The sequence below is a fragment of the Rhinatrema bivittatum genome, chromosome 19, assembly GCF_901001135.1.
Source record: "Rhinatrema bivittatum chromosome 19, aRhiBiv1.1, whole genome shotgun sequence".
Taxonomy (NCBI): Eukaryota; Metazoa; Chordata; class Amphibia; order Gymnophiona; family Rhinatrematidae; genus Rhinatrema; species Rhinatrema bivittatum.
This window is the reverse complement of record NC_042633.1, coordinates 31033497-31096296: the sequence shown is the minus strand read 5'-3', so window position 1 is coordinate 31096296 and position 62800 is coordinate 31033497. Positions and strand designations below refer to the sequence as shown.

Genomic DNA, 62800 nt, shown 5'->3' with positions numbered 1-62800 from the left:
ACAGGATTTTACAAGTTGCCTGCCCAAAGACTGCTTAGAAGAATGTTGCCAGTGGAGGAATTTAGGTTGGTGGCCCCGACTATTGCTTTAAGTCATTTAGATTTTTGTAATGCGTATATTATGGGCCGCCTAAATATTTATGTCAAGTTTAACAGTTCATGCACCGTGGCCGTGTAAGTCATTTTTGGATTACATTGGAGAGAGCATTTTCGTCCTTCTTTGATGCCAGCTTCATTAGTTTCCAGTTCTTTAACACATACAATGGAAATGATTAGTTTTAACACATAAAGCAAATTATGTAGGATTTCTGTCGTTGAGCACAAAATTAGTAAATGTGTGCCCACACATTCCTTGCCCTCCTCAACTCAGATGTTATTTCATGTGCCAACTGTTAATGAGAATCATCTTCAAGTGACCAGGAAGAGGACATTTTCGATTGCAGCCCCGCTGTTATGGAATTACTTTGTTGAATTGCACCGTGAAAAGGATTTTTTAGAATTCTGTAAAAAGTAAAAGTCATTCTTAGTTCTGCAGGTGTTTCCAGAAAGCTTGTCTTAAGTGTATCAAGCAGACAGTTTACCAGTGCAGATGTGAATGTATTTTGTATGTTGTTGTTTTATTTTTATGTTTATACATGTATTAGTATTTAATATTTTATGTAATTAAAATTGGAATCCACCGTGAACATGTGGAGGAATTTGCAGAATAATAAGTCTGTTAAATAAATAAAATAAAAAGAATAGTACTGAAAGCCTATCCATGCCCCCATAAACACCTATATTAATCTACTGTAACTACACCTTACAAACTGTTAGATATGCAAGCAGTATAGACCAAAGGCAGTCTGCCATTATCTACCCCTTTCTCTAGGAAGACCACCCTGAATTCAGAAATACAGATGATCCTCAATGTTAGTACTTCCCATTACTAATTCCTGTATCAAGTGCTGATATATGGTTGTGATAGGCAAAGGGAGTAAGGACGATGAAGATGCTGCCCTAGTCCAATGGCACCAGGTGCATGCCCAAGACTTGGAAGGGCTCCAACTGTCTCCACGCCAATTTGTCTTTTGAATCAGTCATTATGTCCATTTTCTAAATATGTCTCTACTCCTTCAACAATCTACAGCCTTTCCAAAGCATTGGAGCCTGATCTGGGGATCTGTCAGGGATTTGAACCTCTCAGGTTTCTCAGGAATTAGATCTAGTTTATGGGATCTGCCAGGTACTTGCAAGATGAGAGAGTGCTGGGTTCTAGGTTCTTATCTGGGTGGCCCAGGCAGACTGAGGCTTTGGGAGGTCTTGCATGAAAAGGAATACGGGGTAAAGCTAGAGTTTGCTGTGGACCAAAATCCGAGTCAGTCAAGCGGAATTTCCATGGGTAAAGGCCTCAGGGGGCTGTTGGACCAGCAAAGATGTGTCAGGCGAGGGCTCCTTATATCCAGCCCTCAATCGGAAAACATACCCAGTACTGGTCCAATAGGGAGCATCCAAGGGCACGGACAGCCTCCACCATTCGTTTCTGAGAGCCAGGCAATCTTGTGCCTAACCCTGAAAGTCCATGCTGCAAGCTCTGGGGGTCGTAGATTTGAGGGCTGCCATTCCTGATAACCTGCTGTGCCCTGGAAGGAATAAAGTGTCAGATTCCTAAACAGAGGGGCATAAAACTCAGTTTCCTTCCAGCAGGTGAACAATATTTTTATTTTTATTTATTTGTGTTTTTCTATACCGGCATTCACGGAAGTTCGTATCATGTCGGTTTACATAAAACAAGGGGTGAGCAATACATTATAACGTACATAGCTAAAACGTAAGAGTATACATTACAAAAGTATAACAAGTGCATAGAAGAAAAAGTTACAATAAAACAGGGGTTATTCTAACTGGGATTAGAGTTAGAGGAGAGATAAAAAGTTTAACAAGAAGTAAAACCTTGTAGTGATTGGTTGGTAAAGTTTAATACTTTATTAAACTTGAACACAGGCATAATTCCACAGATACATTGATCTATTTCCAGTTGGGACAGTACGTACAGTACACACTTCACTCAGGGTTGGTTCAGTGGCTCGCTAATACTTCTGTATGGCTAGGCAGCTCTCAAATTGCCAAGAGGAAGATCTTTAAGCCATCTGTCCGCGTTACCAGCACAAAACCAACACATTTTAATTTCATTGTTGTACTTTTAGCAAACACTAAACAGCTTTAGTACATGCAAAAAGGATTTTGTATTTATTAATATGCAGAAATTAAAAAAATGTTTAAAACCCAAATTAGCTAGTAATGTTTTGCCAGTTGTGGGTTGGCCCCATGACCGGCTGCACGCACCCTGGATGACACCAGCCCGCCTCGATGCTACCTGGCAACACCGAACAGCAGGAACGCCACCATCACTCCAGCCATGCCATGATGCTTCCTAAAGCATGTATATGTGCACCAAACCCTCTTTTGAAGGCCCTATGGTGGGAAATGGCACCTCTCGTTGATGTCACGCCTCTAACTCCATTTAACCCAGTCAGACACTGGATTCTTGCCTCAACAACAGGTCCATCTGCCTTGTGGTGTGTGTTGCTTCTCCCGTGCCTTGTCTCACTGTTCCTGTGCTTTGTTAGTTGTTCCAATAAAGCACAGGAACTGTGTTCCTGTGTTCCTCCTGCCGTGCCTTGCTTAATTTGTACTGTTGCACTGCTCTCCATGCCTTCAATTTTGTCCCAGTTCTCATTGTCTTGTCTTGTCTCTCCTGTCTGTCTTGCCTCTTGGTGACTCATCTTTGTCCATCTTGTCTGTCTTGGCCTGAATTCCCAGTTCTGACACCTGCCTTGGATTCTGACCTCTCTAGTTTGCTGCCTGCCCCAACCCTTGACCTGGACCTGAACACTATCTTCTCACTGCCAGCCTCGACCCTTGGACTAGACACAGATATTTTCTACTTGCTGCCCGCCCTGACCACTATCCATACCTGGACTCTCTCACACCACTTCTTGAAGGACATGCACCTAACCCTGCTGGCCCTGGAACTCAAAGGCTCAACTTGTGAGGAATATAACTGGTATAGGGGAAGCTTCAGCTCCTGTCTCCGCAAGGGCATGTCTGCCAGCTGTCAGTGTGGGCCTAGTGAGTTGACCTACTAGGCTGTGTCAACCATGCCACAGCCTAAGGGTTTACATCCATGACAAAAAGAAAAATAAAACGAAATGAAAGATTTTCTCATGCCCACCCAAAGGGAATAATTGAGTTGAGAACTACTAGCCAGAGCTATCCAGTACTAAAGGTGAAAGACTTTGTATTACTCTGCTTATCTTCTGGTCTATCTAGTCCTTGAGGTGAAAGACTCTGTATCCTTGTGCACAATCCCCTGAGTCATACAGTCCTAGAAGTGAAAGGCTTTGAATTACTTCTGCCAATCCAATAGACCAGTTGCTAGGCTAGTAACTTTGACTTTATTTCCGTATGGATTGTTTTCCAATTAAATGTTCCTTGGTGTTCATCTCTGGATGAAGGAGAATAATGTAACACTTGGGGAGAAATATTAGGAAAAGTAACCCTGCACCAGAGGACAAAATAGCAAAGATCTCTACCGCAACCATGTACTTCCCCTGTGTGCTGAGGTAGGCGGGAATGAAAGACAGCCAGACGCTCACAAAGACCAGCATGCTGAAGGTGATAAACTTGGCCTCATTGAAGCTGTCAGGTAAAGTCCTAGCCAGGAAGGCCACAATGAAGCTAATGATGGCCAAGAAGCCCATATATCCCAGCATACAGTAGAACAGTATGGTCAACCCATCATTGCACTCAACGATTATCTTCCCACTTTCAGATCTGGTGTTGATCTCAGCAAATGGAGGGTGACTAGAAATCCAATAAGTGCAGATAACAAGCTGGATGAGGGAACAAAAAAGAACAATGAAGTTGGGGACTGTGGACCCAACCCATTTTCGGAGGTGATTGTGGGGATTGACGGCCTTGAAGGCAATGACCACTGTGACTGTTTTTCCCAATATACAAGACACACTGACAGTGAAGATGAGGCCAAAGGCAGGCTGGCGGACCATACATGTGAGATTCATGGGAAGGCCAATAAATATTAAGGAGCAGAGGAAGCAGAGTGCAAGGGAGCAGAGGAGTAGATAGCTGAGACCCCGATTGTTGGCTCTGACAATCGGTGTGTCCTGGAACAGGCAGAAAATGAAGAGGATAAGGATGGTGACAAAAGACAAGATGACAGAAACTGCTGCCAAGGCTGCTCCCAGGGGTTCCTGGTAGGCCAGGAACTCGATGGCTTTTGCAAAGCACTTATCTCGACTCTCATTGGGCCAGTGGTCTTCTGGGCACTTCCAACAATCACTCATATCTGAAATGAATGAAGAAGCACCATTCACATACTCAGGCTATGGCGACAATACTATATCTTTACAAAACTCTTTATGTCCCAAATGAATAGTAAAAATTATCCCTGTAAGTATAGAGACCAATCTTCAAAAGCCATTTAGACGGATAACTGAACGTTATCCGTCTAAATGGCTAACCGGCGATATCCATTGCTACAATTTGGGGGCGTTCCGGGAGCAGGCAGGAGGCCCTTCCGGGCGGAGCAGAGTTAGCCACATAAGTTATGTGGCTTACTCTGATATTCAGAGTTAGCTGCTTAACCTATGCGGCCAACTCTGGTCGAGCCATGGGGCTGTCCTAAAGTTAGCCAGTTAGACATAACCGGTTAACTAATCCCCTCATTTAAATAAATATAATGTAATTATGAGGATAAAATTCCATTGCCATTGGTGACGGTTTGAATCAAAGTTGTTAACATGCCTTTTATTGAAAGAACATAAGAATTATTGAGAGATTTTTTGGTACCTAAAATATGAAGATCATTGCCCCCTCCCCCATCACAGCAGTATAAATCCTATATCGATCCAATGAAAGGTATCTCAGCCTGCAGTGATGCCCTTTTATAGAATAAAGGACAATAGAAACTGAAGTGAAAGGAGAGAAGTCATCAGATTATAAAGGAGAGAAGTGGGAATACAATTACCAGTGTTATCTTTTTCAAAATTTCTGTGTCTAGCTGTCCTGTGTGTTAGAGTTACTGATAGGTGGGTCCATTTCAACACAATGGGGTAATGTGAGTTGTGGTGGGCAATTAGGGTCATCTACAGTCTTCATGCCGTTGGCCACACGCTCAACCACATCTGCTCTTGCCCCATTGACAATATTAACCTTTCCCTTTTATTTTACAAAAATTGTAACTGCAATTCCTAGCCTGCTCTAGGTGTAAAATGAGGACTGATTCAAGGAAATCTCAGCAATTATTTAACCTAAATGATTCATCTAAACCAGGGGTGGACTGACCATTCATGTATAGGACAGTGCCTGAGAGCCCACAGTACTCTCCCCTAGCCTGGGAAGGGTGGTTAGGGGCCAATGAGCCTCATTGTCTGGGGGCTCAGATGATGGAGAGTCCACCCCTGATCCAAATGCTTCCATGAAGATCCTGGAATTACATCACCGCCTTCGGAAGTTAAAGCCATGGCAAGTTGGAATCCCTCATTATCTCACAGATGCTCCAGAGGCGGCTCTCACCCGTTTCATTGGCTATTTCTCCAGCAGAGCAAGGGACGCAGTCAAAGCAGCAGGCGGGCTGCCCCATTCTGGCAGATTTCCTGTATCCAATGGGGCAGCTCTCACTGCAGACGGAGCGAGGGGGCTGTGGATTCAAACATACATACATAAACATGGTCTTTATTTGCTATTGTATTATCTTCTCTGCCCTTTCTTCCTTTTTGCTGGAAAACCTGATATAGCGTCTTATGAAAGTCTAATATTTAGACAAACCACAGACCTAACTTGATCGCTGGCTTTCCTCTCACTTCCGGCTCATGTAAGGATTGTCTGTGCCTCTCCCAAATATTCTTTGAATTTCATGAACATTTTCCCCTCCTCTATCTCCATTCAGAGAAATTGTTCCTTGTGCACGCTGGCCTTTGCTGAGAAGAAATCTTTATTTCCATATCATCCGAATTTATTCTGCTACCATTTTGTCTACAGTGTTTTCATCTCTCTTCCTGAGATTTTAGGAAATCAAAGTCTTGAACAAAAAGATGCACCTTTTTAAAATGAAGCAAGCAAATTGACTCACTGGACTTTGGCAGATTCTGTGCCTCTAATTGTATTCAATTCTTAGCAGCGTCCCAAAGCCTTCACCTTTTTAATGAGTTGACAAAAGTGGTGGATCAGTGAGGGGCACTTGACCTTACCTATCTGGACGTCAGTAAGGCTTACTTACTCTTACAAACTGAACCCAACAAGAAAAAAATGATCCTGCAATATCATGATGGAGCTCCACCTGATCAGCGACCCTATTTACGACTTCTGTGCATCCAATCTGTAGACTACTCGCTGGATTAGGAGTGGATTACAGATTATATGCAAATGACATCCAATTCTTTGTGCCTGTTTCATCGTCTGGAGCTGACAACTGGGATATACTTTCAGAACTTAGACCAGAAATATATGACAGATTGGATGAGCCAATTGGTCTTTATCTCCCACCACCAATTATATTATTCTATTACTTCTTACCTGGTTATACTTTGGATTCCATAAAATGGCAGTTAAATTCAGAATTACTTCATCTCCTGGAGCTTCCCTGGAATCATATTTGCCCACTTTTATTACTTTGCTAGTGTTATCCAGCTGGATCTGGATATTCATAATGTCAAAGATGTCAGGCACATCTCCATTCACGTCAAAGTAGACTTCATCATTGATCTCTGTTGTGAAATGCACGGCTCTCAGAAAATGGAGGACCTATTGAATTCAATGATGAAAGAAAAGCATTGTACTAAATATTTAGAGCATCTCTGTAGGGACACTAACTTTATAAGTTCCCTTATGGGCACTCGCTTCTGCTTCTACTCCCTGCCCTCATCAGCCAGATGTCCATTTTCAAACTGTTAAACCTCATCCTCCCAGACTACTATCTAGAGTTGCCACTTTACCCAGGTCATCCCAAACAGGCTGATCTAGTCCTCATTTTGGCATTTATTTTATTTATTTATTTATTTATTTATTTATTTATTGTTTTTGTTATACCGAGTTTCATGATAGGCATCACATCAACCCGGTTTACAAATAACAAGGAGTGTAAAGCATAATGTAACGTAAAAAACAATATTTTCAATAAGAACCTTGAACTTTAAATACATACTGAAAACATGGAAATACTTGAAAAATACTGAAAACATGGAAATACATGAAAAACATGGCATACTGAAAGCATGGAATTGTAATTCTTAAGAAAAGTAGAACTACAGGTTAAACAAGAAGTTAATCAGCCTGTGTGGGTTGACTTGAGAGTGTTGATAAATATATAGGTTGCAAATGCCATTTTCATAATCTGATGCATGATTCAATGTGATTTCAATGGAGAGAAGGGCACTAATGAAATCCAATTCCTCTGTTTTATGTGCAGAAACAAGCATTTGATAATTGCCCACCCTATTCAAGGTCAAAGTATATCTGTATGCGACCAACAAGCGTAATTTTACTCCCAATGAAGAAGCAGCAAAAAAACAAGGAAGGCACTGCCCATATAAGGAAGGACTACCCCTTCCGCCCACCCACCCCTGGTCTACCTCCAGGTTGCCCACAATACGGTATTTGTCTGCTTTAGTTTCATTTTTGTTCAGTGCAGTCTGACCCCCCTGTGCTAAAGGGTATTTCAGATTTTGAGGTGGATTTTCAAAAGCGTTTATGCACATAAATCCCATTTTTATGCAATCACTTTTCATCTGTCTTTGTTTGTAGCCTCGAACCTAAGGAAATGTTAATTGTTTGAGCAGGCTTTTAGATATTGTTAATCTATCTTTCATTTGTAGCGTTTTACAAATGATATTTTAATCCCCCCCGCAAGCTAATTAAGGTCTATCTTATGTCCATTTTATAGTGTGCATTTTTGTTAGGCTGATTGTGTGTGATTCTATGGAACCCACTTAGGACCATGGATAGATTTTAAAATTAGATCAATTAATGGGCTTTTGAAAAATTGGGAAAACAAAGCTTAATACTGTATATCTGACACCATGCATTCTATACTGGATAGGTCATTTTGTCCTACCTCTGCCTACATTTCTTATGTCACTAATCTTACCTGTGTATATTTCTTCCATGTATAGCATTAATAGAATAATATTATTATTTTTGCTATTGAGGAGGCTGTGGTCTAGGCATTTATGCTTCAATGTGTGAGTCAGGAAAGCTGTAACATTGCCCAGGCTCTCTGTGTGTTCTTAGAGGAGTCACTGAACCTCCCTATCTTCAGTTCTAATTCTGACTCACTTTTTGGGATCTTCTGTGACCTTGAGCTAGTCATTTAAGCTCCTTGTCCATCACTTCAAAACATGCTTCAGCCATTGACTCTCTGGGTGGCCTTGGGGGAAATACAAGGTGTTTCAGATGAAATATTGGTTTATTCATTCATTTCTTAAATGGCCTTGGATGAGTCACTCTGACTCCTTGCATGATAGTTCTTACCCTCATGTCTGCCAGTGACAAATTACTTTTGGTCAGTTTTTCAAATGTGTACTTAGATAATAAAGCAGTAATTTAATGCCTTCTACCCTAGACTTTGGAAGCTTACATGTAGTGACAGCAATGTGCTGTCTGACCATCTGGCCTAGAGGTCATGCATGTTTGCAAACACAACCAGGATTCTGTTTGAATTATTGCATTATAAAAATCCTAATTATTATTACCAATACCTGCCAAGGTTTGATACTATGAATGTTGGTGCCTATACCAAAAGAATCTCCCATAGCTCCTTCCAAAATCATGTTGTGCAGAGCATGTGCATAGGCATAAACAGCCAGGTAAGCATGATAGGCACCACTTAAATCATTCAAGTGAAAGATCGCTGGATCCAGTGCTTTGAGGTCCTCTTCACCTGTGCATGGGATGATGTATTTCCCTGTCACCGTATGAGTCAAGTTCTGTCCCTCCCACTGACAATCAAATGCCTTTTCCCAGAAAATCCTGGTGAAGGTGACCAATGGGTCTGCAAAAGGTTGCATGCGGTAGAGGAAATCAGTGAATTGTGGGATATCATTGGATGAGCCAGCGAACATCAGGCTGCCATTTAGCAGCCTCCATGACTCCATGGTGAACAGGTGGGGGTTCAAGATCCATGCTGTAGTGAAGACCCAGACCCTGGCCCTGAAGCTATGGAGGGAAAGGAGCTCCAGGATGGGTTTGATGTGCATTTCGTAGCAGTTGCAGACAATCACATTCGCTGAGGACTGATGAATCACATCTGCGACCCTCATCAGTCTCTCTGTCGGGTAGCGATCATCGATCTTTTCCAGAAAGGAAACACAGCCACCATTCTCCATCACTTTTTGCCGTAGCTGCTGGCTGCCTAGGCTGGCAGTTTCTGCATTGGAGGTCAGTATCCCCACCCATGTCCAGTTGAAGTGCTGGAGCAGCTGGGCGATGGCTAAATGCTGCAGGGTGGATGCTGGAAAGGTGCGTAGGAAAGATGGGAACTGGAGCTTATCACTCAGCATTGGGTGCTGCGCTGTGATGCTGATCTGAAAAGAAAGATTTCCATCATCTCTCTCATATATATCCACAGGACTTTGTAGAGATGTAACTCATGGAGGTTACTTGGGTGGGCAAAGGTGAACGTATAAAACGATGTATTAAAATGGAGACGAATGGAGCCTCCTGAATCAAGTGGAACCTATAATATGGTCTCTCCATAGAAATGTGGTCTAATAGGAAGAATATTCAGCAACGAATTTGGGGAAATTCTGTGACTCATTTTCATGTGTTACAGCACCAATGATTCCCTGTCATTTCGTTTTCTGGAGGTCAATCTATAAAAGGGTATAGAAAGGCTGGAGGTGGTCCTAGAAAAAACGACCAAAATGGTGCAGGGTCTTTACAAAAAGCATGAGATGAGACTATTGAAGCTAAATATGTATATCCTAATGGAGAGGAGAGACAGAGACATTAAAATATCTCAAAGGTGTCAATTATGCAGAAGAAGCAAGCATTTTCCAGAAAAAAAGAATACACTAGAACAAGAAGTCAAAGCAGTAGGCTCTAAGAAGGCAGTCAGGAGCAACATGAGAAAATATTTCTTTACAGAATGGATGGAGGAAGGGCACACAGAATGGCCTCCCACGAGAGGTGCTGGAGACAGAATTAGCAAACAAGTTTAAGAAAGCCTGGGATAAGCAAAGAGGATCCCTAATGCAAAAAAGTAAAAGGAAGCCAGAGATCAGCTGGGGTCCTTGGTCAGCACTAAGACTGAAATTGGGCAGATTAGATGGTCCTTATGGTCTTTAACTGCCATAATTGTCTCTGTTTCTTTGTATCTTGTTACTTTCTCTGTGCCTCAATTCTTAGCGCAGCTCTGCAACGAACACACTATTTGTGTTCTTGGGTCAACCACTTCACCTCCCTAAGCTTTCATCTAGTCCAAATATCGGAAATGCTTAATCATGCTTTCTGAATGGTTTCTAAAGGATTTGCATTTCATCTGGAGAGTCTGAGCCTGGCCTGGGTTTTGCCTCCTTATATCTATGAACATACACTTCTGTTTCTCTAAGAAAAAAAGGAAGTAGATGTCCGTGGATACAAAAAGGCTCTTACCATTAATTACCAGTCTTAACAAGAACATACATATCTCACCAATGCTTAGTGATTTTCGCTGGCTTTCTTACTATAAGTGGCATGTTTGGTTTTCAAAATGACTAGCATGGAGAATTTACCTTGAATGAATTCTATGCTGCATATACATAAGCCTTCTAGATCGTTGAGGTCCTCACGAAGAGGATTCTTTGAGATCCCCTCAGCTGACAGTGTGCGATTAATGGACACTCAAGAGAGATCTTTTTCTGTAGCTGTTCCCTGCTTTTGGAATACTTTGCCAGTAGCACTACGACTAACTAACATGAATGAAAGCTTTTAAAAAGCAGCTGAAAACCTTCCTTTTTCAGCTGGCTTTTGCCGACTGTTCTTGAGCTAGTTGCACTCTCTAAAGGCATTATCATTTTATCTTGGAAAGCTGTATTTTTATTTCTTTTCGTAATCTCTTTGTTTGTACCAATTTTATGAATGTTTATTCTGTAAGCCTCTGAGACCTGTAGATATTATGCAGCATATAAATATTTTAAATAAATAAATAAATAAATAACAAGGGAATAATTAGGACTGCGAAGAATAAATGTGAAAGTGATAACCATGGAAAGTCATACCTGTGGGATCCTGTAAACCCCTAGTATCCTGGCCATGACCTCAGACACTGAAGAGTACATCTCTCCGATGATTCCTGCCAGTGTCAGGTGAGCCTCACACTTATAATTCGGGAGAATTCGATTTCTCCCAGACAGCAGCAGGAGAGTGTCCTGGAGAGCGACTACCTCTGATAAACAAGAGTCCATGAACTGGAAGCCTAGAGTATGGTTTGGCAGCAGATGCTGGTTCTTGTTAATTTCTTCTGTGGCAAACAAGATGGCCAATATATCACGGTAATACCGCGTCTGAAATCTGTTAGAAAAAAACACCCTTATGTCATCATGTTTCACCATTTGGAAGATGCTATATCAGCAGAAACGTCCTTCCCATCTAATGTGCATAAAATCTTCTATGGAACCCAAAATGGAACAAAGATTTCTGATTTTCAAAGGTTTGTGGTCTTATTATAGAGATTTTACATGTACATTGGTAGATACATTGCACTTATATCTAAGACATGCTATAGTGGAACAGATCAATGCTCCATAAACTGCTACTTGAGTTGACAACATTGTCCAGCAAAGGGCGGGGCATGGGCTTGGTCTGGGTGGAACATGGGCATTCCTGGATTTCTCAATGAAACCAGCACATAAATGCTTACGTTGAAAAGCGGGCACCGGGATCTCCTGCTGCATAACGTTACCGCTGCTTTGATTAGTGTGTAAGCCATAAAATAAACAAATCTAGGCAGGTCAGAAGGGTTTTAAGGGTCGGGGCTAACAGGGAGGAAGAGAGGCTATTACACCTGGGGGGGTTGGAAGTCTTATCCCTTGCTTGGGTGAACTGGGAACGGACTGGGAAAACTGGTAATGGCGTCGGCACACATGCCCCTACTTAAAATTGCGCAGGTTCAGCCTATTTTATACCATGCACGCATATATGTGTGTATGTTATAAAACGGATGCATCTCTGGAAACGAGCCAGCAAACACGCGGACATGTGCGTCTGTGTGGCTGTTTCAAAGTTACCATCTCCGCCTATTTTCCAATTGGAATAGAATAGGAGAATATCTTTATTAAAAACCACCTTATGCCAATTTTAGGCACTCAGCTTTTTCAGAATATCGGCCTCTGTCTATAGTAGTATTATGCGGCTAGAACTTAGCCGTATATGGCTAGCCATTTAGACGGATAACTTTTCAGTTATCCGTCTTAATGGCTTTTGAATATCAACCTCACTATATGATTAATATTATTTATTAATTGCCTGGTGATGAACTCTGGGCAATTTACAAGATTACTCACATAATCTATATATTTATTATTATTATTATTATTTATTATTATTATTATTTTTTTTTTATATACCGACATTCATCTCAATTGAGATATCACACCGGTGAAGCAAAGAGAGCCTATTGTTCGGTCTGGATAAAAGTATGGGGGTTAGTACAGTTATATATTTTGACCTGCAGGTCACACTTTTGGGATGAAGGGCAATAGAGGTGATATTTGAGATACTTTACAAAAGCAAAATAATGGTTAGATAATGAATTCATTTGGGGATATTATTAGAAAGAAATTATAAAACACACTTAAAGAATTATCTGGTTGTGCATGTTGTCATATCTACTGGTGACATAAACTCAACCAAATTAAAAGGCATCTCCAAGATATTCATACTAACCAGTTTATTACCAATCAATACACTCTAGTTTCTTTCCAAGTGATCCATCAATTGAAAACATAAATTTCTCAATTAGAGTGTCTTACCCTTCACAACGTCCTGCTTTAGGGGCCTCTCTGAAGTCAAGGACGGGGTAAACCACACCAGCATGAGCCAAAGTTACCACCCCCAGGACATAGTCTCCATCCATGGTGAAAGGGGTCATCTTCTGGAGCTCCAGCTTGCATCCTGGCACTGAGGCTTTTCCCATGGCAGCAGCCAGCAGAAGATTCAGCCAAACTAAAAGCCCCATTTCCTCACCCTCTTTCAAAAAGTCCCTGGTTTCATTACAGGAAGCATGGAAAATGGAAAAGTAAAGTGATGGAGAAAAGTAAAGCAAAGGGATGCAAAAGCAAAAAAGAGATAAAACCCTCTGAAGTGAAATCAAGAAAGAGAGAAGAGACAAGGAAAAAGCTCAATAAACAAGAAAAACATAAAGGGGCGAATTTTCAAAGGCATGTATGCACAGAAAATATGGCAGTTATAAAATAGCTCGGGGCTCAGTCGGCATAAAACTGTACGTGGAACCCGATTTTGAACATCGTTGAACGTTCCCTGGGCTGAGACATTAGGTGATGGGACTTGCACACATACACCTGCTCAATAAAGCAAATATAACGTTGTGTGGATGAGTTTCTGCACATTCCCGAGCACTTACCTTGGAGATTTTAGCGTGACCTTATGCACTTACTGTAAGTGTGCTTTGAAAATGTGGGGTGAAATGTGTATAAAAGCTACATGCTGCCTTTTCCCCACCTGCAGAGATATAAAATGACCCTCAAAGTGATGCAAGAGAGAAGTGACCATGAAATAACCATAGAATCACAAAGATCAAGATTTGGAGAGGAAAGATCTAGGAAAGAAACAGAGCAAGAACAAATAAATATGGCTTGAGAGGATGTTTGAAAGGTTCTCACTGTGCATACGCATCTGTCTTAAGCGGCAATGAGTTTATATCTTCTCTGCCTTTCCCTGACCCTGCAATTAAAAGTTCCAATTAAAGAAGATGGTGCCCAGGTGTCTTCCTGCACTCATTACATGATGAGAAGGTGCGTGACTTATAATAACGGGGCTGGTTGATAATCACAGCTTGGCATCACCTCCAGGCCATTGGGGGAAAGAAAACACATTCGTTCTAATTTCAGATTCTTTATTTTTCCCTGTTATTTTAGAAATGGGAGGCTTAACTCTTTGCAATCAACAAAGAAAAGTCCACCATTGATATATGGGAAGAGTTCAATGAAATATATGGAGATACTGAGGATACACAGATTTTAATGGAGAAACGGGGGGGGGGGGGGGGGGGGGGGGGGAGCATGATGACAGTAGATGGGATGGGCACAGGGATTCAGAACCCTTCACTCTGCAACTGTATGGATCCTGAGATCGGCACAAGGATACCGAACTTTCCACCTGTAAGACTAGATGGCTTAGTGGATGAGCACAGTGATACTCATCATGTCACCTCTAGCACTGAATGGTTGAAGGGATTGACATAGGGATATAGCACCTTTCACACATATGACTAAACTGTTGGGTTTGATATATAAATGCTTGTACAAATTTCCCATATAGCTGATTTATTAATTCAGCATCTCATTGATACATTATGTATAACAGAGTTACGGCACTCAGATGCCATTCTTAATTAGGCTTGCCCCTATGAGATATTCTCATGAACACTAGCTGAGGGTGAGGAAGTGAGGAGGCAATGTATTAGTGACCTACAAGACAGAATTTAATTTTAAATGTAGTTCATTTTGCTGTTCAAGGGTGTGAAACACTTGATCTTAAAACACATACCCAGTCCCTGTGTTTAGTATAATGTCCCCCTGGGCTAGACATTACCAGTCTGCTTTTCCTGGCTGAAAGTCTTGCATCATTGGAGCTGGCTATTTCATGGCTCCTCATCCTTAAATGACTTTAATGTTCACATTGATGAGCCTCCCATTGGCTCAGGTCATTCGTTTTTCTCTGGTTTCTCAGTACTTGACTTTTCCCAAATTATTCTTGCCTCCAGAGTTTAATTTGCAGACAACAAAAATGGAACTGTGGAGGGGAGGGGAGATGGGAAGGGCCAGGGACAGATGTGAACTCTTTCTCACACCCACACATACACAAATCAAAGCCATGTGGGCTGCGCTTGTCTCAGGGCGAACAGCTCCAATGCTCTCTGTTCTTCTCTGCGTCCTCCAAGAGCTGCAGAGCTATAATCCATGCAACTACTGGCTCTGTTCTGTTTCTGCAGGGGGAGCCAGAACTGATATACACTGCTGGCTGTACTCTGCTTTCTTGAGTCCCAGAAAAAAGGTGGCAAAACACCGATCTGGGTTGTTCTGCCAGAAATCAAGTCCTCAGTAATAGCCACAAAAAGGGGTTGAATGATCACAAGCTTGAAAGTTGTGAGTGGAGTGCCATGCATCAAAGCCAGGGCTGAAGCCTTAATCATTGGCACCACTGCTCACAAGCATCAAACTTGTGATCATTCAAGCCCCCCTTTTTTAAATTTATTGTTTATTAACTTTTACAAACAACATAAATAAGCCAAATCTTGGAATAGAAAGCCGAATGGACAAAGGAGATCATATTACATAGGACATAATTAAAGTCCACAAAAGGAGGGAGCCTAGCACAATTTCAGGCAATATATGATATAATATGAGTAAGGCGAAATAACAAACGAGAGCTAATTTTAATTAGGATTCTTCACTATCTTAGCCCATTGAGTTACCGACAAAATAAAGAAAACTATTCTATTGGTTTCTTATCTGCCAGAAATAAAGATAATTGAGCGGGTTTGGAAAAAACCTAAGAAACACCCTTATATTTTATACATTTACAGGGAAATTTAAAAAACAACATTACTCCCAATTGTAAAGTTCTAGTTTTCAAAATTAAAAATTGCTGGCGTCGTTTTTGGGTCTGTTTTGCAACATCAGGGAAAATTCTAACCTTAAAATTTAAGAAAAGCTCAGATCTGTGCCTATCAGGCTCAAGGACAAATGTAACCACCAAAGTAGCAGATGAAACCCCCCTCGGAAGCTGATTTTTCCTAAATAGCTGATAAGTTATCCAAATTCAAGAATGTGAAACATCTTATTGCTTGGGTTTGACAGTCTCTCTTCTGAAATCCAGAACATAATATGCCTTGGAAATAGGCAGCAAAGCTTGTTCAGAAATCTTCAATCCCTCCAGAAAATATTTTTTAAGCATGTCCTTAGGTGTAATCATGACGCTCTTAGGAAAATTAATAAATCTTAAATTTCTGCTTCTCACAACATTTTCTAAGTTCTCCATTTTATAGGACAACTGAGTTTTCTCAATGACAGATGATTGCAAAGCTTTCACCAGTTCCACCCTTGTCTTATTTACTTCAGTTAATTTCTCAACCAACGTTTTAGATGTTTCCAAACTAGAAATTCTAGATTCAAAGTCGACTATTTTGGCCTCTAAAGGTGTAATCGGTAGGAATCATCTTGCTCAAACCTTCAATGGCATCCCATATCGATTCTAAGGTAAAGTGAGTAGGTCTTACCAGCTAAGAAGAAATACAAGGTCCTGGAACCTCTGCTCTGCACTCAACTGGTAGTCTTTCCTCTACTTTGGCAACTTCAGAACTGCCTCCAAGTGATACACCCTGCTGCAGGCCAGAAAGATTGAATGCCAAGGCCACAGAAGCTATAGGAGGGCCCTCCATCTCTGAGACAAAGGTCGTCTGTCCGGCGTCATCAGCCCACAGCGCCTCTCCTCCAGGAGTCGATGCCCTCACGATAGCAGGATTCAGTGGGGGAATCCGAATGCCAGGAGAAAGGATGGTCAATGAATCAGAGGAGAGAGCGATTAACTTCTTTTTCTCGCTCAACTCCCAGCGATTGCACTTCCGGCGATACCTGCCCTCGCACTACATGTGTGTCCATCAGACCATACTGAAGAGAGCGGGGGGGGGGGGGGGGCCTTCAGAAGTTGTCTTCTCCGTCGCTCATCTCTTGCGGCTAGAATGCGGCATCTAAACCCGCAGAAAAAGGTAAGACAGACAGACGCCGCAACCAGTACTGCATTCCGCCACCATCTTGGATCCTTCCCTCAAAACCATGTTTTGAGTCTGCTCTTTGCTCTGCAGTTTCTGCTTCAGCATCCCCACCATCCCCTTCTGTTCCCTGCAATATAGGAGGAGAGGTGGTGGGGAGGAGAAACAAGAGGGGGAGGGCTGGGATTAGGGAGCAAAATTTCTGTTTTCTTCTCTTTTCCCTCCCGGCTCAACCCCTCTGTTTCTCTTCCCCTGCAGAGCGGGCTGGAGAAGAACACCCCTGCTGCTCTGCCTCGTAAGCCTGAAAAGAAGTGCAGGAACTGCGTTCCAGGCCATTCCCCCATAAATTAAGCCCTGTCTGCCTCCATTCACATAGCAAGTCATATGCCTAACCTTGTTTTTTTAATCAGATTTCCTAGTAACAAATGATTTTATCCAGGGGTTCCCTCCCCCCCCCCCCCCCCCAACGTGTAGCTATCAAGCAGATGAAGGTCTGTGGGCTGCTCCTCATGGAACCGACCCACACTAATGTTATCACTGGAGCTAAGCCCTTTAACATCCATCTGGACCATGTAAAGGGCAAAAAAGGAGGAATATAGCTCTTTCATGCACAACTTTAGAGTAAGTTCTAATTGCTTAAATCACCTTTTATCCTTTTAACTAGAAACCTTTTCACTAAGGGCATGGGATCTGATGAGATACATCCCTGGGTAGTGAAGAAACTCGGAGAGGTGCTGGTGGGTCGTCCACTGAAAGACCTGCTCAGTAGGTACTTGGAAATGGGAGTGGAGCTGCAGGATTTGAGAAGGGTAGTTGTGGTCACGCTTCACAAAAATGGAATCAGGGAGGACCTGGAAACTACGGGCTAGTTAGCCTTACTTCTGTGGTGAGAAATCTAATGAAGATGCTTCTAAAGGAAAGGAACGTGAACTATCGATAATGGTGGGTTGCATGATCCAAGACAACATGGTTTTACCAGAGGATGATCAGGTCGGACAAATCTGATTAGTGTTTTTTGATAGGATGACGAAAGAATTACATCAAGGAAGAATGCTTGATGTGATTATCTGGTTTTTAGCAAAGCTTTTGATATGGTCCTGCACAAGAGGCTCATAAACAAATTAAAAAGCCTGGGAATGGGTCCCAAGGTGGTGGAAGGGATCAGAAACTGGTTGACTGATAGGTGACAGTGAGTAGTTGAAAACGGAATATACTCTGCTTTAGGGATCAGTTTCTGGGACTGGTTCAGTTCAACATGTTTGCGAGTGAAATTACGGAAGGGTTAGAAGAAAAAGTTGTCTTTTGTGAATGACACTAAGATCTGCAGCAGAATACAGACAGCTGAAAGGGTGGAGAAAATGGAAGGTGATCTAAGAAAACTTGAGAAGTGGTAAAAGTTTGGGCAGTTGGTATTCAATGCTAGGAAGTGCAAAATCATGCATTTGGGTTGCAAATGCTAAACAGCTTTAGTGCACACAAAGTGATTTAGCATTGCTTATATGCAGAAATGAAACATATGACAAAAAATCCAAAGTAAAACAGTGAAAACAAAATCCTAAAATGGAATGACATGGAAGGTTTATTTCATTCCCACCCCTAGAGAGTAATTGACAACTGAGCTGAGAACCACTAGTCAGATCTATTCAGTCCTTGAGGTGAAAGACTCTGTGAACTGATCTCCAGGTCTACCTATTCCTAGAGATGAAAGACTATATCCTTATACACAGTATTACACAAGCCCCTGAGGGATACAGTCCTAGAAGTGAAAGACTTTGTGTCACTTCCACCAGCCCAATAGACCAGTTGCTAGACATGTCATTCTGAATTTATTTCTGTGTAGAATTTTTTCCTCTTAAGTGTTCCTTGGTGTTCATCTCTGGTCTTATGAGAATAATGTAACACTTGGGGAGAAATATTAGGAAGAGTAACCCTGCAGCAGATGACAGAATGGCAAAAATCTCCACTGCCACCATGTACTTCCCCTGTGTGCTGAGGTATGCAGGAATGAAAGACAGCCAGACGCTCACAAAGACCAGCATGCTGAAGGTGATAAACTTGGCTTCGTTGAAGCTGTCAGGCAATGTCCTAGCCAGGAAGGCCACAATGAAGCTAATGATGGCCAAGAAGCCCATATATCCCAGCATACAGTAGAAGAGTATGGACAACCCATCATTGCACTCAACGATTATCTTCCCACTTTTAGATCTGGTGTTGATCTCAGCAAAGGGAGGGTGACTAGAAATCCAATAAGTGCAGATAACAAGCTGGATGAGAGAACAAAAAAGAACAATTAGGTTGGATAACTTGGACCCAACCCATTTTCGGAGGTGATTGTGGGGATTGATGGCCTTGAAGGCAATGACCACTGTGACTGTTTTTTCCCAATATACAAGACACACTGACAGTGAAGATGAGTCCAAAAGCAGGCTGACGGACCATGCATGTGAGATTCATGGGAAGGCCAATAAATATTAAGGAGCAGAGGAAGCAGAGTGCGAGGGTACAGAGAAGGAGATAACTGAGACCCCGGTTGTTGGCTCTCACAATCGGCGTGTCCTGAAAAAGGTAGAAAATGGAGAGGAAAAGTATGGTGGCAAAAGACAAGATGACAGCAACAGCTGCTAAGGTTGCTCCCAGGGGTTCCTGGAAGGACAGGAACTCGATGGTTTTTGGATGGCACTTGTCTTGACTCTCATTGGGCCAGTGGTCTTCTGGGCATTTCCAACACTCGGTTGTATCTGAAATGAAAAAGAAGCACCATTCACATGTCCAGTCTATGGCCGTAATCTGTCCATCCATGCTATACAAAGCTCTTAATGTTCTAGATGAATAGTAAATGTTATCCCTGGAAGCTCTGTAAATAAATATACTGTAAACATGAGGTCAAGATGCTAATGCCATATAACTGGAAACATTACCTAGGGGTTGATTTTAAAAACAGCGCGCTGCTGTCCATGTGCGTGCGATTCCCAGTGCGCGCACATGGACGCGCCAATTTTATAATATGCGCACATTGGCGCAAGCATGTTATAAAATCTGATGACCGCGTGCACATGAGCACCGGAATTTAAAATCCACGTATGCATGTGCGGGCGGCGTGTGCAGAGGGGCTGAATTTTCAATTAATACACGCGGTGACGCAACCGGGCATCCTCCAGTTCCCCACCCCCCACCTAAACTTCCTCCCTGTTCCTCTCTCCTCCTCACCCCCTAAACTCTTCCTATCTACTTCTATGTTTTGTTTTATTAGTTACTGCTACTCTGGAGCAGAAGTAATCTGCGCACGCTGGCTGTCTTGCCGGTGTGCGCTTCCCCGGAACAGCGTAGAATGGCGCTGCCCCGGCCCTTCCCCTCCCCCCCCCCCCATCCAGACCCTGTCCTGGCCTGCCCCTTTGGAGAGGCCCGGCACTTGTGCAGGTACCGGGGTTTACGTGAGTGACAGGGCCCATTTTAAATGCGTGCGGCATGCACAAGGCCCGGCCACGAGCATAAACCCCGGTTTTTACGCACACGGGCCTTTGAAAATCCGGGCTCTAGTATCCTGAGGCCTTTTAAAAATATATTTTAATCTATTTAAAAGGTCATTTATGGCAATACTGCCATATTTAGGGACTCATCCTGCTAACTTCTAGTCGGATAGCTAGTTATCCAGCTAGAATTTAGCCCGATAAGTTGGGGGTGTTCCGGGGGTGGGCGAGTGGCAATTTCAGGTAGGAGAGAGTCAATTGTATTATAAATTGCTTGGCTAATTCTGGTCGTCATGCTGCTGACCTGTCCTAAAGTTAGCCAGATAAACATATCCGGCTAACTTTAAGATAGCCGAATATATTCAGCAGTGCGACCACATCGCTGAATTTACCCTGCTAGTTAACTGGATACATTTATCTGACTATCGCGCTGAGCGACTCAGTGGCTAAATATTGCCCCAGTAATTAACACGCCTTCTATTGGAAGAACATAATAACTGCTCAGAGTCTCTCTTGTACTTGAAATATCAAGATCACCATAAATGTTCCCCCACCCCTCACCTCAGTAACATTCTTATAGTGATCCAATAAACGGTATCCCAACCTGCAGGGATGACCTTTCCTGCAATAATGGGCAATAGAAACTGAGGGGAAAGAAGTGAGTCATCAGATTAATAAAGGTGAGAAGTGAGAATAAAATTACCAGCCTTGACATTTTTAGCTGTCCTGCCTTTTACAGTTACCCATAGTGGGTCTCTTTCAGCGCTATGGGGCAATTCAAGTTGTGGTAAGAAACTAGAGGTTCACCAACAAGCTTCATGCCATTGGAAATAGGCTGAACACCATCTGTGGGCCTCGCCTTTTCCGTCCTTTCTTACAGAAATGGAAATTACAATTCCTAGCAGGCACACTAGGGATTTAAAATGAGGACAGGTTCAAGGCAATCATAGTAATTATGGAACCCACAATGGATTCAGCCAAAGGCAGCCATGAAATCCTGGAATGTACTGCACCCAGTCTTGGAAAGTCAAAGTCGTATTATGTAGGAATCCTCATTAGCTCACAGATGACCGGAGTCGAGACTCACCCGTTTCATTGGCTATTTCTCCAGCAGAGCAAAGGGACGCAGTCAAAACAACAAGAGGGCTGTCCCCTTTTAGCAGACTTCCTGTATCCAAACAGGGCATCTCTCACTGCAGACGACCTGAACGAGGTGTCTATGGATTATAAGAGGAGTCAACACAGATATATAAACTTCTGGCCATTTTCTGTTATTTTATTCTCTCTTCTCTGCATTTTCATTCTTTCTACTGTAAAACCAACAGATCTAACCTGATCTATGATTTCCTCTGTCTTTCACCACATATAAGGATTGTCTATGCCTTTCCCCCAAATATTCCTCACATTTTTCTTCCACCATCTTCATTCAATGTTTGGTCCATGAACACACACCGGCCTTGGCGATACAAAAATATTTCCTTTTGCTCAGACTTTTTCTGCTCCCATTATGTCTACAGTTTTTTCCTCTTTTTCCTGAACTGTTAGGAAATTGAAGCCTGAGCAAAAAGATGCACCTTTTTAAATGTATGCAAACCAAATGACTGTCTGGCTTTTTTCCCCCCTAATTGTATGCAGTTCCTGAAGCATCCCAAAGCCTTCACCATTTTAATGAGTTTAGGTAGTTTATTTAATATTCTTCATATATATACCACATTCCTACATGAAACCAAAATAGCTTATAACAAATAAAAGAACAATTACAATAAATATATAACATCTATAAACCTCCTAAAACATCCCCTATCAGGCAACCAGCAATCATGTACTTTCATCAAATTACCAACACCACTCCATACCTCCAAAGCATGAGATGAAATACATCAGAAAACCTCACATTCAAAATCATCATCTACAGGGAAGACAGTTCTCACCCTTGGAAATTGCACCATCATTCTACATTCCTACATGCTTGCTCGATCATCTTGCTAATTCTGATTCGACTGTAAGCTCTTTCTAATGCCTCCGTTCATTTACGTTTGTTGTAATCCTTCTCGAGATCAACTTTGGGAACAGGTAGAGGATATCAAAGGTTCATAATAAATCTAATATTCAAAGACAATAAATTCCACTGAAAAAGGTGCCTGATAGGAAAAATGAAACTGACTGGTATTTTCCCAGACAGATCTTTGTCAGTGATGTGCTTTTCAGTAGGGCTTGATTACTGTCATATAATATCCTTAATGGCTGATTTGAGATTAACACCCTCAAAAGATAATAAAGGTTGAGGCCTAGTTAAAGTCTTAAACATCAAATGCTGTATTTTCAACATAATCCTGCCCCAAACTGGGAGTCAATGTAACGTGACAAAAATGACAAAGTACCAAATGTGGTGGATTAGTGAGATGCAGTTGAACTTGCCTATCTGTACTTCAGTAAGGGTTTGACACTGTTCTGCACAGAAGACTGGTAAGTAACTTGGAAGCCTGGGAGTGGGATAAGAACTGATTCAGCAACAGAATGTAGAGAAAGGTGATAAATGGACTGAATTCTGGCGAAGGAAAAGATCTCATAAGCAACTTGGTGCAAAAATTGGAAAAGAGTTCTAAAATACATGTTATAATTATTATTATCATCATCATCATCATCATTAATAAAAGTGATGTACCAATGGACCCATTGCAGCAAACTTGTTGGATTGTAAGGTAATTCCTACTGTAACTGATTTATCACTTGCCTTCAGCTTGGATATTTGAAAGATGAGCAATTAAAATCTAGAAGAAAAGAATAGGCCAATGGTTTTAAAAAGAGCTTGTGTGCCAGAAAGTTATAAAATCATGCAGCTGAGGTGAAGAATCCATTAGTGTCATGTCAATTCACAGGACAAGAACTTGACATTGTGAAAGAAGAAAAAGATCTTGTAGTAATCATATAACATGTCCTGAAGGGAGCAGGTCAATATTATCAAGAAACTAGGACAACTAACAGTTGGTTGCTAAAGGTGAGATATTATCAGAAGGTACAAAGGAGATGGTGTTGCCTTTGTTTAGGTCACTGGTGAGATCCCACCCTGGGTATTGTGTTCTGTTTTGAAGACTGCACCTTCTAAGGAGAATGGACGTGGTTTAGGAAAGGGCCACTGGAGATACACAAGACCTACAACACAAATTTTACAAGGAAATAAACCCACTGGAGGAGAACGGGAAAGGGGGGGGTCACGAAAGAAATATTCAAATCTTGAGACTCATCATTAAATTAATGGGCAGTGAAATGTGTCATGGAAAAGTAACTTCACGTTTGGTTTCTCCAAAGCTGGGTTATAAAGCCTAATATACTGAAAAATATGTTGCTCTATCCCACGCCTAAGAAAAGAACCTCTTGTGATGGGACAGCACAAATTTAACCGATGCCATCCATGGAATTTCCGCCACAGTAGCTGGCTGTTTCCTCAGAGCTTACTTTGTTATGGGATCCCCTGGATCCATCCCCATTAGTGTCCAGGTATTCCTTACCTGTTTAAAGTCTATAGTTACTTTGATGCAATTCAAACATTGCTCTCTGCTTCAATGGCAGAGGGGGAAAGAAGTGGATTCGTACAGCAAATCAAGGGCCTCGACTTTGATGGTGTGGGAAACTGATAAGCATGGGGGTAAGGGGGAATTCCTTATTAATGCAGAACCGAGACAGTTTTATTTTGAGGTAGGCAATAATTAATTGAACATCTGTCTGTGCAGTAGAGGGGAGGTCTGTAAACCAACTTGCAAGTGCAGATTCAAACAATAGCAACAAAATTGCCAAATAACTGGGTCCAGATCAAATTTAAAAATGGCTTAAATAATCAAAATGCTTGCATTGCTACAAATACAAAGCCTCTTTTTAGTACTTTTTTACCAGTTGGGTTTACTGCAATAATCAAATGTATTTTTATTTATTTATTTAGATTTTATATCTGCTTTTTCGTCACTTCAGAGTGTACATCAGCACAGATTACATTCAGGTACTGTAGGTATTTCCCGTCCCCAGAGAGCTCACAATCTAATTTTCTACCCTGAGGCAATGGAGGGAAAAGTGACTTGCCCAAGGTCACAAGGAGCAAGAGGGGATTTGAACCCTGATTTCCCTGCTGCTCTAACCACTAGCCTATTCCTCCCTCTAAACCAAACAGCACAGGTATTTTTGCTTTGATCATCAACCCCCTAAAGTTACCTGCACACATTTATGGGTATTTTTTTAAAGGCAACAACAATGAATGCTGCTTTGAATATTCCAAACTATGCATGTTGTTGCCTCCTCCAACCTATTTCCACCCTGGGAATACCTCAACAAGTATGTGAATAAAAGTACATGTGTTAATGATGTGAGTGTATACTTAACTTGCATAGAGTATGAATTTTAGAATTCTTCCATCATAGGAATTTTTACCCTCAGAAATAGCTTTTATTATGGCCCTCCTCAGGAATTCCTGACCTAAGACAGAACCAGTGCTCCCCAGTGGTGCCTGCTCCAGTTAACTCTAGAATTGATCACAGGCATGCAAGACCTACATTATTTTTGGTTTTTCAAATTCAACCAAGATAAACATTGCTATAGAAGTTTCTGTTCCATCCCATAAATGGATTTTTACTTTACTGAACCCATTGTAGGTGACTGAAAAGTCTAGTAGTAACAATAAGAGCATTTCTATGTCTTTAGTTTTGCTCTTCAGGAAGATTTAATTTCAATGATTAGTTTAACTGAAAGCAAGAGATTAGTGGTCCATTTGCCAGATCCTCTATGGATTCCACTACCAATTCTGGGGTTCACCGGAGATCTCCAATAAAAACTGTTTGAGGCTTTTCATCATTTTAGCACAGCAGGAGATTCCTGGGCCTAAGTGCACTTTCCAACTAATTACAGTAGCAGAAGAAGCACTTTCCTTTCTGACTTCACATAGCAGTGCCTCTCCCTGAACTCACTTTCTAGAGCTTATTGTTCCCTCTACAAGTCAAAAAGAGCAACCCACTTGGTCTTTCTGACTCATTGTACCTGTGGTATGCATTATCATACATATCTAGAGGTCCTATTTTACAATATTTTCCTAGTTGTTAGACAAATAAATTCTTACCTTGGGGACCCTGCTACACCACAACAAGGAGTCATGCTCTGAAGTTGCAGGGAGTAGGATTTAGAAGAAACATGAAAATAGACCTTTGCTGAAAAAGTCATGGATGGCTGGAATAGACTACCAGCAACTAAAACCATGACAGAATCCAAGCACGATCATGACAATCATAGACAAAAGAGAGGAGGAGAATCAAGGCATGACAAAGGAAGCTTGGGCTAGTGATACCACAGTCCATTTGGTAGATTTGTGGAAGCACTAAAGGCTACAGTTCCTCTGTAACCAAAGAATTTGATGATGGAAAGCTGGTGGTTGTCATACATCATCCAGTAAGGTCATGGGGGAAAGAAGGTGGGACTATTAGGGAAATAGTTTCATTAATTTTGGTAACTTGGTGGTAAACTTGGTAACTTGGTAACTTGGTGGTAAACAATAGTGGATAGGAGGACAAGAGTGTTGGCATTAATTACAGAGACTTATACCTTCGTTTATCCTGTATGGGTGGGAAACATAGAGGAAGTCAACAAAACTGACCTAGAAAGGAGCAAAATCCTTCAAACAGTCAAACTTCTAGCTCTCACAGCTGGGATATAGCTTTTAGACGTGTATACCAGAAAAATGGGGCAGATTGAGGTCTTTATCTATCATCATCAATTATAATATTATATTTCAACTTACCTGGTATACTTTGGGTTCCCATAAAATGGCAGTGAAATTCAGAACTGTTTCATCCCCTGGGTTTGCCTGGCATCATATCTACCCACTTTTATGACTTTGCTGGTATCATCTAGCTCGATCTGAATATTCATGATGTCAAAGATAGTAGGCACATCTCCATTTACATCAAAGTAGACTTCCTCTTTGGACTCTGTTGTGAAATGCACATTCCTCAGGTAATGGAGGACCTATTAATTTCAGTGATGAAGGAAAAGCATTGTGCAAAATGTGAAGATAATCTCTGTAGGAATGTTAACTTATAAATTCCATTACGGATCACTGCTTCTACCTCTCCCCACCAAAAAAATGATGTCCATTTTCACTTAGTTATCTCTTCATCCACCCAGGCCTCAATCTATGGTTGCTACTTCAACCTGATCAACCCAAACAGGCTGATCTTGTCTGTTCTTGGCATACTGAAAGTATGGAGGTATAATTCTGATTTTGTTAAGAAAAGTAGAAGTACATTTTCATGGGATCAACCAGGACTGCATTAGCATATTTGGATTGACCTCAGAGTGCTGGCAACCCCTATCTGCTCCTTCTCCTCTACACACAACTTGTACTTCCATTCTAAACAGGCTCTATGGCATTCAAGGGGGCAGGGATGGTTCTTCCATTTAGGCAAAATTAGGTGGTCACTTAGAGCATCAAAATGTTTGGGTCGGCAAAGTCCAGCCAGTGTGAGGTCCACAAGGGGTACAGTGCCAGAGCCAATACCACCAAAGGAGAGAGCTCTGTGCTGGAGCTACTGATGCCAGTAGGAGGGAGCACTGTGCTGGAGCTGCTGCGAATAGGTACGTTAGGGGAAGGGGGGTGCATGACTGAAGGTCTGAGTAGGGTGCCAAATGCTCTTACACCAGTCCTGCGAGGGGGATGGACAAACATGGGGACATACCCATATAGTCAGCAGTCTTTGCTAAGAGCTGTGCAAGAATGCAGTCATGCACAACTTTAATCCCTCCAATGCACTGCTGCTGAATCTCGCTGGAGGTGATTTACGCGGCTGCCTTCCAGGTTCTAGTTTTGGTTGCATGCAGCCGATAAGTTTAGCATGAGTGAGCTCCTGACCTGCCACATCCAATCCTTCTCTGAAAGTTTACTCTGCTTTCTGGCAATCTTCTTCCTGCTGCCTGTGGCCCTTCAGCAGAGCTCACACTTGCGGTTTGCCTCAAGAATGGGGGGGGGGGGGGGGAATTAAAGTTTTTTGCTTGAATGTGATCTTACACACTCTTCCTTCAGGTTTGAGGAGAGGAGGAAGGGGACTGTGATAGCTTACGTTTTACCTCATGGAGATCAGCTAATCCTGTCAGAGCGACTGACAAGATGACATTTCATTTAAGAACCATTCAAGATAACAATGTGTTGTTGATACGTTTCCATCGACTTGAATGTGGTTTAAACACTCGCCTTTTTGGATTTATACTGTGCTTATTTTTGTGAGGTCTATTTGTTATCAAGGACAATTCTTGCATGCTCTGTGGTTCTAGTTATTTATCTGCACCACATTTACTCTGTTACCTATATGTATTTCTGCCATCTACATCATTAGTAAAACAGTAATATTATTGCTATTATTAATGAGGAGGTTATGGTCTAGTGATTTATATTTAGATGTATCAGTGAGAATTTACTATTGCCCAAGTTCTCTGTGTGACCTTTCCTGGGTCAGCTACTGAGTCCCTGTATGGACCTTGGAGCTGTCACTTAAGCTCCAAGTGCTTCAGGTCAAGTCATGACTCAGCCACTAACTGCCAGGGTGACTTTGGGTGAGTCATTTAAATTCACTGTGTTTCATTTCAAATCCCTATTCAGTCATTGACTTCCTGTGTGACCTTGGATAAGTTACTCAGCTTCCCTGTTCTAACCCCCACTGTCTGCCAGTGACCCCCAGGGACCAATAACCTTAGGTCAATTTTATAAATTTATATTAGATAATGCAATAGTAACTTTTTGCATGCTACCCTGGTCTTTGAAGCTTGCATGCAGTGGCATTAACTTGCTGTCTTGTCCATCTGCCCTAGAGTTGGCTGCATGTGTGATTCCAAATTTCTAATGCATAAATACCACAGAATCCCAAATATTATTTCCATTACCTGCCAAGGTTTAATATTATGAATGTTGGCATCTATTTCAAACTTTTCTTCCATGGGTCTATCTGAAATCATGTTGTGCAGAGCATGTGCATAGGCATAAGCAGCCAGGTAAGCATGATAGGCCACCACTTAAATCATTCAGCTGAAAGATCGCTGGGTCCAGTGCTTTGACGTCCTCTTTCACCTGTGCATGGGATGACGTCTTCCCTAGTCAGATTGTGGGTTATGTTCTGTTCCCCCCATTTGCAATCAAATACCTTTTCCCAGAAGAGCCTGGTTAAGGCAACCAAGGTCCCTGCAGAAGGCTGAATATTATAGAGGAAATCAGTGAACAGGGGGATATCATTGGTGTAGCCAAAAACCACCAGGCTACCATTAAGCAGCCTCCATGAATCCTTGGTGAACAGCTGAGGGTTGAAAATCCACCCTTGCTGAGAAGACCCAGACCATAGTGGTGATGTTGCGGAGGAAAAGAAGCTCCAGGATAGGCTTCATGTGCATTTCATAGCAGTTGCACACAATCACACTCACCGAGGACTGATGAATCACGTCTACCACCTTCATCAATCTTTCTCTAGTGTAGCGATCATCGATCTTTTCCAGGAAGGCCACACAGCCACCATTCTCCACCACTGCTGCCGTGTCTTCTGGCTGCTTAGGCTGGCAGTGTCAGAGTTGGAGGACAGAATCCCCACCCATGTCCAATTGATTGCCGGAACCAGGTGGGCAACAGCCAGGGGCTGCAGGGTGGTCTGCAGGGAAGGTGCGTAGAAGATGGGAACTGGAGCTTATCACTCAGCATTGGGTTGCTGCGCTGTGATGCTGATCTGAAAAAAAAGATTCACATCACCTCTCTCAGATATGTATCCACAGGACTTTGTACAAATGTAACACCTACTGATGCCTTGGTTAGTGAAAGTATAAAAAGATATGTCAAAAGGGTAATTAAGGGGCCTTCTGGACCACCTGGAAACTTATAGTATGGCCTTAACAAAGGAGATGTGGTCTAGTGGGAAGAGCATTCAAAAATGAATTTGGAGAACCTCAGAGACTTATTTTCATACACTGTGATGAGAAAACGTTTGTGAACCCCCTAGGGTCGACTGTATTTTAACGCAATTTATATTCAAAACTTGATTACATCTTAATCTAAACCTTGATCAGAGAGAAAGACAACCTCATTGAATAAATAGTTCAGTCTAAAAGAATGGAGTCGGATTATTTGTTCAGCATATAACTATGCTTCTGTGGAAAAGTACATGAAACCCTTCATTCAGCAGTGAGCAGCAAAGCTTCAATGAAACATTTCCTGTAGCTGATGATCACTCTTTCACATTGCCCTTGAGGCGTTTGTCCATACACAGCTGTTTCAGCTCTGACATTTCTCCGGGCTTCCTTTGCCTTCTGGGCTTGCCACAACATATTGTTTAGGTTGGGATTTTGGGTTGGCTAATCCAAAACACTAAGTCTCTTCTTTTTCAGCCATTCTGTAGTGATTTACTTGAATGTTTAGGGTCATTTTCTTGCTGAATGAAGTATTTTCAGCTCAGCTGTAACTCATGAACGGATTGCCTGACATTCTCCACTAAACTTTTCTGATATAAAGCGGAATTCATGGTTTCCATCGTCCATATCTCTGATGCATCAAAGACAGCCCCACACTAATGATACCTCCACTGCACTTGACAGGTTGAGATTTTTATTCTGGAAGGCAGTGTTTTGTTTTTTTTTTTGCCAAAGAAAACATTGTTATTGTGACCGCGAAGTTCTATTTTTGACTCATCTGTCCAAAGAAAATGATTCCAGAAGATGTGTGGGTCATGCAGATGCTCTTTTGCAAGCCCGAGGAAAAGCAGCAATATTCTTTTTAGAGAGCAGTGGTTTCTCCCTTGCTTTCCTCCTGTAAGCACTAATCCCATTCAGATGTTTCCTAATGGTTACTTGCATGAGCCCTCACATCAGCTGCAGATCTATGGATGTTTAGTCTGGGGTTCTTAGGGACTTTCATGAATCATCTTATGGTTTGTTCTTGGGTGATCTTGGCAGGATGACCTCTCCTGGGCACAGGGCATTGTAGCCCTTCAACATTTTCCATTTGAAGGCTGGCATGGCGTTCCAAACATGTAGAAATGGTCTTGTAACCCTGTCCAGAAAGACGAGCACCATTAGCTACTCCCTTTTTGGAAGTCCTCTGAAATTGATTGTGAGATGATGAATTCTCCCTGACTTTTCTGCTGAAGACTAAACGCAAAACCTTTTGAACTTTTGTATAGGACTGGATGCCAAAACCCTGTGGCACAGATTTACTCTGCAGATTTACTTGTTTCCCAATTATTTAAACCCTTGATTTCAATTATGCAATTAATTGTGCTAAGGAAACTAGGGTTGCACTTACCATTTCACACGTTGATTCTGAATTAGTTTCATTGTTGCACATTTCTAAATTATTATGTCTCAAGAAACAGAATTGTTTAATTTAAACTCTCGTTTAATTGCATAAGAAAAGATTGCTTTCATTTAAACAAAGGTATCATGGCAAGAACTTGTATTTCTCATTATTGTACTTTGGGGGTTCACAAACCTTTACTCAGCACTGTATTACAGGACCAAAAATTTCCTTAAAATTCACCTTTTTTAAGCCTTATCCACAAAAATATAGAGAGAGGCTGGAGGTGGTCCAGTAAAAGGCTACAAAAATGGTACAGTCTGCATTTAAAGCCCTATGAGATGAGACTGAAAGACCTAAATCTGTGTGTCCTAGAAGAGAGACCAGGAATCTAGGATAGAGTTATTCAAATGGCCGAGAGGTATACATAATGCAGAAGAAGTAAAACTCTACATCAAGAGGTCACGGTATGAGGATCTAAGGAGGAAGACGCAGGTGCACATCAGAGAATATTTCTGCACAGAAAGGGTAGTGGTCAGATGGAAATGGCCTCCCGAGGGAGATTCTGGAGACAGAAATAGTAAAATAGATCCAAAAAAGCCTGGGATAAGCACAGAGGAACCCAAGATGCAAAGAAGTGAAGGGAAGCTGGAGATCTAGTAGGGTCTTTGGTTAGGCATCAGTGAAGGTGGGCAGACCTTTATCTACCATCATTTTCTCTGCTTGCTTTTCTCTTGATAGTTTCTGTGTACCTCAGTTCTTACCCAGATCTGCCACTAACACACTATTTGAGATAATGGGCCTAAGCTTTCTTGCAGCCCAGGTATTGGAAATGCTTGATTATGCTTAGTGAATGGTTTTTAAAGGCTTGTCTGTTCATCTGGAGAGTCTGAGCCTCTCTGAGTTTTGCCTCCTCATATTTATGGATTGCAGTGCCAGTTTCCTTAAGAATAGAAACAAGTGCAATTCCGTGGAAGCAATGAAAGAATTATTAGGATAGTGAAGAATAAATGGAACAAGAGCTAAACCAAGGAATCTCCTACCTGTGGGATCCTGTAAACCCCAAGTATCCTGGCCATGACCTCAGACACTGATGTGTACATCTCCCCGATGAGTCCTGCCAGGCTCAGGTGAGCCTCACACTTATAATTTGGGAGCGTTTGGTTTCCCCCCGACAATAGCAGCAGAGTGTCCTGGAGAGCGACTACCGCCGATAAACAAGAGTCCATGAACCTGAAGCCCAGGGTGTGGTTTGGCAGCAGATGTGGATTCTGGTTAATTTCTTCTATGGCAAACAAGATGGCCATTATGTCTCGGTAATACCGCGTCTGAAATCTGTTAGGGAAAAAAACAAAAACTTCTGTCATTATTTTCACCATATGGAAGATGCTCTGTTAGTAGAAACCTCCTTCCCTTCTAGTAAACATAAAACCTTTCTATAGGACCCAACGTGGAACAAATATTCCTGGTTTTCAAAGGCATATGGCCTTATTATAAAGTATTGAGGAGTGGCTGTCTATGAACATGGGAAGCCAAGGTTCAAATCCCACCGCTGCTTTTTATGACCTTATACATTTCATTGCACCTCCATTGCCTCAAGTACAAACTTATAGCTGGATTTATCAAATTGCTGTAAATATCACATGTAGTAGAAAAAGGGGCATGTTAATTCTTAATTATCACAATGTGCACTACATTAGCGCTTCACATAGGTATTACCACAAAATGCATTCACTTTTCACACATTGCGGTAATACCTAGATATTGCATTTTCCTAGCTGCAAAGTGCTCATTTCACGAGAGAGAGAGGAGAGAGAGAGAGAGAGAGAGAGAGAGAGAGAGAGAGAGGAGAGAGAGAGAGAGAGACTATCTACAAGGCCCTTCTAGTAGTTTGCTATTTATATCTCTATAGGAGGCCCATCTAGTAAGTCGAGGTGAGGTTTAGGTGGTAGTGTAGGGGTTAGGGGCCACTTTTACATGCAGAGTGAGATGTGCACATCAGTGTCTGAGGGCAAAACAGATCGGTTTCAAGTATATATTAAAAAGTAAGGCCACAAGGGCCGATCCTTGGGGCACTCCAGATAAGATCTTAAACAAACCAGTCTTCTTACCAGCTACTTGCACCCAGCAACGTCTTTCTCTCAAAAAGAAGGAAACCCATCTCAGGACCACGTCACGTATCCCAATTTCTTGCAAGCATTTTAATAAACTATTATAATCAACAGTGTCAAAAGCCGCTAATAAGTCCATCAAGACAAGTACAAATTCGGTGCCAGAGTCAAACCCTCTCCTAAACACGTCACATAATGATAATTCAGGCCTGAACCCATAGTGCTGCAAATCTAGAATGTCATTCTCAGCCACGAAATTCTGTACATTTTTCAAAACAATTTTCTCTAAGATTTTTGTCAGGAAAGGGAGGTTGGAGACCCATTGATAGTTTTGAAAATCGTTCAATGCCAAATTTGTTTTTTTTAGTACAGGTTGCACTAGAGCTTCTTTCAGACGAGTCGGAATGTTACCTTCGCTCAATGACAAATTCACAAAGTCCTTAACAAAAGGAGCGATATGCTCCCCGAAGCATTTAAAAGACACATTTGAGCAATCACTCAATGTACAATAGTTGGATTTGAAATTTACCATAATACTATTAACTTCATTTCTTTAAGTTGATTTTGTGCTTCCTGAATCTTATTTGATATGCATTGATACTTAGATAAGTCTTAGCCCTATATTCTTTCATCGTTTACAAATTCCTTTTTATCTTGTTCTTGGAGGGATTTCCTCCAACAACACTCATAACTGCCTCAAATTTCCTCTTATAGAATAATTTCTAACGTCCTATTTGCTTTTTTGGCCACTGCCACACCGAGGTAAGGATTCCAATGTGTTTTCAATATATAGACTTCAAGATCCTCTTACTGAGTGGTAACGCCTAGCATTACCCAGAATTGTCAGGATATGTTGCATTCACTTTGCAGTTTTCTACATTAAATTTCTTCTGTCATTTAAGTGCCCAGTCCTCCAGTCTCACAAGGTCCTCCTGCATTTTCTCACAATCTGCTCATGTATTAGCAACTTTGATTGCCACACTCATTGCACCCTTTTCCAGATCATTTTTGTGAATGTTAAGCAGAAGGTATCCCAGTACAGATCCCTCGGGCATTCAACTATTCTCAGTACCTTTTCTGGATCTGCTAAGGATTTTTTTTTGTGATAGGGGGATCCGAACTGCACACAAAACTGAAATTGCAGTCGGATTATGGATCAATACAGGAGCAGTATTATGATATTCCCTAACTTATTATCAATGCATTTATTATCAGTTGTTTGTCTGCTGCCACACACCGAATTGATGATTTCAACATATTTTCTACGTTGCAATGACTTTGAGATCCTTTTCCTGAGTGGCGACTTCCTTATATGAAACTCCTCATTGTATACCTTTAGTTAGAAATCAGTTTACCTGTTTTCTTTGCACTTGTCCACATTAAATTAAATCTACTATTTAGATGCCCTGTTCCCTAGACTGGAGAGATCCTTCTGCAGTTCCCCACTGTCTGCTTGGGTTTCAAGAATTTTGCTTCATCTGCAGATCTAATCAACTCACTCCTTGCTCTCATTGCCAGATAATTTAAGTGAATGTTAAACAGTACTGAAGCCAGTACAAATCCCTGGGATGATCCATGATTCACCTCTCTTCTTTGGGAAAACGGACTAAAAGTCCAGCTCTTTCCTATCTTTTAAGCAGTAACCAACACACAGCAGGACATTGCCTTCTATATAAAAGACCTTTTCATGTGCTGAAGACCCTCGCAATGCTTTGGCAAATACCTTCTGAAAATGCAAATATAGGATAGCAACCGTGTGACCCTTATCTACATGTCTAAGCCATGAGCTTCTGCTTCTTGAGCAAACTTTATACTCTCTGGTTTTCTAGGGGTTCAACTGCTTCCCTTACAGGAGGATTATCAGTTTCTGTCTCTATGGCACGTTTCTTCTCAAATACATTTTGACTTGTCTCACTACTGTTTAGCATCAGACTTTCCATGATTTATGCTCTTGCCTTTTTTCCACATCTGGAGCTCCTTTCCTTTATGCATTTAACAGCGTCTTTCTTTTTCCCATTGGACCATGCTGGCAAACGTTTGGCCTTTCTTCCATCTTTGTTAATGCAAGGAAAACATTTTAGCTCGGGCTTCCAAGATGGTATTGGCGTCCTCTTCCCCCCATTCCTAACAAATCTGGAAGCCTCTTCTCTGTACTATTGTGTCATCCGTACATTGGGACTTCAGAGCTCACCCTGCCTCTGGGGTCCTGCATGTGGAAAATGCTACCCTGGAGGTTCTGGTAGACAAGATTTACCATACCACAAAATATATATATATATATATATATATATATATATATATATATATATATATATAGAACAGAACTAGAAAATGTACAGAGAACGGCAACAACATTGATAAAGAGGTTGGATTGGCTCCTTTCTGAAGAAGGCTATTTAGATTAAGGCTCTTTTGCTCAGACAAGAGAAATCTTAGACAGGATATAAAAGGGATTTACTTAATTTTGTGTGGTATCATGCAACAGGTTAATAGGGAAGTGTTATTTAACTAACAAATAGTACTAGGATAACGGAACAATTCCTGGAAGTAACAGATAGATTTAAAACAAACTTAAGATAGTATTTTTTTCAGTCAACCTTTAATTAACCTATGGAATTTATTGCCAGAAAATGTGGACAGGTCCATAAATAATTATTAGCTTGACAGACTTTTGTTTCTCGAGCTCTAAAATCATTTAGCCTTTCTTCATAAAGAAGTTGTTCTTTCCCTTTTAATAATCTTTTGTTGCCCTTCTCTGCACCTTTTCGAATTCTGTTATATTTTTCTTGAGACAAGGAGATCAGAACTGCACCAGTACTCAAGGTGTGGTCGCATAATAGATCTATGCAGAGGCATTAAGACATTCATAGTTTTAGTCTCCATCCCTTTCCAAATAATCCCTAGCATCCTATTTGCTTTTTCAGGTGCTGCAACACTAAGGATTTCAATGTATGGTCCACAGTGACTCCAAGATCCCTTTCTTAGGTGGTTGCTCCTAATTCGGACCTTTATTATCAATTCCTTTCTGAATCATAATAATCTATTTCCTTTTTCAACTGAACTGAGAATTTCAATGTATTGTCGACAATGATTCCAAGATCCTTTTCCTGGGTGGTGACTCCTACTATGAAACTCAGCATTTTTTACCTACAGTTTGGATTATTTTTTCCTATGGGCCTCACTTTGCACTTGTCCACATTAAATTTTATCTGCCATTTAGATGCCCAGTTCCTCAGACTTGCAAAGTCCTTCTGCAGTTGCTCACAGTCTGTTTGTGTTTTAACAGCGTTGAATATTTTAGAGTCCTCTGCAAATATGATCACTTCACTTGTTGCTCCATTTTCCAAATCATTAATGAATAGGTTAAACAACATAGGTCCCAGTACAGATCCTTGGATTTATAAAAATCCAAATATACTGTGTTGATTGGCTCACCTTTATACACATGTATATTCACTCTTGAAAATATTCTAATAGGTTAATAAAGTATGACCTCCTTTTGCTCAGTTCATGCTGGCTCTTCCCCATTATGTCATGTCATGCTTATCTATATAATCAGTAATTTTATTCTTAAGAATATCTTCCACCATTGCACTGACATGAGGCTCACAGTCAGGTCTGTAGTTACTTGGGAGACTGTTGGAGCCCTTCTTGAAAATTGGTGTTATATTTACTACCCTCCAGCCTTCAGTTACAGAGGCAGATTTGAATGGAAGATTACAAATTACTAGTAGTGGTTCTGCAGTTTTATATTTGAGTTCCTTTAGAACTCTGGGGAGAATACCATCAGGTCCTGGTGATTTGCTACTCTTTAGTTTGTCAGTTTGCTCTAGCACCTCTTCCAGATTTACACTGAATTGATTCAGTTTCAAGGAATGGTTCAGGTGTGGGCAGCTCCACAACATCCTCCTCAGTGAAGACTGAAACAAAGAATTCATTTAGGATCTGATTTTAAAAAGCATTTACATGCTTAAAATGTGGCTTTACGTGTGTAAATTATCTTTATTCGAGAAAATGTGACTTTTTAAAATTGCCACAATACATGTCATTGGATTGTCCATAGGATGTAAATCCTATGGACAGTTTACTCAAGTAAATGCCTTTTGAAAATTGCTACAGTTATGCGCATAACTCCTTTGAAAATGACCTCCTTAATTTTTCTGCTAACCTCCTTTGGCACCCCTTTTACCCCACCCCCTGTCACCTAGTGATTAAATGCCTGCCTTGCAGGCTTCCTTTATTAAACATAATTGGTACAGTTTTTGTTATTAGATTTTGCATTTTGGCAATCTTTCCCCCCGTTTGTCTCTTGGCCAGCTTGATTAATGTTGTACATCTTATTTGGCAAGGCTTATGTGCCTTCCTAATTTCCTCATTCGGTTCTGCTTTCCGTTATTGCAACGATGCCTTTTTGGTTTTGGTAGCCTCTTTCACAGCGTCATTTAGCCATGCTGGCAGACAATGCATTAAGTTGGGAGGATGATTGGAAAGAAACTCTAAATCATCCCCAAGGCATTATCTGGTTCTGAAAGAATTCGTCCTATCTGGGACCTAAACACAACCCAAATAAAAGACCACTGAAGATATTCACACTAACATGCTGCTTGGCTTTGTGACATTGGTCTGCCGTTTATTACCAACCCTAGTTTATAATCAAACTAAAAACATACATTTCTCTGTAGAGTGTCTTACCCCTCACAACGTGATGTCTTAGGAATTGCTCTGAAGTCATGAACTTGGAAAACCACACCTGCATGAGCCAAAGTTACCACCCCCAGGACATAGTCTCCATCCATGGTGAAGGGGCTCATCTTCTGGAGCTCCAGCTTGCATCCTGGCACTGTGGCTTTTCCCATGTTAATAGCAAGCAGCAGAAAAGTCAGGCAAACTAAAAGCCCCATTTCCTCACCCTCTTTCAAAACGTTTCATTACAGAATGCAAAGAAGATGGAAAGGGAAAGAAACATGAAAAGCAAAGTGAAGCATAGACAAAGAGAGATCAACAGCCAAAGTGAGATCTAGAGAGAAGAGAGAAGGAAAAAACATTAAGGGGTGAATTTTCAAAGCCATGTATGCATAGAAAACATGTTGGGTTTTTTTTTAAAATGTAGATGGCTGTTATAAAGTAGCCTGGATCTCAGCAAGTACAAAAGTATGTATGCAACCCAATTTTGCATATTCCCTGGGTGAGACATTTAAGAGAATGGAGTTCAGACTTGTGCACATACATTTTCATTTCTAAAAGAATGCACATAAGTTAAGCCACACAAGTTCCACCCTCAGTAAAGCAAACAGATGAGTTTGTGCATAAGCCCGGGAACTTACCTGGGAATTTTGTTTAGTGACCTTATGCTCATAAGTTCACATTAAAATGTGGAGTAAAGTCTGTGTGTAAAGTTACATACAGATATGGCCTCTATCTACAGAGATAGGAAATGACACTCAAAGTGATGCAAGAGAGCATTGACCATGGAATAACCATAGACTGAGATCAAGATTTGGAGAGGAAAGATCTAGGAAAGGAGCAGATTACGATCCCTTAAACATGGCTTGAAATCTGGAGATAAGAGGATATTCATAACGTTCTCAGAAGGCAAATAACTGGGCATACGCATCTGTCTTAAGAGGCAATGGGGTTTATATCTTCTCTGCCTGGGAATGGTTTCCCTGACCCTACAATTTACGACTCCAAATAAACAAGATAGTGCTCAGGTGTCTTCCTGCACTCATTAGTCATTACATGATGAGAAGGTGCGTGACTTATAATAACGGGGCTGGTTGATAATCACAGCTTGGCATCACCTCCAGGACATACGGGAGAAAGAAAACACATTTGTTCTAATTTCTGATTTTTTATTTTTTTTTCTGTTATTTTAGAAATGGGAGGCTTAACTCTTTGCAATCAACAAAGAAAAGTCCACCCTTGATATATGGGAAGAGTTCAATGAAATATTTGGAGACACCAAGAATTCAGAGATTTAATGAAGGAGGGATGGTTACAGGGATCCAGAACTTTTCACCTCAGCATGGTTCATGAGATTGGCAGAAGGATACAGGACTTTCCCACTAGATGGCGTAGTGCTCAACCTGTCACCTCTAGTATTGAATGATTGAAGGGACTGGTATAGGGATCCAGAACCCTTCACATCTAGGACTAAACTGTTCAAGGTTGGATGCATAAATGCTCATTCAGTTAGGAATAAATGTCCCCTTATAATTAATGGTAATTATACAAATGAAGGTCATCCAATCTCAATCACCAAAATGCAAAAAAAGTAGACCATTAAACAAAACCACATTTTTTTAAACATTAACAAGTAAATTTTAAAAGCTGCGTACATGCACCCAAGCAAAAATACACTCAGTTTTATATTGTGCGTGCAAATAGACACATACCATTTAAAATATCTCTACTGCGCATATGTGTTGGAGCCTTTATGGGGAGGGGGGAGAGAAAGAGACTCTTTTAACGGGACAATCTGACACTCTCTATATATCCCACTGTAAGAGGGGCACTTTCAACTCGGAATAGGTTGGGTTTTTTGGGGGGGGGAGGGAGGGTGTTACAGACCCTTGTGCCATAGGCAGACCAATGTAACCCCGCCTCCCCAAACCCACCCATTAATAAGAACTCTTTTCTTATTGTTCTTAGCTCCAGGAACTAACAGAACTGGTTCTGAATATAAACCAAGATAACTATCAGATAAGTCCTCTCCTTTAACAGTGGACCATTAAAGATGGAGCTTTAACTCAACAGTTGTTCAAAGAAGCTGATTCTTTGTGTAAACTCTTTTCAGCTGTTGTTACTAGAACCAGCTGATGAATGGTACCTTGAAGAGATTACTAGGAGACTTCTCGGGGAAGCATAAGTTAGTTATTGTTTGAGTCTCTCTCCTGTTGTCTCCTTTGACGTTTTCAGGCCGTGAGTAGCCTTTCTTTCTTTTTTTCAACTCTCTGAAGGTATAAATGGCTCTTGGTCTTTCTGGCAACCAAAGTGTCAGTGTACACTTATTTGTGTAATTTGAGTGCAACAAGCTGGTGTTAGGGTGTGCTGGTTCTTTGTCCTCGCACCAAGCCTGGGGTTTGATGATAGGGGGGTTCGGTTTGCATTTGCTGTTTGATTCGCTGAAAGGCACTGGTAGATGCTCTCTTAGGATCCCTTTTTATCAAAATGTGCCAATCTTCTCCTAAGCTGTACTTTAAATGAATGAAAAACAGGATTCCTGACTACACTAACATGATAAAGTCTTCTGGTAAGGGAAGCCAAGTATTGTCTCGTTGGCTTGGTATCACTTAATAATAGCTATGGCTCCAAAAATGAAATGATAATTAAGTATCCCTATTTTTTATTAAGACAAAGAAGGAGGTTTTGACATGTATTTTCTGACGCAAACGCACAGAAGATTTCCTCTCATTCTAAGGGATGGGAGGGTAGAGGAAGAGGTCGAATAGGAAATCTGGCTCAGATATGTAGAGGGACACAGGACACATAGAAATGAGTATGAGGTACAGGCTTCCTATATTAATGGTCATTAGCAGATTGAGAGAAATGTAGGCTCTCAAGGGATATAATCTTCTGGACCTTTTATGTAAAGTTATTCATCCACTCATTCTATGCTTTCCTCAATTCCCTGAACTGCATGCACAGCTCCAGTCCAGGTCTTGCTGACATAGCAATCCTTAGGGAGAAAGCTAGGTCTGGATTCCAAAGTCGCAGAGGAGATGGATTAAGCTTTCATCCGAAGCATTCACCTGGAACTATCAACCCACTCCTCCAGTCAGGTTTTCATATTAGCCACTATCAATATGCATGAGCTGGAAGAGCCTACATTGCCTGCCTTGATTGCTTATTGATCTTCATCCATATCAATCAGGATATCATTAACACTTGGCAGCCTAGGTGTATCATTAGGAGTGCATTGGGAATGCCATCTGGAACATGGATAGGCACACAAATCAATGAAATTCTGGACCTTTGTGACATGTTCATTTGTGTAGGGACTTCCACAAACACCACTAGTCCACCACAGATGTCAACAGCTAATAACCCATAATCCAAAGGGTAAGGGTGAGAAGTTTGTGGTGTTGTTGGAGTCCCAGTACAAATGATATACTGGTAGATAGGATCTAGCAATCTGTAAAAATAAAGACAAATTAAGATGGCTGCCAAAGGGGACTACATTTCCCAGAATCTTCAGTACCCAGTCTCTAAGTGAGCATGAGCAAGCACAGGCTGAGTAAGAGTGAAAGATCTATTGTTGAACAGTGCTGGAACTTGAGAGAGGTTAATCCTACCCTCCAAGAGGAAGGAATTCTAGAGTTTGACACTGGTTAAGTTGGGAGAAGATCTGCTAGGGGGATTTACCATGGACAAAGAGAATATTGCTTTTTTAATTATAATTTTTGTGGTGATGTTCCTAATTTTTTCCATACTGGCCTGGATTCTTATTTTTAAGCATTAAATACATTTTCATTGAAAATTAGTTTTGGACTCCATACTTATTCATTGGAACTATTTTCACCTGAGAATACTACTGACCAATGATCCAAAAGTGTGGGGTGAGTGTGATTTTGATGACTGTATCCACCACTATACCAATGAACCAGGAGGTTAATCGCCCCCTGCCCCCCCCCCCCCCACACACTGGATTTACCCCCAGTGTCCCAAGGGGCTTTTGCAAGGCATACATGAGAAATTACTGGCACAATCCCTATGAAAAAAAAAACATGCAACCATGTAAATATTTATTATACTCTGTCCCAATTTTTAAAGTAAAGTAACTTTGCATGCAGTCACTGAAATGAGCTGTGTTATTTCCTAATTCATAGTAAGTGTTTCTTTCTCCACTGCACATACCTGGTTCTGACCTTGAACAACAGGATTGGGCCAGATAGGTGCTACTCTACCAATAGCAGCCATGTGTCCATCCACTAAGCTATCCAGTACTAGAGGTGAAAGACCTGGTATCATTGCGCCCATCCAGTACTAAAGGTGAGAGACCCTGTATTGCTGTACCAATCCCCTAACCAATTCAGTATTCAAGGTAATGGCTAATCTATTCATGAGCTGAGCTATCCTGTACTAAAGGTGAAAGCCTCTGTATTCCTGTTCAGGGCACATTATTTCAACTTTGTTTCCATGTTGCTTTTTTTTCCTACTAAGTGTCCTTTGGTGTTCATCTCTGGCTGCAGGAGAATAATGTAGCACTTGGGGAAAAAGATTAGGAAAAGTAACCCTGCACCGGAGGACAGGATGGTGAAGATCTCCACTGCCACCATGTACTTCCCTTGTGTGCTGAGGTAGGCGGGAATGAAAGACAGCCAGACGCTCACAAAGACCAGCATGCTGAAGGTGATAAACTTGGCCTCATTGAAGCTGTCAGGCAATGTCCTAGCCAGGAAGGCCACAATGAAGCTAATGATGGCCAGGAAGCCCATATATCCCAGCATGCAGTAGAAGAGAATGGTCAACCCATCATTGCACTCAACGATTATCTTCCCACTTTCAGATCTGCGGTTGTACTCAGGAAAGGAAGGATGGCTGGAAATCCAATAAGTACAGATAACTAGCTGGATGAGGGAGCAGAAAACAATGATAAGGTTCGGTATCTTTGGCCCAATCCATTTTCTGAGCTGATTGTGAGGGTTGACAGCCTTGAAGGCAATGATCACCGTAACTGTTTTTGCCAATATGCAAGAGACACTAATAGTGAAGATGAGTCCAAAGGCGGGCTGGCGGATCATGCAAGTGAGCTTCATGGGAAATCCAACAAATGTCAAGGAGCAGAGGAAGCAGAGTGAGAGGGTACAGAGGAGAAGGTAGCTGAGGCCCCGGTTATTGGCTCTGACAATGGGCGTGTCCTGGAACAGGTAGAAGATGAAGAGGATGAGGATGGAGGCCAAAGATAAGATGACAGCAACAGAAACTAAGGCTGCTCCCAAGGGTTCCTGGTAGGACAGGAACTCGATGGTTTTTGGAAGGCACTTGTCTCTATTCTCATTGGGCCATTGGTCTTCTGGGCACTTCCAGCACTCAGTTATATCTGAAAGAGAGGAATAACCCCAGTCACAAGTCCAAGCTCTGGACACAATCTGTCCATCTATGCAATAACATTACAAGACTTTGGGGGCAATTTTCAAAGGCACTTATGCACATAAAACCCATTTGTATGCACATTAGTGGTTCTTTGAAAAGAACTGGGGGGGAGCAGGTGCTATACACATTAAAGTATTGCTTGCAACACTATTTCACTAAAACGTTTTTTATGCATTCACCAGAGGCATTTTGGGGTGTGGATTTCTGAAACTGTGCACCAAGATGTAATTGTGCATCTCTGCCACTTGGGAGTCTGTGTGCACTCGTGAATCTGCATAAATAAATCTGCTCTGAAAACTCTGGCTACAGCCTTTGATTAAAAAGTGCGCGCAGACTTTAGTCTATGTTGGATATCTGAAAATTACCCTCCTCATGTTCCATTTGCATTGCAAATATCAGGCCTGGAAGCCACATTAACGATATCCTGCAGCCTTGAGGTCAAGGCTTCAATGCCGTAAAACTGGAAGCATTACCTAGTGACGCAGGGGTTTCTTTCACTATTTGAATCAATTTTATTAAGATGGCTTTCATTAGAAGAACATAAAAATAATCCCGTGGTACCCCGAAACAGGAAATATTAAGTTGACAAGTGTCCTTCCATCGCATCAGTTGGGTCACTATAAAGTATGTCAGGCTGCAGAGATGCCCTATTGTGCAATAGTGGAGCATAGAAGCTGAGTTGTGGGAACCTGAGTCAGATTAAGGAAAGAGAGCAGTGAGAATTGAATGCCCAGTGTTGGCTCTTTCAACATTTCTGTAACTGGCTGTCCTGACAGTGGGACTCACTCATGGATGAAATCTGTTCAGGAACACAGAGACTCATGGGTTTTGATGGGCAATTAGGATCATCAGTAAGCTTCATGGCATTGGAGTCAGGCTAAAACATCCGTTCTTGCCTCATTGTCAGTATAGAGCTTCCATTTTTTTTTTAAAGTTTAAAAGAAAAAAAAAACCCCACAACAAATCCACCAATTAAAATATCACAAATATTTACAGTGGATGCCATGAAATTGGAACTGCAGATCCTAGCCTGCAGTGGATGTAAAACAAGGATCGGCTCATGGACAAACTTAGCAGTTATGGAACTGAAACGATTCAGCCAAACTCATTCATGGCAAGCCCAGGATCTACTGCATCATAGCCTTGATACATTAAAGCCTTGGCTTGTTAGAGGCTCCCATTATCTCACAGATGCTCCAGAGGCTGCTCTCACCCGTTTCATTGGCTATTTCTCCAGCAGAGCAAGGGACGCAGTCGAAACAGCAGCTGGGCTGTCCCATTCTGGCAGACTTCCTGTATCCAACGGGGCAGCTCTCACTGCAGACAGAGCGAGGCGTCTGAGGATTATAGATAGATTAGAACATAGCTACATAGGCTTATGGTCATTACCTGCTACCAGATGTGTGACCTGTGCTGTCACATCCTCTAGGAGGCATCAGTGACCCCTCCCAATGCAGCTGCATAAGGGCTGCCCCTCTCTTCCCTGATATTGCCCGCAGGACAAAGAAATTGGGGAAGGCCCCCATGGCCGAAGAGCAGTTTCCTGACCGAAGACCCCAAAAGCAGGCATTGCTCCCTTCCTTCTGGCCCAGAATGGTTTGCTGCTCCAACCACTGCTGTTCCCTCTCCCGAGATGGTGCACGCTGAAAGGTCAAAAGTCAGCTGTTGTGAGCCCCACTTACCACCCAACCCGACACACTGGAGAGTGGAGCCAGCGGCCCGTGCTTCAGACATCTTCCTCTTGCTGCCGGCTCCTCTCTCTCCTGTCAGTACACAATCTGTGGTTCTCTAGCACAGTTTGCAAACAGAAACCCCAAATGCAAGCACAGCTTCTCCTCAGCAAAGACACAACGCAGGACTCTCTTCTTGGTGGTAGAAAATGGTTGACACAAAACCAGTCTCCTGTTCTGGCCAACAAAACTGATTCTCCTTCCTACTGCTAGCATTTTCAGTCTGTCCTAATTAGGGAGTTTCTGTACTTGGGATCCTGTTCTCTAGGAATCTCATGCTCACTGCTCTTATGAGCAGAAGGAAATATCCAAATTAGAATTGTGCATTTGTTTCAAAGCGAATGGAAATCCAAACTGAAAATGACCATTTAACTGAAGCAAATTGAAAATGACTCTGGAAGAAAACATACATTTTGTTTCAAATTGTTTGGAAAATAGTGCCTGCTATTTTAAAATAATGTGTACTGTTTTTTTTTTTTAAACAAATAATAACTAAAGAAAGTGAAAAAAAAATCTTATTATAGGCCAAAAATGGCCCCAAAATGAAAGCAATTAACCAAAACAAAAATGTAGGCCACAGACATCCCTAATGCAAACCCTGGATAAGATTACACTCACTCCATGAGCCTGTAACTTTGGGTGTCCTGTACCCTGTTACACCCCTGCTGGCTCATTTAATCAGCCATGGCGGGCATGAATTATTAAGGTAAGTGATGAAGTTTGTCTTCTCGGAAATCAAGGCAACCTTTTCTATATTCACTAAAAAGGTAGAGAGCTCCACCTTTTTTTTAATGTTCCTTAATATTCTCTGAAGATTCTTGAACCGTACACTCCAGATCTTGGCATGTATAACTTATTTTGTTTGCAAAGAACCTTGCTAAATTCTCACTCTCAAGATCTGATTAAATGCTCCTGCATCCCTGCGAGGTGGAATCTGGAAGATCCTTAGCCATGTGGAACATTTCCTTAATAGTGTTCCGTGCTGCCTTAATTAAAGAGGAGAAACGCTCCATCAATAGCTTTTTTTTTTTTTTTTTTACATATTGCCTAAATTTGAATGTTTATCGATGTCCAGTTTAGATTTATGCCAGCAATGTTCTAGATGTCCGACTATCGTGTTTATGGAGCAAATGTCTTCTGCGAGTCAAGAAATCCAGTTCCACTTTGAACTATTTATTAAAGGAGAGATTGAATGCAATGCTTAATTCATGTTGTTATTCCATGTATTACGCTCGGTGGCTGCTCATTCCTCACTCTGTAATCCTTATTGCTTCATCAGATTTTACAGGGATTATTCAACCTCTTGTCAGGGTCACAACTGACCTTTCAAGTTCTCAAAGCTCTGAGTGCACCATCCTCAGCACAAATTTCTTAAATAACTAAAATAAATAGTATAATTAAAGCTTTATGCTGTTGGCATAAAACGAAACCAGATGATAACATAAGAAAGTCCACCAGATGGAGCTCTAAGCCTAAAAATCTGTAGCTGCCATTAAGTTGACAGCTACAGAGTTTTAGGCTTAGAGCTCCATCTGGTGGACTTTCTTATGTTACCATCTGGTTTAGTTTTCCCTGAATTCGAGATTTCCTTGATTGTATTGATTTTACTTGTAGAATTGTTATCTCTGGCTAACTAAATCATTTACTGGTCCTATTCTCCCTTAAACATCTGCAGAGATGGGCCCCTTTGCCAGTAAGGAGAATTCAAGGCGGGAAGCCATGTTATAGCTGATCTCCAGATTAGTTCTGGTGGGTCCAGAACAGGTTAATGGAATCTTCAGTGTCGTTCCAGTGGGTCTGGGATACGTTAATTACCGAGTAGGCTTCTGTGGGGTCCGGAGACAGGATAGTGATGCACCCTCTTTACTTCCGCCTTGCGGAACAGGGAACTAGAAGCTAGTTCCTCGATCTGGCTTTCCAAATCATTCCAGCAAGGCCATTTGGCGCTGGTCTGTGAAGCGAGTGTATTGGTGTGCGAGCTACGCATCAGGCGTGGTTGGTGAGTTGTCTCAAAAATGGGGAAATATTCTTCAGTCACTGTCTCTCCTTCAGGTTATGCAAAGCCAATACATGTACGATCGTTATAATTATAACGATGCGCTTTCACCTAAATCAGTGGGATCGTTTTATCAGAGATACTACCGGTTAATAATTTCCACCAGATGGTTCCTTTGACTCAGATGAAATCTCTCATTGGTGAGGTATTTTAGAGAAAAAGACGGGGGGTGCGTTAAAGTTTTTGATAATAAAAGCAGGCAGAGAATTACAGGCATAAAAAGGAATCTATCGAGGGTAGTCTGAGCAATAGCCCGGATAAGATGAAAGAGACTCTTCATCGCACTTAGACAGAGTTGAGCGCATTACAAGTACAACTGTATCGTCCTCTCACTCTGTCTGAGTTGTCTGTCAGTTTGCCCTCGCTTTCCTATACCCTTCAGACAAGTGTAATACCCCTCCGCTCCTGAAGGGGAGCCCTGCCTAAATGCCTAGCAGACCTGGAAAGGAAAAACAGCTGCAGACCTCCGCTGGACTCTGGCACGTGCTAAGGCTTACAAGAACATTTCCCTGCGTGGGATATTCCTAACGCTCGCAAACAGGGCCCGAGAGTGAATGCCCCCCTGGATTCCATCCAAATTGTACAAGGCATTTGTGTAACTTGTGCTTATTTTATATATAGGTCCATCTGTGCCAGGCGGTATTTGTCTTCTCTTCTGGGATATATGAGTCAGTGACTTTGCTCTGTGATTCGTATTCTGCAGAGAACTTGTTTTGCTTTTATTATGGCTTGCGCTGGTTAATTAGTAAGGTATGTGGTTCGTGAGTCGCTTAGGGCCTTGTGCCTTAAGCAGTTTATAAATGAAATAATTGATTAGATGAGTTGATGCTGTACAGAAAGGCCATAGGAGGCAGGATATTTAAATTATTACAACATTTTTGGCTAAGTCATGATGGAAGAGAGGAGGAGAGTGTTGGTTTAATTCGGGAGCTTGTCTGCTCATCTACCCAGGATCACAGAGATCCAAAGAGGAAGCTAACAAAAAACTGAGTTAGACAAAAAGTGATATCCTACAAACAGTCAAACACCTACTGCCAACAGCTGGGGTACACCGTTAAAGGAAAAGACCAGAAAAACTGAGCAGACAGGATGAGTCAAATGGTCTTCAACTACCATCATCAACTATATTAGTATGTTGGTCCTCACCTGATTATTTTGGTTCCACAAGATGGCAGTGATATTCAGAATGATTTCATCCCCCGGGGCTTCCCTGGCATCATATCTACCCACTTTTATTACTTCATCGGTGTCATCCGGGTGTATCTGGATATTCATGATGTCAAAGACAGCAGGCACATCCCCATTCTCATCAAAGTAGACTTCCTCTTTGGACTCTGTTGTGAAACGCACAACCTTCAGGTAATGGAGGACCTGCAGAATTCGGTGATGAAAGAAAAACATTGTGATGAATAGGTAGATAATCTCTGTAAAAGTCTGCAGAACTTATGGGTTCCCTTATGGGTAATCACCTCTGCTTCTACCTTGCCAGATGTCCATTTTCCCTCTCTTAGACCTCCAGCATCCTGGCATCCAGCTCGAGCTGTCACCTCACCCCAATCAACCCAAACAGATAGATCCAGGCCTGGCTTTCCCTCCTAGAGAGAGGCAGGCTGTGTGTGCAAATCGTGCTCCTGAGGCAGTGATTTAAAAACCTTTAGCCCTAATTTTCAGAAGCCCACGCACGTAAAATTCGGGGGTTACGCGTTTGGCTGGGCCCCTGCGCTCCGAGCCCATTTTGGAAAGGGCCCGGCCACGCGTGTAACCCCCGATATGGGCAGAAGCGCCAGGCCCGAAGAAAGGGGTGGGCCGGGTCTGGGCAGGGAGGGGAGAGGCGAGGGGCGGGCCGAGTCAGCGCCATTGGACGCTGTACCGGCCGGTGCGCGGAGTTTACTTCTGGTCCGGAGGAGCAGTAAGTATAAAAACTGAAACATTGGGGATAGGTGGGGTTAGTTTAGGGGTCGGGAAGGAGAGGGGAAGAGGGAGGAAGGATAGGGGTAGACTGGATAGGAGTGGACTGGGAGGGAACTGGGCAAAAGCCCGATCGTGTTGCCATGCGATTCTATCAACATCCCCCCCCCTCCCCCATGCATGAAAGAGCCCATCCGTCCGCACATGCGCGGGTGGATATTAAAATCCGGTGTGCGTGTGCACATGGGATTCATATTTTATAACACGTGTGCACCGACGCCCGCATGTTATAAAATAGCCACGTCCATGTGCGCACGCCGGGAACCGCGCACTCATGGACGCGCACGCGGGCCTTATAAAATCTACCTCTTAATTTTCATAATCTCTTCATTTCCTTAGCTTTATAATTTTGATATACTTTAGTTAAGTTTGCGTTGAGGCATTAGTACTGCCTTTTAGTTGGAGTTTATATCATTTATTTAGACTTTTATTTTATTTGTTTGTTTTAGGGGAAGGATCCATCCACCACTGGGGCAGCCACACTCCTCCTTCCACCTGCAAGTTTGCTGAAGTGAAGAGAGAAACAGAAAATACTTTTTTTGCCTGCCAGAAGAAATTGCTCCTTGGAGGAGTGGTAAAAGTTCAGTGACGTGAGAGAGAAAGAGAGTCCAGAGAAAAAGGAGGAGAAGCTAAGCCTGCTCCTCCCACAAGGTACCAGGAGACTCCAGGGAGGAAGGATCCTTGCGCCAGCCAGATGGCTGGAAGATTGTTCAATTTTTGTGGAAAGAGATTGAGTTTATTTTTGTGAACTTCATATGGACTTTGTTTTCCCCTAACAGAGAAAATCCAAATAGCACTCTTAGGTTATTTTTAATCACATGAATGGATCTGTGCATACCAATGAGAGGACTACAAAACGTTTCCTCAAATGAGCTACCTTTAGGATCATTATGTCAGGCACCATGGCTGTCCCCATTGCCACACCGTATGTCTGAATATGGATTTGATGAGGCAACGTAAAAACCCTGTTAAAAAGTACCAAGCATGCCAACTCTGAAACAAACCAAATGGAATCCAGCATGGTGAAGGACAGCTGTCCATGGTTGCTTGGATGAGTTGTAAGAATGCACTTTGAGGAATGTTCGTGCATAGGGATTCTACATCAAGAGAAACCAAAACACAATCATTAGAAACAAAGATGACCTCTTGAATAATCCCTAGAAAATATGAAGTGTCCTGTATAAAAAAATCTAGTATCCAAACCAGCGTTTTTTTACAGTATGTCAACAAATGCCAATAAAAGTTCCAATAGTGACCCACTGGCTGAAATGATGGGATGGCCCGGAGGATTCAACACAGTTTTATGTATCTTAGGGAGCATATGAATAACAGACATACGTAGAAAAATCAACTAGTACGTAAAATGATTCTTTGGCTGTAAGAAAACCCACTTGTACGGCAGAGTAAACAAACTTCTGAATGTGTCGCTTTAAAGATGGTCTAGGATCCGTGAAAGTCTTCATATCATAAATTACGCAAGACTTCACTGACATATTGTTGGAGATTTTGAATTATAACGCCACCTCCCTTATTGGCTGGCTTCATAACCAAAGAATTATCAGTAGCAAGATCAATCAGTGTCAATTTCTCCTACCTACTAAAGTTGAAAAGGTCTCTTCTTATTGTACGAGTGTTTCTTGGTTTCTAGGTCACGTAACAGCAGTTCTCTGAAAGTAGCTATATGTGCGTTGATGGGGCCAGGAGGCATCCAAGAAGAATGAAGGGGATTAATCTTAATTGTAAAGCCCTAGAAAACGATGCAACTTGATCTGATACTTGAACGGGTCATGTAGTGATTTGGGATCAAAAGATAGACCCTTAGATGGCAACTTTAAAATGAGCATGCATGTGTGCACATAAGTGTGTATGTGGAAGTGAGTAAATATATGCTGGAATTTTAAATCACCCATGTAAGTGCACATAAATAATATTAAATACACCTAACAATATATGTGTGCTCCTAATTTTAAGCAGTTACGTGAGGAAATGTTATTCGCGAGTCTTTCCTTAGAACTTGGTTTTTACACGCACATGAAGGAAATAACCAGTTTGACCTCTTGGTCCACCAGTTTGCCCAGTCTGTCTCTAGGTTATCGAGACCCCTCTGGTTCATCAGCCTGCACGCTCCCCCCACTTTATCCAGATCCCTCTCGCTGTCAGTTTTTGGCTATAGCAAGTTTTATCCAGACTTACACCTGAAAAAGAGCAGAAGTAAATATGTGCAGGTAACAGCAAAATGCGTGTTGCATTTGCCAGTTTTAAAATCTGTATTTATGTGTGCAAATATTGGCGCTACACGGAATGTCCCTTCCCTGCCTCATTTGTTTGCGTTCTGTTGTGCGTGCGTGTACATATATGCATGTATTTTCCCAGCTTTAAAATAAGAGTTGCTCGCGCTCAGGCCATATACTCATGTATATGGGTCTTTTAATGCAGGCAACCCTTTTAAAATTCACCCCTTATTAAAATACATACCTTAATAGAAAAATGCTTGAGCAGACAAGTTGATTCTTGTAGATTTCAACGAGACTGTGAGGGGGTCATCAGATGGTTCCAGCTCTTTTCATTCAATCTCCTGCAGGAGCCAGGGCTGGATTTAAGATTATGGTGCCCCTAGATAGATCGAGGATGGGGGATTTCACCCCTGCTACTCAGACAGCATGATAGGGAGATCTGTTTATCTGGGTATCTTCAGAATTTGGTGTCCTAGGCCCATGCCTATGTTTCCTAAGCCTAAATCCAGCCCTAGCAGGAGCACTCGATTCGATGTGTTTTCTGACCTGCTTGAGAGCACCCCAGGAAAGGCTGGGACGTATCAAACATGTCGCCAATTGGAATCATCGGACGAGTCATCAAAAGTGACCCTGGCTTGAAGCAAGCTGCTCCTTACACATCCAAGGACTAGCACTTTTATAATCGGCTTCACCTCATCGAAAGGTATCAGTTTGCTTGCACTTGAGAGAAGTTTGATACAGCTCCAAAGATGATCTAAATGACTTGAATGAAATATCTATAACTTCAACTGATGTATCAGCTCTCATTCAATCCTGCAACTCATCAGCCGTTCTTGGAGTTTTGGAAAACAGCTAATGGGTTGCAAGCTCGTATAAGAGCTGGATGTTACCCTTGTGGACTGATAACTAAACTATTGAGGTCACATCTATACATATATTTGCACTGAGCTCATTCTGATGGTCTTTACAAAACGGTTTCAATGTGCTTTACAATAAACTAGGGGTGCTACTTGGATTTTCTCAGTTTGGTTTTGCATCCCGGTTTCTTGGATTTTTCTATTTTCGAGTTCTACCTTGTTTTTCCCTGCCATCAGTGAAGGTAACGTATTTACAAAAAGTCCCTAAGAACAGCAGCCTTGGAGTCTCTGAGTGTGGCATTCTTTGCGATTCTGCTGGACTGGCATGCAGAAAGAACCCCTGTGCGCATGTGACCAGGCTTTACCTGTCATTAAAGATTTCCCCTAATATTTTTCCATCATGGGCAATGGGAGGGCTTTTTTTCTTTGGCATTTTTGGGATCCTTCCCTGGCTGTAATGCCACCTTTTTGTGGGAGGCTTCAGTGGGCTAAAAGTGTCCATGGAGCATGCTCAGAAATGAGAGGGGCAGGCGAGTATGGAAGGAGCTACTGAGAAGAGAGAAGGAGCTTCTGTTGATAAGCTTTACCTCTTCGAAAGAGGACTGATCAAGAGGGAAGATAATTTTTGCTGTTGGTCTTTGCTATCCTCCAGGTGGCCTGACAAAGAAGATTTGCTTATTGTGACTTTGTATTTGGACCAGTCTGGAAGAAAAGTCGTCCTCCCAGTATCCAGAAGTATTTGGGTCATTTGATCTTTTTTCTCTAGCTACCAGTCAAAGACAAGGGTGAAGAGACGTTGAGAGTTTTGGGCTTTCCAGTTGGATCTTGATTCTGAGGACTATTTTAGGACTAGGGGATTTCTCTCACCTTTTCCCCATTGTAGGTTGGGATTAAATTAGGGGGAATGGAAGCAAGTGTAGCAGGGATGAGAACACTCAGGAGGAGTATAATGGACCAGGAGAAAATGATTGTTTCCAATACTTATTTTTTGATGTTGCTCCTGATCTTGTCAATTCTGTCTTGGATTTCTATTTTCAAACTAAAGAAAACTTTTCTTTTGAACACCAAATGGAGTCAGCCATTTTATTTTTTCTTCTCCTTGGTTGGATGGACAGTGAGTGGAGTGGCGATTGGGAATAGTTTATTTTTTTTAATTTTACTTTGCTGGCATTTTTGAGTCTTCCCCTGCAACTCCCTTGCCCAGCTAGAGTGATTCATGGGATTTTCAGGACTGAATCCACTGACCATGCCAAGGGACCAGGAAGTGAATCTTTCCCCCACTGAACGAACATTAGCAAATGTAGTTCCCCTGGATGCAGCCAACCAGTCAAAGAGGGGGCCCACTACATTTATTTATTTATTTATTTAAAATTTTTATATACCGACATTCATCCAGGATATCATATCGGTTCACATTGTAACATAAACAGGCGCCAGGCATGGCGCCTTACATTGAACGATTAAAACATGTAAACAAGGTATTAAAAGAGGGTGGGAGATAACATGGGAAAGTTTGAATTAAATTATAAACAACGTTTGCAAATATATACATATGTACAATGGAAAAAAAAAGACTAAGAAGTGTGAGTTTTAGGGAGGCTAGTGAGAGAGAAAGGGGAAGAGGAGAGAGGAGAGCGGAGAAGGAGGGAGGGAGGGAGGGAGGGAAGAAACCCCAGGGGACTTAAAAAGTTCATCTTTTCATCCTTGTTTGGGAATCAGGGAGGTCATGGGGGCCTTACGTGGTCTGTGAGCCTCCCTGTGATCCCCCATGACCAAGGCCCAACCAAAATGGGAGCTACATCTATGTAATCTTAGAAAATTCACATAATCTTCCTGTGCTTCAATTCTAATTCCAGCTTTGAGCAAGTCACTTAAGTCATTGGCCATTCATCCCCTGTATGACCTTGGTAGAGTCATTTAATTTCCCTGTGCTTTACTTTGAATCCTGGTTTATTCATTGACTTTCTGTGTGATCACTGTTGAGACACAGGGGAGTTGTAACCCCCAAGTCTGCCAGTGACCCTTTGTAAGATAATGGCCAAAAACTGTTCACCAGTTCTACCAATCTAAAATTTGATAATTAAACAGTAACGTCATGCCATGTTCTCTGGCATTTGGAAGCTTGCGTAAAATTGAGAAATATAGTACCTGACCATCTTGCACATATATTTCCAAACCTCTAAAGTAACAAATCACCAGGATCCTGTTTGCATTTAGCATTATAAAAGTCCCAGTTAATTTTCCAGTACCTGCCATGGTTTGATATTATGAATGTTGGTGTCTATTCCAAAATGATCTTCCATGGGTCCAGCTGAAATCATGTTATGCAGAGCATGTGCATAAGCATAAACAGCCAGGTAAGCATGATAGGTACCACTTAAATCATTCAACTGAAAGATCGCTAGGTCCAGAGTTTTGAGGTCCTCTTCACCTGTGCATGGGATGATGTCTTTCCCAGTCACCACATGAGTCAAGTTCTGTCCTTCCCATTGACACCCAAATGCCTTTTCCCAGAAGAGCTTGGTGAAGATGCTCCATGGGTGTGCAGAAGGCCTAATATTGTATAAGAAATTCGTGAAGTGGGGGATGACACTGGTGGATCCAATGAATACCAAGCTGCCATTCAGCAGCCTCCAGGACTCCCTGGTGAAGAAGTAGGGGATGATGAAAAAAGATGTTGAAAAAATCCAGACTTTGGCAGTGACGTTCCAGAGGGAAAGAAGCTCTAGGATAGGCTTGAGGTGCACTTCAAAGCAGATGCACACAATCACCCTTGCTGAGGACTGATGGATCACCTCTGCCACTTTCACCAGCCTCTCTCTTGGGTAGCGATCATCAATCTTCTCCAGGAAAGCCACACAGCCACCATTCTCCACCACCTCCTGCCGAATCTTCTGACTTTGCAGGCTGGTAATATCTGCATTGGAAAACAAGATCCCCACCCATGTCCAGTTGAAGTGGTGGAGCATCTGAGCCATAGCCCGGGGCAGCAGGGTAGCTGCAGGGAAGGTGCGTAGGAAAGATGGGAACTGGAGCTTATCACTCAGCATTGGGTGCTGTGCTGAGATGCTGATCTGTAAATAAAGATTTCCATCATTTGTCTCATATATATCCTCAGGGGTCATAAAACATATTAATGACTATGGTGAGCAATGTTCAGAATATTTTAAGGGTTTCTATTTCGTCTGGAGTGTGTGAGCCTGTCCTGGGATTTGCCTCAGATAAATGGATCTGTAGTTTCAGTTTCTCTAAGATAAGAAGGAACTGGAAGTCCATGATTGCAATGAGGCAATATCTAGGTTTGTGAAGATAAAATAGAATCAAGTGGTAACCCAATGGGTCTTTGACAAAGACATTGAGGAATCTCATACCTGTGGGATCCTGTAAACCCCTAGTATCCTGGCCATGACTTCAGACACTGAAGAGTAGATCTCTCCAATGATGCCTGCCAGAGCCATTTCAGCCTCACAATTATAATTTGGGAGGGTTTGGTTTCCTCCAGATAGTAGCAGCAGAGTGTCCTGGAGAGCGACTACCTCTGAAAAACAAGAGTCCAAGATCTGGAAGCCTAGAGTGTGGTTTGGCAGCAGTTGTTGGTTCTGGTTAATTTCTTCAATGGCAAACATGATGGCCAATATGTCACGGTAATACCGGATCTGAAATCTGTTGGGAATAAACCAACCTACTTTTAACATATTATTTTTCTATTTATTTAACTTTTATCCTGCCTTATCTAGAAAGGCCCAAAGTGGTTGATAATTAAAAATAAATCAAATCATCAAATAAAATACACTTCAGAAAACTAAAATAAATGTCAATACAATAAACAAATCTATAAGAAATCTTCCACTGAATAAAACGTCATAACAAAATAATAACAGTCAAACTAAAAGCATGTAAAACAGAACCTTCCCGAACAGTTAATCTAAACACAGCCAGCATAATTTGTTGAAATTGAAGACAAAATTCTTAGGGGGAAAACAAAAGGTCAATGGTAAAAGATCATAAAGTATATTTAAAAGTTGCACAAATCAGTCACTTTTAGAATATGCAATATCAATAGAATCCCTTTCCTTTCTGATAACCGTAAAACCATTGTATATATCCAACATGGGCCAGATTTTTCATTGACATGTACCCTTTTTATAGAAGTTTCACATGTGCATAGATAAGCACATAAGAAGTGCCAGGCTGGGCCAGACCAATGGACCATCAAGTCCAGTAGCCAGTCTGTGACAGTGGCCATGGATCATACTTACCTCTGTGATTAATAACTAGTTTATTTGATAATTGATTGCATTGGGAAATAAAAATATAGTAGATGAGGGCAGCAAAACATTCTGACCCATCCAGTGTGCAGAGGTGTTCTTTTCACACTAAAAGGTGAATATTTAAAACATTACTTGCATAAAAATTAGCATATCTGTGCATAAGTATCCTCTACTTATGTATTCCATGAGTCAAAAGATATATTTATATTTACTTTTGCATGCATGTAGACGCATGTGAAGAAGAGAATGTCTAGGAGCGTTTCTGGGACAAGACCATCAGTTGCACGAGTAAGTTTCTATTTTAAAAGACAAATGCATACATTTTTTCAACTAACTCCTGTATTTTAACACATGCTAGTTACCTGGTGTAAAGTGACTTTAAATGTGTTTATTGTGTAGTATTGACTGTGTGTGTGTGTGTGTGTGTGTGTGAGGGGAGTCTGAATGAACTGTGCAGAGATCAGGCTGAAGAATGTGTGCTTATCCAACCTTATGAACCCCCTATGAACACTAAACTTTGCACATATTTTTTCTGTGAGTAAAAGTTTTTCTTCTAAACAGTGTGAATAGTTTTACAAATATAAAATTATGTGCAGTGTTCCCTAACCCAACCCAAGCAATATCAACTGGGGCTGTACATAGCCAAAATATTTCATTTGGGCTTATTCTTTCATTTTGGACTATTTTTGCCTCAAATTTCATTTTGGGGGGGATTAGTTGTTTGTTTACATTGGATATAATAAAATGAAACAAAATGGCCGCTGGGTTGCCATTCATTTTTTAAATAAATGATCCCCAATATCAGCAAGAAGTATCTATCATAACCAAATTTGTCATTCACTGACGATTATTTCCCTGTTCAGTTAAAGCATGCCGGTGTTAAACCATTTTTTTAAAGAGGTCTAGCTTAGATCCTACTGATTTAACCATCTAGCGTTCAAACTCTTTGCTTCCATTTCTTGCAAAAGGGATTGAAGGTGCTGCTTTAAATCAACTAAATGATTTCTGGGATGATCATACACTTCTCAGTCACTTTCAATGTGGATGCCATAATGCTTTCCCCATCCACATGTTTGGTGCCTTAATGTAGGAACGAAGTGAAAATAGGTGCCTAGAACTTTCTTTCAGGAAGATACAGCACCTAACTCCTTAAAACCGGTGCGATATGTATTGTATACAGGAACATCGGTATATAAAAATTAAAAAATAAATAAATAAATAAATAAATGAAGTAGCTAATTCTTTGGAATAGCAGCCCCTTTGCAATCATATACTTGTGCATGTCTAGTCAGTGTTGTGTATGTCTATTAATGTCTATTAATGAGTAGTAGTAGTAGTAATACTAGTAGTACTTTATGAGGATAGTTTTCAAAGCAATACGCATGGGTTAATATAGACTGACCTGGGTCAATTAAAATGCTTTCCCTCAATCTAGCTAGAAGTATGTTCAATGTACTTTTATCCACTTTAGAGGAGCTATCAACAGTAGTGTGTTTTAGAAAAAGAACACATGCAGATTGCACCTTCAAGTCTACACATGTTATTTTCTATTGCAGACCTAGCTGCACAAAAAAGAGGGTGAAATTTGGAGTATTTTCTGCAGCTCCAAAAAAATGATAGGCAATGTCATAATCTGGGCCCAGTTTATTACCAAGTCTCTTTCCTGGTTAGCAATAAAACTAAAAACATTAATTTCCCATTTGTGGAGTCTTACCCCTCACAGTGTGCTGGCTTAGGGGGGTCTCTGAAGTCAAGGATTGGGTAAACCACCCTAGAATGAGCCAAAGCAATCACTCCAAGGACGAAGTCTCCATCCATGGTGAAAGGGCTCATCTTCTGGAGCTCCAGCTTGTATCCTGGCACTGAGGCTTTTCCCATGTTAATAGCAAGCAGCAGAAGATTCAGCCAATCAAAAGGACTCATTTCCTTGCCCTCATTCACAAAGCTTACAGGATGCACAGAAGATACAAAGAAAAAGGGATGGGAATAAATCGAGCAAAGTGATGCATAAGCAGAGAGAAATCAAACACAATGTGAGATCTAAAGAGAAGAGACAAGGAAAAAGATCAAAAAATATGAAGAACATAAAATGAAGAAGTGACGATGAAATAGCTATAGATAGATTGACTACAAAGAGCAGGATCTGGAGAAGGAAAACCAAGGAAAGGAGAAGGGAAAGTCTAAACAAATATAGTTTGAGATGTGGAGAGAAGAGGATGCCAAAAACGTTTTCACCTGCGAATAAATATGCAACTCGTCTGTGACTAGAGGCAATGAGTTTATATCTTCTCTGCCTGGGGGTTCTTCACTGACCCTGAAGTGGCGCAGCTACAATTATCCAATGTGGTACTCAGGTGCCTTCCTACGCTCATTACGTGATGAGTAGGTGCACGACTTATAATAACGAGTGCTGGTAATAATCACAGCCTGACGTGTCCTCTGGGCAAATGGGAGGCAGCACACACATTTGTTCTAATTTCAGATTCTTTCATTGTTTTTTTTCTTGCCATTTTAAAGATAGGAAGATTAACTCTTTGGGATGAATTTTAAAAGAGTTGCTCGTGTTAAAAAGCCCATATACTCGAGTACATGGGCCGGGCATGAACGACTCTTCTTTTTAAATCCGCACACCGCAGAGCGCGCCAAAAGAAAAGGATTGGGTTTTGGGGTGAGGCCGGCGCCCATCGGGCTGTTACCTGCACCTTTGTACTTCTGCTCCTTTTCAGGTGGAAGTCAGAATACAACTCGTGATGGCCAAAAACGAACTCTGCACTTGATCAAATCAGTGGGCACTAAGTCAAATTAGAGTGCACTAAAAAAGTAATTAAGGGGCAGCTAATGGGTTTTAGCTTGCACTTAAAAAACATTGGGAGAGAGGAATTTGACCAGAATGATATAAAATGTAACAAAACAAAGTGAATGAAACGAAAGATTGTTGACCTTCTGATGGTATTCAGAAGAACGCAATTAGCAATTCCATCTTCATCTAATGCCTATACCAAATTTGGGCCTAGATTCACTAAGACAAGTTTATCGTGATATTGCACAGTATTTTAAATGACTTCCTCCCCTATTGAAGTAAGCTGCTTTCCCTGCATTTACATGCATATAATGCATGCAAAGTAGTTCATGCATAGGCAATTTGATGTAAATAAAATAATGGGGATGACAGGAAAAAAGTCAGCACTGTTATTGTTTTGCTAAACCATTGTGCGGAAGCTGGAACACTAAGATGCCTCCTGATGTCCCCGCAATGTTAGTCAAAGGGTCAATTGGCTCTTATCTAACCCCCCACCCAACTTTAAAGTCCCTCTCTCCAGCAGGTACCCCTGAAACCCACCAAAATTGCAGCAAATGTCACCCCCAAGCGTTCCTGTATTGAGACAAAGGAAAATCCCTTACTTACCAATCAGGGAACACCACATGGACCCTCTCTGCAGCCTCCTCAGACGGGGTATCAGAATTGTTGTGGGCATTTGCCACTGTTGGAATAAGCACTGAACACTGACGGTCCATAAAGAGAATTTTTTTTTATTAGTAAAGATATCTTGCAGAGCAATGCAGAGTAAAGTAAATGCCAAAATTGTTGATCTGAGGCTGTGTTTTAATTTGTCTCCTCCTCCTAATCTGCAAACTAATAGGTTATTTTCTTTGCATAACATTTTTCAGCTAATTAGTACTGTTTTCCTATCTCATATATGAAAATAATACTGACCTCTTGTAAGTTGAGGCTAGAAGGCAGAAGCAATATTTAACACCGATCTTTGACATACTTTAGCATTCTGGCTAACCTTTGACATGCTTTAGCATTTCAATAGCTTTGGTTATTTCCATAGGTCTGATCAATCAATCTTAGGCCGCTATTATCTTTCTGCTTTTACACTGCCAACGAGTGGTTTGCCTCCACAGAAAAAGCACTATCAAAGCATCCTTACACACTCCCAGGGATTTCAATAGTTTTCTTTAGTCGACCTCTCTAATAATGTGTTTCAGCCTTTTCTTCCAGGAACGTCTCCTAGCCTTTTTCATCCCCGCTATACTGGTCACCTAGACCACAATTTGTGTGTTTCAGCCTTTTCTTCCAGGAACGTCTCCAAGCCTTTTTCATCCCCGCTATACTGGTCACCTAGACCACAGTTTGTGTGCCGAGTTGTTGTTGGTTTCATGGAGTCTCCCCTTGTTTTAGCATTATTTGAAAAGGTAAATGTCCATCCTTTCTGATACATTTTAAAAGCCTGGCGCGTGCAGCAGCAGGGCATGCATTGCGCAAGGCGGGCTCGTGCATGCCCGCCAAGCTTTCAAAGCCCCAAGGTGCGTGCGCATTTCCCACTGCACTCACATCTCGCTCGGATTCAAAAAAGGGGTGTGGTCAAGAGACGTGCGTGTAAATACTCATGCCAGGGTGTGTAAGATAGTGAGACATTGCCTGTGTGTGTGTGTGATAGAGAGAGAGAGTACTTGCATGTGTGTGAGTGCCAGCGTGCCTGCATATTTATATGTAAGAATGAGAAGGGGCCTGCATGGGTGCATGAGAGAGTGCTGCATGTGTGTGTGTGTGTGTTCATGAGAGAGAGAGAGTGAGTTCCTGTGTGTATTAAGGATGTGCAGGAGTAAAAAATTTGTTTTGTTTTTCATTTCATTTTTGGGAGCTTTTTTCCCCCATGAGTTTCATTTCATTTAATGTTTAATTTGTTTCTTTCATTTTATAAAAATGAATCAAACATTAAAAAAAACAACAACCCAAAAACAACAAAAAGAAAGGAAATGGGGCCTCCCAAGACTTGCAGATCCCAAGACCCATCTTTCTCACCCAGAAAAATGCTGGGGCCAGGATCCCCCAGGCCCCCACTTAGCCTGTTCTGTGGGGATCTGGTGGCGAGGCCTAAGCTCAGGCCGAAGCCTCAGCCTTGTATAGGTCACCCCAACCCCACCCAATGCTCTATGCAAAGCAGAGGCTTGCAGGCCTGGTCCTGATGCCTCAGCTTAAGCCAAATGCCAGGGCCTCAGCCTCAGCCTAGTCTAGAGCCTGGGCTTGACACTGGGGCCCAGTCCAGAGGGCAGGTCCTGATGCCTGGGCCTCAGTCTAGATTGGAGCTCGGGTCCATGCCCAATGTTGGGTTCCGTCCAGAGGCCGGGTCCCGACACCTGGGTCTCTGCCTAGGCTAAAGCTGAGATCCAGGCCCAAGGCTGGGGCTTAGTTTTGAGGCCAGGTCCTGATGCTTGGGTCTTGGCCTAAGCTGGAGTCCAGACCCAGCCCTGACAATGAGGTCTGGCTTGGAGGCCGGGTCTAGACACTTGGGCCTTGGCCTGATGGTACGGCCTGGCCTGGAGGGTGGGTCTCAACACCGAGACCTCGGCCCAGAGCCAAGCCCTATGCAAGGGTCCGGCCCAGAGGCTGGGTTCCAATGCTTGGGTCTCATCCTATACCACTGGAAGTAGGCAGCCATGCTGAGGTGGTAAGATGATTTCTAGGACCTGAAAACACTGGGTGCTCTCCTGAAGATGGGTCAATAAATCTGGAGATTGCAAGTCATACCAGAGTAGTCTCAGGTATGCTCACAGGCCCCTTCTTCAGATGTTATACTCTGTGCTGCATAGGGAGGTAGGTTTGTGTGTGCGTGTTTGTGTGTGCGTGTGCACTGGGAAAATTATTCTTGTGGATAGTGAGGAATCTCTTGAAAGAAGGATACATTGCATCCAGGTTGGGATGAGTGAATTGATTCACTGACATTTCCATGCAGCTTTGTGTGCCATAGCAGATTAAAACTTAACAGGTTCAAGAATATGCTGGGAGGTCCTCAGATGATGTGGTCTATGTGTGTGCTCCGATGCACAGTCCTGTAAGACATTGGAAAGGATCACATTTGTTTGGAAACCTCAATCCATTTCTTCATACTTTGGATCACCCACGCTTTTCTCATGAAGGCCATCTTATACAGTGTGCCTTTGCAGTTGTTTGTCCAAATAGCACATGAGTCTTTCTTATTTCTATATGCACAGTAAAGTGGAGGTGGGGATAATGTAGACAGCACAATAAGATGTGTGTTCATATCAGGCTTTACACACTGGGAAGACTTACTGTACAAAATTCAAATATTTCACAACAGGAAGGGTGTGTGCATGTATAATAAAGCAACGCATTGACAAAATTCTATTTGTAGCCTAAGCTGTCTGTAGAAGGAAGTTGTACAGGGAGGTGTCTGTGTGTGTAACATGGGGAAAAGCCACCGAATGTGTCTCTCATGAAGGGACTTATACAGGAAGGCATACCCCTGTGCCCAACTGCTAAACTATCCAGTCCTAGCAATGAAAGATCCTGTATTGCTGTACCTATCCCCTGAGATACCCAGTCAAGTAACATAGCAACTAATGGTATCAAAAGAACAAATTAGTCCAACCATTGGGTTCACTTTCAATTCATCCTCTTTGTGTTGATGACCATATCAATTCTCATTCTCATCCCCCACACTGGCTACCTATCTCCTATGTCTTATACCTAAACTTTCAACCCCTCTCCCAGCACTGACCTCCATATCAGTCACAAGCCTGCTGATAATCAGTTATGGCCCCCAACACCTCCACTGGTAGATCATTTTATTTATTTATTTATTTGTTTATTTTTATATCCCGACATTCAAAACAAGATATCACATCGGTTTACAAAGAACAAAGAGGTTTCTTACATTGGTTTCATAGTACTAAACAGAATGAGACTTATTTACAGGACA

At 41.8% G+C, this 62800-nt stretch overlaps 2 protein-coding genes and 1 pseudogene across 2 annotated transcripts; all 3 read right to left on the bottom strand.

Moving 5' to 3' along the window:
• Positions 1–3436: 3436 nt before the first annotated feature.
• Positions 3437–13212, bottom strand: LOC115080346 (vomeronasal type-2 receptor 26-like). The gene is made up of 6 exons (XM_029584494.1): positions 13007–13212; positions 11255–11546; positions 8756–9580; positions 6576–6803; positions 5577–5700; positions 3437–4347 (listed from the first exon to the last, which is right to left on the bottom strand). Exons 1-6 carry the CDS (start codon positions 13210–13212, stop codon positions 3437–3439), a joined length of 2586 nt encoding a protein of 861 aa, XP_029440354.1.
• Positions 13213–18812: 5600 nt separating this feature from the next.
• Positions 18813–37717, bottom strand: LOC115080345 (annotated as a pseudogene).
• Positions 37718–41980: 4263 nt separating this feature from the next.
• LOC115080344 (vomeronasal type-2 receptor 1-like) lies at positions 41981–59588 on the bottom strand. Its single transcript, XM_029584493.1, has 9 exons — positions 59479–59588; positions 57787–58017; positions 55173–55464; positions 54051–54875; positions 52389–52567; positions 49588–49807; positions 47889–48113; positions 44170–44293; positions 41981–42903 (listed from the first exon to the last, which is right to left on the bottom strand). The coding sequence occupies exons 1-9, from the start codon at positions 59586–59588 to the stop codon at positions 41981–41983; spliced, it is 3129 nt and encodes a 1042-aa protein (XP_029440353.1).
• Between the last annotated feature and the right edge of the window lie 3212 nt (positions 59589–62800).

Coding starts and splice junctions, on each gene's coding strand:
- LOC115080346 (XM_029584494.1), bottom strand. CDS start 13,212: ATGGGGCTTTTAGTTTGGCTGAATCTTCTGCTGGCTGCTGCCATGGGA. Junction 6,804..8,755: donor ATAGTATCAAACCTTGGCAG/GTATTGGTAATA, acceptor TGAATTCAATAG/GTCCTCCATTTTCTGAGAGC. Junction 5,701..6,575: donor GGAATCCAAAGTATAACCAG/GTAAGAAGTAAT, acceptor TTGAATCCACAG/CCCCCTCGCTCCGTCTGCAG.
- LOC115080344 (XM_029584493.1), bottom strand. CDS start 59,588: ATGGACCGTCAGTGTTCAGTGCTTATTCCAACAGTGGCAAATGCCCAC. Junction 55,465..57,786: donor AAGCCAGCACACTGTGAGGG/GTAAGACTCCAC, acceptor TATTCCCAACAG/ATTTCAGATCCGGTATTACC. Junction 52,568..54,050: donor ATAATATCAAACCATGGCAG/GTACTGGAAAAT, acceptor TTTGACTGGTAG/CTAGAGAAAAAAGATCAAAT.